Source organism: Lygodium microphyllum, chromosome 16 (genome assembly GCF_053477565.2).
Source record: "Lygodium microphyllum isolate KBCC chromosome 16, Lygodium_microphyllum_v1.1.10, whole genome shotgun sequence".
In the NCBI taxonomy this organism is placed as follows: domain Eukaryota; kingdom Viridiplantae; phylum Streptophyta; class Polypodiopsida; order Schizaeales; family Lygodiaceae; genus Lygodium; species Lygodium microphyllum.
The window spans coordinates 59,346,102-59,418,190 of record NC_141150.1 but is presented as its reverse complement, the minus strand read 5'-3'; the positions used below and the strand labels follow the sequence as shown (position 1 = coordinate 59,418,190).

Genomic DNA, 72,089 nt, shown 5'->3' with positions numbered 1-72,089 from the left:
ATGGTAGTCATATTCCCATCATTGCCCCAAGAGAGAACCACGAATATTATTTTAATAAGAAGGGCTTCCACTAAATTATTCTATAGATAAGTGTGGCAACCAATTGTGTTGTTTGGGACTATGACATTGGCTGAGTAGGTTCTATGCACAATTGGAATGTTTTTCAACATTCAAATGCAGGAAAACGATGCACAAACAAAGCTTTGGGACAATATTGTCTACTAGGTGATTGTGCTTATCCTACACGCTTTTGGATGCTTCCTCCTTTCAAGGGTGGTAAGGATGGACTATCTTTAGGATGTTATCATTGGAATTACAGACAATCAAGTACTCATATGCTAGTTGAAAGGGCATTTGGCATCCTTAAAGCACGATTTCATATATTGTTGAGAAAGATGTGACATGCTTTTACAAAATGTCCTGAAGATGCTAGCAGCATGCCTTGTTCTACATAATATATGCATTGTGCATGGAGATAGTTTTGATGATGCATGGATACGTGAAGCGACAACTAAACTTAAGAGAGAAAGTAATGCACCTCGTCAAGATATGGACCAGCAAAATAGTTTAAGGAATGAATTAGTAAAGGTTGCTACACTAACTAACACACATACCATGCAATCAATACAAAGAGCTCAAGCAACGGAGCCAACACCGAAGACAAGCCATCCTGGGGGGCATCTCGAAGAGACAACATTGCTCGAGCCATGTTTCGAGAGAGGGAGAATGCAAATGTGAGAACAGTCTTTGGTGATTCTGACTCTACAGAGGAAATCGATGATGAAGACAATGGTGAGTAAACTTCTGTAGCATTTGCAGTGCAGGTGAAAAGGTGGAAAGAGGGGTGGTGCGCTAAAAAAATTTCCCTCTTTCCACCTTTCCGCAGAGAGCTGGGTAGAGCCATGCCTCAATAACATGGTGAAGGGGTTCAACTCCCCTGCTCTCTTTTTCATTACTAATTTGCATTAGTGTTATAAGTCGGTTTTTTTAAAGTTTTGTAATGCTTTTAGTTTATTAGTCACTTTTATAGTTTTGTACTGCTTTTAGTTTTATCAATTTCTTTTTTTCAATTTTATTAATCATTTTATTTTTAATCTAGCATCAATGAATGTGTTTAATCAGGTATTCAAATAATTATTATTATGTCAATAACTATCAACATCCATAGCATCCCTTCATTGACACATGATTCGGTGCATAGGTGGTGGCCGGTGTGTAAATGATTGCAGACGGACACTCAATGACCATGAAAAGTGTCTGCCACCCAGTGTGTAAGCAGGTCATGCCCAAGTCGACTTTTCCTGTGCCCACCAACTGGGTGCAGATTGGGCAAGCAATGGCAGTGTGTAACCAGCCTTAGTAAAGCTTTCACTACACAAAAACATAGCCTCCTCTTTTCTCGAAGCATAAAGCTCTCCTCCTTCCCAAGCATTGTAAAGGTTATCCATAGCCTTAGCTCTCAAAGTTCAAAGCGAATAAGTAAAGCTAAGTTGCTAGAGTCAAGACAAAGGTGTTCAATAACTCTCTTTCTCTTTGGACTCCAAGAAGTATAATTATTATCCTATGTACTTGCTAGTGCATTATTGGTTTACGCACTTGAGAGTGTTTCTATACAAAAAGCTATGGTTGCAAATACTAGGAGATGATATGGCTCTGAATCATGCTATGGTCGGAGGGTTCCAACTCTAGACAAAATATCACATAGCAACATTGATTATATTAGTCAAGTTGGTCTCCATTATTTTGTTGCCCTCACATTCTTGCATGTGGATACTAAACTCTACTATTCCTTTCTAGAATCCTATAAAAAGCATTCAGTCTTGGTGTATAGTCGTAGCTTCTATTTATCTTCTCCCAACATTAATGATGCCCTGTTTTAACCCCTTGCTACTTCTGCAAACCTTGTTCATCATTGACTGAATAAACAACCATACAACATAAATATAAACTGTATTCTCTTCATGCTTCTTAGGCATCCATCTAGGCATTCATATTATAGCACATCCTTCAACACCTTTAACATGAATGTTCAATTTGGGTCACCTTTCGAGGCCTCGGTGGATGGGGAGTTGGGTGTACTCATTGAAGCGTTGGGAAGAACCTCTAAGTCTCATCAACTATTGTATCTAATGGATCAATTCTCAAAGTTGAGAATAGGGTTTGTATCTTATGGGATTGTCAAAGAAAACCAATCCCTGAGATGTTGGAACTCTTTGATGCTAACAACATCGAGTCACTTGCAGATTTCAAGTTTTCCACATTTTTGGATATGTGTTTCATCTACTTGTGGATGTCAAATCCCTTGGCATTGATGGCATTTTAGTTTAAGTGTATCAATCCCTCCGAGACATTTGCTCCAAGGATTTATGCATACTACTCCATGAAATAAGAATTGGAGGGGAGTTACTAAAGGAGCTTAACAAAGGTCTTATGAAGTTAAATATAAAGTCATTTAATAGAGTTAGCTCACTAGATGGAGACCTCTTATGATGCTTAATATGGCATATAAAATCATGGCCAAAGTAATGGAAAATAGAATTAAGTTTATCCTTGGTTGTTTAATAAATTTGCAATAGCATGGATTCATGCACATGGGAGATGCATCCACTATGCCATCTTAAACTTGATGTTCTTAATGGATCATTCTCTCTCACTCCAGTCAAATTTGACTCTCTCTCTCTCTCTCTCTCTCTCTCTCTCTCTCTCTCTCTCTCTCTCTCTCTCTCTCTCTCTCTCTCTCTCTCTCTCTCTCTCTCTCTCTCCGCAAGGATAAGTAGTATGTGACATATGTCTATGTATGTACTATGTGTATGAGTACATATGTACATGTGACAAATGTTTCTATATATATCCCATAACTTATAAATACTATGGAGAATTTAATATATTTCTTTCAATATTTGTTTCGCATGAATGGCAAAAGAGCCTTCAAAATCTTGATATACCTTAGAAATGTTGCCGAATAAAAAAATTTGGACTTATAACTCAACCTACTCGAGTTTCGAAAAAAAAAATCTGAAAAAATAAAAGTATAGCCATTTGGCAACATATAGCCACTAAAATCATCTATGGATGATAATAAACCATCGATTAGTCATATGGTTCTTGATGGAGATTCTAGTGGTTCAAAGAGTTTGGATGATGAGCTTGGTATTCCTTTTATTAGGACATCGAGTGCATATAAAGCACATGGTAATGTAAAGGCTCCACTAAGTGATCTAATGGTATACATAGGTCTAGCAGGGTAAGATACATATTATAATATTTGTTTTTTAGGGTTGTGAAGCTCATTGTTATGCTTATATGGTTAAGATAGTTAAGGATATTAGGCCCACTTTTTTTAAAGAGGCTGTTGGTGATGTTGATTGGGATGCAATAAGAGATGGTTGCATTAAAGACCAACATGACTTGGGATCTAGTACAATTGCCCAAAGGCAAGAAAGCTATTGGTTGTAAGTGGGTCTATAAAATAAATCATAATACAGATGGCTCTATTAGCATGTATAAGGCTAGGGTAGTTACAAAAGGCTATGCACAAACATATGGCATAGATCATGAAGAGACATACAATTCAGTTATTGCTAGGATGGCAAATGTCAGATATGTGATTGCTTTGGCAATAACCAAAGGGTGGATTTTACAACAAATGGATTTGAAAAATGCCTTCTTGCATTATGATTTGCAACAAGAGATGTATATGGAGCAACCGACAAGTTATGAGGATTTGGAGCATCCCACATATATGTGCAAGTTAAAGAAGGTGCTCTATGGACTGAAATAAGCACCTAGAGCATGGTCTAACAAGATCAAAGAGCATCTTCTCAACGTTGGCTTTAATGTTTTAGATACATATCACCTACTTTATGTAAGAAATGATGATGTACTTTGGTTATCATACTCATCTATGTGGATGACTTGATAATAACAAGTGACAGTGACAGTGGAATTGCTAATGTCAAGGGCCTTTTGAAACAAAGTTTAAGATGAAGGGTCTAGTTGAGATGAGCTACTTCCTTGGTATTGAAGTGATCAAATGTGACAATGGTATATGGTTGTCCCAAAGACAATATGGCTTGGATATATTATGCAAGTATAGCATAACAGTATGTAAGCCTCTTTTAGTGTCATCAGAACAAAATTTAAAGTTGAGTGTTGATGTTGGGGATGAGATAGAAGACCCTACTATGTTTATGAAGATAGTAAGGAATTTGATCTACATGACCATCACAAGGCTATGCCTAAGCTATGTTGTTGGACTTATGAGTCAACTTATATAGGTACCTATGAAGCCTTATTTAGATGCAATCAAAAATATATTGAGGTAAATGAAGTCCACCTTACGTTATGGACTGCAGATAAGGATGTATAAGTGGTTGGGTACACAAATGTAGATTGGGTTGGCCAACAATTTCAATAGAAGATCTATCAACGGATTCATATTTTCCCTTGGTAGTGTAACAATTACTTAGAGCAACAAGAAAAGGGATCAATAATTGCTTTATTCAAGTATAGAAGCTGAGTGTAGAGATGCTACTATGGCAACATGTAAGGTGGTATGGTTGCAAAAGTTATTGGATGATTTGGATGTGCAAGGATGGTGCGCAGATCGGTCGCAGATAGCTCACGTAGTGAATCCCTGAAGGTCCCCAAGAACAATGAACTCTACCTTTTTGCACAAAAAACAATGTAAAAGCATGCACGACAAGAGGCAAGAGACAAATTGGGTTCAATCTCCCCCATGCCTTGTGTGAGCGCTTCACAAAGCATGTATTTTATGTATATTTCAATCTTCATGCTCAATAATAGCCCAATTACAAAAATATGACAAGCTTTTAGCTTTTGAGTTTGCTTTCTACAAAAATAGGAAAATAAAGCTAATGGACGGTGCCCATAGAATCTGGCACGCCCAATCTCAATGTCCAAATAGAAATAACATATCCAGGCGCATAAGCGCATACAAAATAATAATCAATAATCAATGTCTCTATAGACATAACAAAATATAGGCGTGGCGCCTATCAAAATATAGTCCAAATGTCAAATACTCGCTAGACTCCAATGCTTTCCTCCGCCACTGCTGCTATCTCTACACATCAACTGAAGCATTCACAATCGTTAGTAAAATAATACAATTAAATCGACAAAAGTGAATACCTAGCAGTCTTCAGCTACATAAATAAATCAACTGGTTAGAAATAAATCCTAACCTTAATTTATTACGAGTGCGCACTCTAAACTCATAAACGTTTATTAATTTAATATGCATTTTGCGGAATCACCCGCTATGGAATCACCCATGTACACACTAAATTAATGAAACGCCTGAAAAGGACAGGCGTCCCCATCAACTTCTCGCACAAAGAATCCTCTTTGTGTATGAGCCCCGGTCATCTAAGTTTACGGAATCCACTGTAAAACCTCACGGAATTCACCGTGGCACGGAATCCACCGTGGAATATGCCTCCTGGCATCATACCCCCAGGGTGGGATAGCAATTGACCTCAATTGCTATTAGCTCAATGTGGAGCTAACAGAGTGGGGAAAGCATTTAAGTCTCTAGCGTGCATCCATTGTGCTTCCTCTACAGGATGGTTCTTAAATTTTACTAGATATCTAGAATACCTTCGGCCAGTTCTAGTGGTCATGTAGTCAGTGTCTATGATGGCTTCTGGTTCAAGTATTTCAGTCTCTTCTTCTAATAAAGGTGGGTTTTCATATACAGGATGGATAGATAATTGGCCTCTAAATGGTCTCAATAAACTAATGTGAAATGTATTATGAATTTTCCAATGAGATGGCAATTCTAACTTGAATGCATTATCATTAATCTTATGAATAATTCTAAATGGTCCATAGAATCTAGGAGCTAATTTGACAACTGGATGTCTATCTACACTTTGCAGTCTACGCTTTTCTATTCTAAGCCAAACATAATCATCAACTTTGAAATTCATGGCTTGTCTTTTCTTGTTGGCTTGTTTGGTATATGATTGTTGGGCTTTAGCAATCATATCCTTGACCTCATCAAAAATACTGTTATGCATAGTAGCAATATCATCAGCACTCTGAATTCTATTAGACAAAGATGCAACAGGTGTAGATAATCTATATCCATAAATGACTTCAAAAGGTGCTTTCTTGATAGATGTGTGTGGTGTATTGTTATATGCAAACTGTAATAAATGTAAATGAGTATCTCATGTATGAGGTTTAGAGATAGTGTATGCACGTAAAAGATCTAAAATAGTGCTATTTGTGGCTTCTGTTTGTCCATTTGTTTCTGGATGAAATGCAGATGAGAAATCAATTTTTGTGCCTAGATTTGCAAACAGTGTAATCCAAAAATTATTACAAAATCTAGAATCACGATCTGAAATAATCACTTTTGGCAATCCATGGTTAGTAAAAACAGTTTTCAAAAATAACTGTGCTGCTTGTGATGCTGTTAAAGTTTTCTTACATGCAATGAAATATGCTTGCTTACTAAATCTATCTACAATTGTCCAAATCATGTCATGGTTAGATTTAGTATTTGGTAAACCAGTAATGAAATCCATAGAAATATGTTCCCAAGGTTTAGATGGAATAGACAAAGGCATTAATAATCCATACTGTTTACCATGATGTCTCTTTATTCTTGGACAAATCAAACATTCAGAAACGAAATTAGATACATCTGCATCCATATGCGGCCAATAAAAATCTTCAATTAACATGCGTAATGTAGATATGATACCTCTATGACCTTGATATGGGGGACAATGAATTTCATTCAAAACAAAAGATCGGAATGGAATAGTAACACACAGTCTCTTTTCAAAAAAACATAAATCCATCGTTATATGACAATGAATCAACAGGAATGAAATTATTTTGAACTAATTTTTGCCAATCAGAATGAAAAGTAATATCCTGGTGATATGTGTCTTTCATAGCAATCAAAGAATCAAAAGATATGATAGAAATATTATGAATTGCAGGTCTTCTACTCAATGCATCAGCAACTACATTTTCTTTTCCAGGTTGGTATTGAATGATAGGATGAAAACTTTGAATGAAGGAAGCCCATTTGATATGACGGTCAGAAATTTGGGGTTGGTTAAGTAGATGTCTAATGCTTTGCTGGTCGGTCTGTATCATGAATTCTGAACCCATTAAATAATGCTTCCATTGTTTTAATGCTTGTACAACTGCTAATAGTTCTTTGTCATAAGTGGAATATTTGAGCTCAGAGGGTTTCAGCTTAGAACTAGAATATGCTATTGGATGATTGTCTTGCATTAGTACGGCTCCTATTCCTGATCCGCTAGCATCGGTCACAACTAGAAAGAATGGTCTGTTAAAGTCAGGCAATTGTAGAACAGGGACATTGGTTAATGCACGTTTCAGTAAATCAAAGGATTTCTGTTGAGTTTCAGTCCATTGATAAACAATTCCTTTCTTAATAAGTTTTGTTAATGGTAAAGCAAGTAATGAGAAATTACGTACAAAGTTCCTATAGAAACTAGCAAGACCAAGGAATGAGCGTAATTCATGTACATTTTTAGGAATAGGCCAATGCGATATTGCATCAATTTTCTTAGGATCAACTTTAATTCCTTCTTTTGATACAATATGACTTAAATATTCTATTTCTGTCTTAAAGAATTCACTCTTGTCAGGATTTGCAAACAATTGATTTTCTTTCAGTAATTGAAAAACTAATGATAAATGCTCATAATGCTCTTTTTCACTTTGACTGAACACCAAAATATCATCAAAGAAAACAATCACACAATACTGATATTTCAGAAAAATACGGTTCATCATTCTACTGAAAGTAGCAGGTGCATTAGTTAATCCGAATGGCATGACTAAGAATTCGTAATGGCCAAACTGTGTCCTGAATGCAGTCTTAAATATGTCAGATCTATCTAGCCTCACCTGATGATATCCAGACTTAAGGTCAATTTTACTAAATATAGAAGATCCTTGCAGTTTGTCCATAAGGTCATCAACTCTAGGTATAGGATACCTATTCTTTACAGTGATTTTATTTAATGCTCGGTAGTCAATACACATACGATAAGTATTATTCTTTTTCTTGACTAGGAGTACAGGTGCACCGAATGGGGAACTGCTAGGTCGAATTAGGCCTCTATTTAGTAATTCTTCAACTTGACTCTGGATTTCTTTTTGCTCTATTTGATTGTGCCTATATGGTGCTTTGCAAGGTGGTTGTGTGCCAGGTATTAGATCAATCTTATGGTCTTCTGGACGTGAAGGAGGTAAACCTGGTGGTAGGTCTTCTGCAAAACAGTCCTTAAAATATGCAAGAAATTCCTTATGCCTAGGGTGCATATGATTTTCCTTTGCATGCAATTCATTCACCCAAATGAGATATGATTTAGTATTCTTGCGTAGTGCACGTTTTGCTTGAGTATGCGAAAGCAGTGGAAAAATATGAGATGCATGCATACCATATAATGTAATAGATTTTCCTTGAAAATTAATATTCATTGTGTGTGTAGAATAATCTATATTTGGATTATGCTGGTGTCTCCATGGCATTCCTAAAATAATGTCGCTTGACTGTAATGGGACAACTAAGAAATTTCTTCTTTCAATGTATGCACCAATTTGAATTTCTAAATCTTGTACTTCTTGTGTGCCATTGTACCTAGTGCCTAAAAATACAGCTTTTATACGATAATGCGTAGGTACAGTATGCAATTTCAATTCCTTTACCAATTTTGCTAAAATAAAGTCATGGGTACTACCATCATCATGCAATATAGTTCTTTCTTTTCCATGCACCATACATTTCATAGTCAACAATGAATGTAGAGTAGGCATACCTGGTAAAGTGCCGGAAGTAGTAGTAATATCATCCTCTTCTTCAGTGAAATCCGGCATATCCTCATGCTCGTCTTCATCCATGGCTCCAAGGTAGTTGATATGTGCTGATGGCTTCTTTGAATGACAATTTGCTGCGAGATGCCCTGGCTGGTGACACTTGTAGCATACTATTGGCTTGGCTTTGGTCACATTATTTGCAATGGCTGGAAGTCTGGGTACATTTGGATTTGCTTGTGGAATAGGCTTAGGATTTAGATTGACAGTGGATGGTAATGCAGGTGGTTTAGGCCAATTCTTGCGGAAAGATGGTGATGAGAAACGACCTGGATTAAACCTTCTGAAATTGGAATTGAATTGTTTAGATCCATAATTACCGTTGGCTTGGAATTGCTGTGGTCGTCTATCTCTTCCGCGTAACTTATCTTCAGTGTCGTGAGCTAAGGAGATGGCGTCTTCAAGGGTAGCAGGCTTGAACATGTTCACTTCAGCGTAGTAATGTCCAAGAAGTCTAGACATATACTTCCGCTTATGTGTCGACTCTGGTACGTCTTCAAGCATGCGTAGCTGTAGGAGTGCATTCCAAAAACGCTCTGTATACTGTGGAATAGGCTCACGATCTCGCTGTTGAAGTAAATCCCATTGCTTGATAGCCTTCTCATGAAATTGCGGTGGAAGGAAATTTTGCATGAACTTCTTCTTGAAATCTTCCCAAGTAGCAGGACATTCTATGCTCTTGCGGACTACAGTCCACCAAAGTGATGCTCTGTCTATCAGATGATTAGTAACACACTTGATTTTATCTTTTTCGGGATAAGTTTCCTCATGGAAATAGTCATCAAACTGGCTAATGAATGATAAAACAGTCTTTCCTTCTCTTATGCCATTGAAAGTGCGAAACTTGAAACTTCATTTACTTATCTTGGATTCCTTGCGAATGGTTTGTGCTTCAAGAGTGGCGTTGATGGTACGGCGAATCAAATCTTCAGCTTGTGGTTCTTCTTTGTCGGTAGATGCTCTTTGAAGTTTTGTCAATTGCGCTTGCAATGCTTGCCTAGCCCTTCGCTCTTCTTCCAATTGTAGCATGATTAGATCTAGCTTTTGTTCCATGGTAGGCTCAGGTAGGTCGTCTTCAGCCATAGGATCATCCATATGTGGGGTAGTCATCCTATAAAACTCAACAAACCTTTCTCACTCAAAATCAGGTTAGCAAGATGAGCGTAGCTCAAATTCGGGGTTACAAGGCTATGTATTTTTGGGTATTTCTTCTTCAATTTTCAGAAATTCTGCAATATTTCTGTATCCTTTTGTTGAAAGTACTTCAACAAACTTGTAGATAGGTAGAACAGCTTGCTGCGAACAACTTTCCAGTTCAGAGTTTTTGCATACGAACAAGTCTTCTAGGAGTTTTGAGCACTAGTCAGTTCTGATTTAGTCTGACTTGCAGAGTTGCAGACTTAGCAGACTTGCAGAGTTGTTGACTTGCTGAACTTAGGCCGACTTGCAAAACTTGCAGAACTTGATTTCAATTGACTTGTAGAACTTGACTTCAGAAGTGCGGGACCTGGAGTATATCGACTTGTCTGCCCTGTGTAACTTGCAGAAAGCCTTAAGCTTAAGTGATTAAGCTTAAGCTTAATAAGCTTAATGGTGGACTAGCAGGCGGCGTCGATTTCGTGGGGGGGGTCCATTTTTTGATCGCGCGAAAAATTCGGGGCCACACTCTGACACGCCGAGGTGATTTGGAGAAGCCTTAAGCTTCCTTTAAGCTTATAAAGCTTTGTAATTAAGCTTTTAATTGAGAAGATTAAGAATTTTCTCACTGTTTCTTCAACGACTTGTTGGTGGAGATGTATGCGTGGTCCTCCGCCTGCAGAACCTGGTCCTTCGCGATCTGACAGTGGAAACAGGGGTTCTTGATCGCCAGAAGTCTGCCTGTATCGACGGTTCGCGATGAGATTGACTGTAGAGCCCGTTTGTTCCTGGAGCTCCGCCTTCGCCCGAGATTGGTAGCGATTGGAAGCTCTTGATCTCTGCTCCGCTCTGATACCACTGGTGCGCAGATCGGTCGTAGATAGCTCACGTAGTGAATCCCTGAAGGTCCCCAAGAACAATGAACTCTACCTTTTTGCACAAAAAACAATGTAAAAGCATGCACGACAAGAGGCAAGAGACAAATTGGGTTCAATCTCCCCCATGCCTTGTGTGAGCGCTTCACAAAGCATGTATTTTATGTATATTTCAATCTTCATGCTCAATAATAGCCCAATTACAAAAATATGACAAGCTTTTAGCTTTTGAGTTTGCTTTCTACAAAAATAGGAAAATAAAGCTAATGGACGGTGCCCATAGAATCTGGCACGCCCAATCTCAATGTCCAAATAGAAAAACATATCCAGGTGCATAAGCGCATACAAAATAATAATCAATAATCAATGTCTCTATAGACATAACAAAATATAGGCGTGGCGCCTATCAAAATATAGTCCAAATGTCAAATACTCGCTAGACTCCAATGCTTTCCTCCACCACTGCTACTATCTCTACACATCAACTGAAGCATTCACAATCGTTAGTAAAATAATACAATTAAACCGACAAAAGTGAATACCTAGCAGTCTTCAGCTACATAAATAAATCAACTGGTTAGAAATAAATCCTAACCTTAATTTATTACGAGTACGCACTCTAAACTCATAAACGTTTATTAATTTAATATGCATTTTGCGGAATCACCCGCTATGGAATCACCCATGTACACACTAAATTAATGAAACACCCGAAAAGGACAGGCGTCCCCATCAACTTCTCGCACAAAGAATCCTCTTTGTGTATGAGCCCCGGTCATCTAAGTTTACGGAATCCACCGTGGTACGGAATCCACCGTGGAATATGCCTCCTGGCATCAAAGGAGATGGTCTAGTTGTCCTTTGCTATGATAACATGAGTAGTATATAGTTGACTAAGAACCTAGTGTTCCATGCTAGGATGAAACACATTGAGGTGCATTACCATTTTAAGAGAGAAGGCACTTGCAAGAGAGATCAACTTGGTATATATTAGCACACAAGATCAAATAGCTGACATTTTCACAAAGGCATTGGGTGGAGAGAAGCTTCAAAAATTTTGAGCTTACTTGGAGTTGCATAGATGTAGTTGAGCTTGAGGGGGAGTGATGAGATGGTAAGCTCAAAATGTGCAAACATTGATGTCTGACCACCTATTTAGATAGGTCCACATATCTACACTTAGCCTGATCCTAGCATGGCCGATGACTTATCACTGATTATATTTGGTTAACAACACCTACCTATAGCTAGCATAGTTATAGCACTAGCCGATTAGTATAGTTATTTATGTATTGTTTGATACAATAGGTCACTTTCCTTTATTTTGTATCTTATCTATACTTGTCCTCCATCTCTATTCTTGTGTTCTTGAGTGAGCTTCCTCTTGGATATTGTGTGTGTTCGACGCAGTAGCTCAAGCAATCCCCCCACCTCACAATTCCAATAGAATAACTATTGATTTATGGAGTAAACAGAGAGAATAATGCAAGAGAGGTCAAAATGCAATATGCAAAGGTAGGTTGTGAAGGGGATGCAATGGTAGTGGAGAACGAGAAGAGGAAGATGCAGGAGAGAAGGGCACACAGAATATAGGTATTGTCCAAAGTCTAATTGACAGCCTTATTACACTTTCATATTATATATGAATAAAGAATGGGTGATCTATGTACATGGGTAGGGCCATTGGCCTTTTACCCCAACAACCTCCCACTAAAAGGCCAATGTGCCGAGGAGTGAAAAACAAAGGAAAAGAAAAAAAGAGAAGTGATGAATCATGACATCTCACCCAACGCCTAATCGGAAAGTGATATATGCAATAAGCATCAGGAACCTTTGTAGAAGAGTGAAGCATCCCCAAGTCCATGGCATCCATGAGACAAGTGATCCCACAGCTCCATACAACGGAGCAGTCTAAGAATGCTTCTCATGAAGCAAGAATAACTCATGAGTGCAAGGCTGTAATGCATAAGCATCAGAGTAGCGTATAGCATAAGCGTGGCGCATAGGAGATAGCTGAGAGCACATAGGCTCTTCAAAGTCAATCATAGAAGAAGGGCCAGCATCCCGGTCAAACATGGTCTCAAGATAGTATGCGGCCTCAGTGAAGCAAAAGACTGACATATGACTATACCATCAACCATAAAGCACATTGAACGCGCATCAAGAGGCTTGAGAGATGTCTGTGTCTCATAAAAGACCACATGACAGGTGCGTAGCATCCAAATCCCATAACCTATAAGCCTGAAAGTCACCATCTCCATAACCAAGGAGGATACATTTGCGTGACATAGGCATATTTGGCATACATAACAATGCATGTGGTATCCGGATAACTGCAACCATAGAATCTCCCACATGAGAGACATGCATTGGGTAATGAGAACCAACTCTAGAACCTCTGGCCACAACCAAGCAACCATGACAGATCTTCCATGACCTATCCTCGTGAAGAGAAACAGAGTAACCTGCATCATGCAAGTGATTGATAGAAATTAAGCTCTTACTAAGCACGGGAACATGTAAAACATCCCTGACCATAAGAGAAGTTCCATCAAGCAAAGCTAGGTGTATGTCCCCTGTACCAACAATCACATAAGACTGGTCAAGGCCCAATTCAATACATCCCTCAACCTCCCTATAAGAAGAGAACCATGCTCTATAAGGGGTAACATGACAAGATGACATAGAGTCCAAAAGCCAATCAAAGGCATAGGCCTAATCACTGAGCAAGTAAGCTATAGGGAAACAAGATGACAAGAGTACATGCTCTATTGCATCATCATGGGTAACCACATGTACCTCACCACTAGTAAGAGTGGTAACACATGTTGCATATGTTGTATCTCTGACTCTCTACTCATGTCAAGTCCATCTCTGTCTTTGCTGCTCTCTAATATGTGTAGGTAGGTTGGATAGACACACAAAGATGTCACTGGAAATGGGATAGTTGAGTGTGTAAAGGAAAACTAGATACTTACTATGTGAATAAAGACTCATCAAGATGAGGAAACCTTCTAGTCTTTCATTAACAGAACTTCTACTATAAGAGGGTCATCAAATTTCCTACAACTCCAAGAAAATCAAGGATTGGAAGATGAACTATCTAGTACATAAACTTTACCTTCTAACAACTATTCAACTTTTAAATTTTTGTGGCACTATATTTATAAAAATTAATCAACTATAAGAGACTCAAATGGATCCTTACCAAGCCAATCCAATATGCATCAATGATGTTGGACTGACATTATTCAAGGAAGCAAATTCTCCTTAAATTATTTATCAATTGGAAAGAAGCCAAGATCATTATCAATACATTTAACCAAATATGAATAGTTAGTCATTAGGGGAATTTTGAGGTCTCAAAAATGCCCTGTAAGAGATCCTAGAGAGAAAAAAAAATTTAAGAAATAAAATCATTTTATAGAATTTTTAAAAGGTTTATATTTTGGTAAGTTAAAATATCAAAATTCGTTAATAAGTCATTGTCGTGATATTCTTGTGGTCACATCAAACCTAGAAATCTAGGTCGCCATAAAGTTGGCAAGGTTGTCATAATGAAGATCTTACCTCTCCTCATTAAAGTGAAAAGTAATATTCAATTTGAATTTTGGTGGATACTCGATTGCCTCCCTCCATCGTTTCTCTCTTCTTTTTTTCTCCTCCTTAGTAGTCTCTTCTTTGTTTTCGTTCTTGCTTCTAATCATATCCTTAGCTATGGATCAATCACCCAATGATCTCTGTAACTCAACTACGAATCAATCATCCAATGATCTCTGTAGCTCTCATAAAAGAGCTCTCTATCATCTTCATATTGAGTTGGATAGTGAGTATGAACCAATAAGAAAGAGAACAAAATCTATCACGGTTACAGAGTCTATGAAACATATACTGAGGTTTGAAGGAAAGAAGAATATTGATCTTTGGTTAGATGGAAAGCTATATCCCAAAGATCCTAGCAGAAATAGCACTCCTCCTTTCTATAATAGCTCATCATTAATGAGGTTTATTGGTGATGGGTACAATGGATTTTTAGGTTATACACTTAACCTTGTTGCAGAAAAGGATATCCTTGGACTAGAAAATCATCTTTTGATGAAACACAATATAGAGTTGTTGCAGAAGCTAGAGGATTGTCAACAAAAAATTCATTCATTGGAAAAGCGTATCAAATCTTATCAACGAAAGCAAACTTTATTAGGCCTTCGAAATCGACAAAGAGCTCTTTAAAATATTGAGAATCTCAAACGAGGAGGAGGAGGCTGTGGTAAAAGAATCCAAGCAGCAAGGTATATTTTTTTTCACTTGAAAAATCTTAAATATGGCTTTATTTAAATTACTTGCATTGATTTGTGATGTTAATTTTGCTTAGATCTCTTCTACAACCAAATGCAAGTGAAAGAGATTCTTTAAAAGTAGCTCGATTTTATTATCATCTTCTTCCTTTAGTAGTTTTAAAGGATATTTTGGAGAAGAAGAAATTTAAAAAGGAAAAGAAACAATGCTTGGAGTCATTTGTAAAGGATATTTTGGAGAAGAAGAAATTTAAAAAGGAAAAGAAACAATATTTTCCTTGACTTGCCCACCCTACAATGCTTAATGATCAAATTTTATGACTTGTCAATAGCAGAGGCACAGAGAGTAGCTAGATTTGTGATTAAACTTGATGAAAGTGAGATTCTGAAATGTAAAAAATTGGAGAGAATCTTTATCATCTTGATGAATAGAGAACTTTCGTCAGGTCATTGCAATCATTCAACATCATTTAGTGTTCAATCTGAATATAACATCTGGTGGCTAGGAGCATTTTGAGGTAGATACTGAGAATTTTGATATATTATATTGGGTTTTTCATCAAACATCAATACCTAATGTTATTCAAAGGCAACAAGCAGGAGAAGAGCTATTTGTTGAAGGGTTTGGGAACTACAGGATTGAGTGGCACATAGCTAGTGACCTAAAGACACTCAAATGTATGTATAATGTATCAAAGGGAGCCAACTCGAGATCTCCTTGCTTATACTGCATGTCACCAGCTGCAAAGTTAAACTCAAGAAATTGGAACAGAGCTCCCTCTAGGCACAATAAGGATCCACAGTTTAAACCAGTCTTGGACATTCCTTTAGCGAATGCCCATATTTGTACACTTCATGCACTTTGCAGGATAATTGAAAAGCTTGTTCATCTCTATATAGGATTTGCATGGAAGCTGAAGCCATTATCAACTAGAACAGATGCTATAACAAAGGTTGAAAAAGTTCTCTCTGCAATTGGTTTGCATGGTGGCAATGTTGTTATTGAACCAGATCTTCAGAAGTCTAAGGATGGTAATTGTGTCCCAAAAAAACCATCTATTGGTGGAGTGAAGGCTAGAAGGTTTCTAGGCTTTCATGGGAGACTTGGCAAGATAAACTCAAGAAATGGTAGCTCAACTATTAAATTTAATCAGTGGAAATCCCTACATAATGCAGTTAAGGATCACACTGATAATGGACAAGCTCAGAATAGAAAAGCTAAAGTTTGGGAAACACTAGACAAAGTGTTTTTTTATTGTGATAAGACTGAATGGAATGATGATGATCTCAAAGACTTTAAAAACCAATTGAACCTTTTCAAAAAGGCGATGACAGAAGCTTGGGGTGATCAACACTTTACTCACTATATGGTAAGAAGTTTGTATATGTTTGTTTCTTCATTGTCAAACTCATATAATGTTTTTTAATAACTTTCTTTATTTGTTGACTATGCAGCATATTCTATACAATCATGCTCCATACTTTATTAAACAATATGGATCTCTATCTATCTGGTCAACCCAAGGTATGGAAAAATCACATTATCAAGCAAGAACAAAATATTTCAGACACACAAGACATGGAGGTGGAAGATACAAAGCCAACAATTTATTAGAGGTCTTTCAATGGTTGTATTGACAAATCTAGCATAAATTCAAGCTTAAAGATACAACCACATCAAGCAATACATCATCTTTAGCAAGGACTATACAAATTGTTACCCAAAGAAGAAAAGATAGATATTTAAATTCTTGCGCAAAGCAAAGATTTACAGAATGGTTACAAACCAAACAAAGAGTTGGGAAAAGATGGGTTTCAAGAAACCCTTAATCTTTGGCATCTTCTAGTCTGATTGTGTTGCAGAAGAGTCCTTAGTTTCAGGCACCTCGACAGGGCCTCCAAAGGAGTCCTTAGTTTCAGGCACCTCAACAGGGCCTTTAGAGGAGTCCTTGGTTCCAAGTAGCTCGACAGGGCCTCTAGAGGAAACTTTTGTTTCATCCCACTCAATAAGACCTCTGTATTTCAAAAACTCATGTTTCCGATAGCCTAGAAGAAGCTTCAAATTCTTACTATCTCCTACATAAGAGAGCAAATAGGAGCCAAGAACTCCAAAATACCCAGCTCTAGATCCACTGTATCCAGGCATGAAGCCAAAAACTCTTATGGCTTCTTCCTTCTCCACTAAAATGATCTTGTCGAAACCTTTGCTGAAAACTTAAGATCCAATTACCTTTGAGATAGCTCTCAAAGCCATCATTGGTAGACTTGGAGAGCTTGACAATCTACTATGATATATTACAATTGTTTGATTGTTTAAGTTTCCAATATAATGGCCAAGGCTTTGATTTTTTCCAAGCTTCATTGGCCTAGAGCCCTTGGCCCTTCCAAGAAAGTTGTCCAGGTTTTCAATCTCAATCTACACAACAAATCACAACATTATAAGATATAAGATATTTATCTATAATGCATAATAAAGTCTAACATAAACTCAATGGGTAACTTCGAATTATATTTCATACCTTAGGGTGTTCGTCTTCTTCAAGAAGACTATCATCATAAAGATTTATTGAACTCTTGGGTTTCTCATCTGATGGAGATTTCAATCTCTCTTCATACCCTACATCATCAATATGAAGTTTCTTGTGGACCTGCAAGAACTCTTCTTCTGTAGGTAGCCCCCCCTTTTCGTATTCTACGATCTGATTAATACATGTATGTAAGGCTATAGAGCTGTCTTGGAAATTCTCTCCCTCAACATCAAGACTTGCTAGTGGTTCTTGTTCATAACCTATAAAATTCATGTCATTTTTGCCCCAACCTGCAAGGATTGCTAATAAGCAATAATCTTCTCTAAGATCAAAAAGATGTTGAATATCATTTAGCAACACATATCTCTTATTGTTGATAAGATAAGTGGGAAATGTTGGAACACATGCAAGAGGACCTTCTTCATCAACCTGTGCACTTGGCTCGATCTCCTTTTCTTCCACCATTTTGATATGGTCACTCTTGAACAAACCTACATCAAAACCTTGGACAAGTTGATTCTCAATATCTTCTTGGAACATCTCCTCCTTCTCTTCGACCTTCTTATCCATACTTGCAATATTCTCTAGCTTTCTCTATTGGTCTATATCTGGAGAAGAATTTTCCATGTACTGAAGATACACAATAAATCCAACGTCCTTGTGGATCAGAAGGCATTGGTGTTGATACCTGTGGAAAGGGCAATATGTTTCTCTCTTTCTGAATTCCTCATCAATGAGGTTGAACCTGCCTAGCAAAGTTGGATGTACTGGTGGCTCCCATGACATCACTATAATGAACAAATCCATTGACTTCTAAACCTTGCACATGTCTATCATAAAAATATATGTACTCCTTAAGTTTATCTTCAAGATCCTCCAATAACTCCTTCAAATCAAAAGGAACATTGAAAATTTCCCTGATATAGCTAAACTTGGAAGAATTTCCAGTTATGTGTAAGAAATCAAAGAGCCTATCATCAGAAGTCTCCACTAGCTCCTCCTCATCCATTCCTTCCAGAGATAGCTTTCTCTTTGTCATCTTGACCAACAAAAGATTTATCCCTGAAAACAAAGCAGAATGGCAACAATGTCCAATAAAACAAGATGGAACCATGGAAAGAGACCCCAAAATTGCATTTTTCAAGACAAAAATCAAAAAAGGAGAAATTTTTTTAATTGACTGGTGAAATGCGAAAATAAGGTGCTCAAGGCAAATGCCGGTGAAGAAATCGTGTTTCATCGGACACTACTTGAAGACGAAAGTTATTTGAAGATCTCACCGGTGAAACGTGATAGTTAGCAAAATACCACTAAACAAAGACATTATTCCACGTTTCACCAGTCAAAAGATGCAAAACAAGAAGAGAAACATGAACTATGAATTAATTCTATTAAAACACATAAATTTATGATGAAATTCTTTCTGGAAGTGCTATGCTCCTTTTAAAAGATACAAGACACATGATATCTGTAATTTTTCAAGTGTCATTAAAAATTATTTCTATATTAATTAAATTGATTTTGTTCAAATACTTGTAATAACAAAATTTTGTTACCTATCAGAAATTGTTGAACTGCTCTTCAAACAGGAAGCAAGGACCTTGAAGGGAAGTCGAAACAAAATTTCGGGAGAAAGGAAGACAATATTAGAGAGAATAGCTTCCAAAAGCTTTTATATTGATTGTCAAACGTGTGTTGATAGTTCTAACGAAAAATTTTACGTAATGATGGAAAAATAAACACGACCGCAAATTTGGACGAAATTTCTAATATTTTTGCACGCACGAAATACCTCAGAATACATGCGCATGTGTCTCACTTAACACACTGTATCAAATTTCTCAGAAGACGTGCGCACTCCCTTTTTTCGAGAATACGTCGCACGTGTTTTATTTAACACGTCGCCAAGTAATGCATGTACCATCAAAATCCCCAAATAAAGGGAAGCAAGGGGGCCAAATTCGTTTCATATTTTTATGGTCATGGAGCACATTTTCGTGGTCATGCAGTAGGGTCTTCGAGCATATTTTCATGGTCATGCTGTGGTTGTGAAGAACGTATTCGCGTTTCACCAGACCTATTGACAAAATTGGTTCTAAACAGATTTTTCCCAGCAAAGCGCCAAAAAGGGTATGGTTTTATGCATCCGTCCTTCTCAATGCCCAAGCATCCATTCAATGCATTTTTTTTATACTTTTCCTTAATTTTTTATATTATTATGAGCTTATGAGCACTATAAACGAATTTTTTCCATAGTGTGAGCATTCCTTAATGTTGTGGAGATTTTAGGTAATGGTAATGTTGTGGAGATTTTAGGTAATGTTGTGGAGATTTTAGGCAATCCTTCAAACTTTTTCATTAATGTTGTGGATATTTCAGGTAATTTTAACAGCATTCCTTAGATTAACGTTTTTTTTTCTTCGTTTTGTTGATTCCTTTTCTATTTATGTGTTGTCCGGTGAAATGCGAAAACAACATGTTGTAAGGAGGCCTCTTGTCTGAAACGCGTGTTTCACTGGACACACTCGACAAGAAGTTCGATGAAACATGAAAACAACATGCTGCAAGGAGGCCTTTTGTCTGAAACTCGCGTTTCGCTGGACATACTGGACAAGAAGTAACATGTCTTTTTTTGGCAGATGGCTAGGACTAAACCAACAGCAAGGAAGGAGAAGATTGATCCTAGGGGTTTAACATCAAAGATTCATCAATCTTCAAAGCCTCAGAAGCTCTCTAGAAAGTCAAAGCCAAAGAGAAAGTTTTCTCAAAATGTCAGGTGCCTAATGGAGATTAGGAAGGCAATAAAGGCTCTTGACAATGCAATTCCAAAGTTGTCTTTTCAGAGGCTTGTCAGGGAGATTTGTGACAAATATAGTTTGGATAGTTTCAGATGGACAAGAACAGCCCTTAATTGTATACAAGAAGCCACATAGGATTTTTTAGTTGAGTTTTTTCAAGATGCCTATATTTGTGCTGCTCATGCTCATAGGCTCACACTCATGGACAAGGACATGGTAATTCTTAGGAGGCTAAGATATAGATTTTCAAAGGTCCTTGAGCCAATTCTCCTCACTAATGAGAAGACATTTAATATCCTTAATGTGCCCCCAGCTAGGAGAAAAAAAGATGATTCTGGTCCCAAGGTTGAGGATGTCACCCATGAGAGGGATACAAGGCAACATGAAAAAGAGAAGAAAGCTAAAGAGAAACAGGCATATAAATGGAGAGAGTATAGGAGGCAAAGGGCTGAAGAAAGGGAAGCAGAGCAACTAGAGTCCTTTGAAAATGAGTTGTCGACCCTTCTTGAAGCAGCTAATCCAAAAGGATTCAGTGTGTTTTGTTTCTTACCTAGTGACTTGGGCAAAAGAAATGAGATTATCTCCTTTGATGCTACATGTGTTCAGATTCTTAAGGATAAAAGAAGAGAAATAAATGACAGTATTATTCTTGTTGGCCTAAGGTATATCCATCCATAATTACTTCTACTTTTTGATATTTTTTTAACAATAAGATTTTTCTTGTTTATACTCACTATTTCTATGCCTTTTCTAGGTGTGTAATGCATGAGTTTCCTTTGGATATGCAACAAAAAATTGAGTTTCTTGATCCATCTATCTCATTCTTTATGAGGAACGAGTTTGATACAAGTTTTGTTGAGCAGTGGTTCAATCTGATCGACTTTGATACTTTGGAGCTCCTTATAATTCCATATAATGAAAAGTAAGCGATTCAATATTCTATTAGAGTTTTTGAGATTTTATCCTACTAATTTGTTGAGATATGATTGCTTTTAGTTCTCATTGGAGCTTGATTGCAATAGACTATGTGGATAAGTAATGTTTTTTAATCAACTCTATGAAAGGAAGCCATGGAAATGCTGAATTGTAAGTTATATTATCCAAGGGCTCCTTGCTATTTCAATTCTTTTTTTTTGTAAGTACTCTAAATTTCAATATATTTTATATATAGAGGTGCAAAAAGATTAATTGAAGAGCTAGAGAAAAGACCCCCTATGCCGTCTGATTTGCTTGCAAGAATGCAATATAGACAAGTTGCGGTAAGTTATTGATTAAAATAATTGAAACATAAGTTTATTCTATGAACTACCATCCAAAATGGTTAACTTTGTTTATCTTAATGATGATAAACATGTAAAGGTAATATGAAAGATGCAAAAAAATAAGATAGATATTAATTGCAAATAGTTCATTGACGATAAAAATATAGTCTATTGTAAGAACAATAATGAACTAAAACTCTTTTTTCTATAAATGTGTGACAGTTTTCGAAGGATTGCTATGCATCTGAGCATGTTTGGTACGTCAGAGCAAAGCTCTTGAAGTATATAATGGTCAATTGTATATAACCAACAACAGAGATTGGTGGGGATTTGCACCATGAAGGAGATGTGGTGCCTATAACCACAGAAGGTGAAGCCACAACTTCAACACCTTTACCCACACCTTCTATACCCAAGACATCAAAGAAAGGAAAAAGGACTCCTAGAAAGGATAGTTCTCCAAAAAAGAAATAGCTTTGCCATATCACCTTGTAAGCCTTCATATATAGAAATTTGCCCTTCAGCCCTTGTATATCTCATAGAGATGGCAGATAGACATCTGCTACAAAATTTGTACATATATTTTATATTGATAGTAAAGATATCTTTTCTTGAATGTCCTTGCAGTGTATATTATTTTCTCTTCTTTTCGATATCTACAAAAAATAAATTACAAATGTTTGTTAGTTAGGAAGTGAGATCTTGATATACATCTAAGTAGATATAATATGATGTGAAAACTTACTCGTTTCTTGTCAAGTTGGAATACAAAGGAGCATGGTAGTTAAATATCTTCATTTTGTAAATCCATCCTCACTTGATGTAGCGTACATGATTTTCTGATCTTTAAGATTGCAATAATATCCTCGTTGAACCAAATATCAAGATCCACTATAGGATCTTTGCTGAAATCATTAAGATTCTGGTCTAAAGCAACTAGACTACTACCAACAAAATGCCATCGACTATAGTAAAAGCTAAGGATAAAATTTTGAGTAGCAATCATATATTTACAAGCTATAGAGTCTTGATCTATCTTACATATAATTTTTCATTCTGTCCTTGTATCCCATCCTTCATCAACAAATTGTATGATATGATCACATGTTAGTCTCTTCACTGAAAGCATGGTTTTTGTTATTCTTATCTCCATATTAGAGAAGAAATCAATAAATATATTAATAGGCATAAACAAAGTAACTTTGCTTAGTCTACTTGAGATATTAGATTTTAGTGCTTTCTGGATCTCAAAAAATATCTTACATCTATAGCCCTCACTAGTAGCTAGACTTGGCAAAGGCCACTCAAAGCTTGAAAAATCTGGCAAAGGAAGGAGGTTTATTGATCCCCATTGGCAATGCCGCATAGGAATAACATAAGAATGGTCATAAAAGAATATTCCATTCTCTGCAAGCTCTGTCTTCTTTCTGCCTCTATACATTTCTTCTCCAATTGAACCATGTATAACATCAATAACATCAATAATCGACTCCACTGGTTGCCATTCCTCAAGATTAGAGGGATAGACATCTACAAGACAAACAAATATTATAATGGAAAAACCTAAACCATGTTTAAGAAAGGAAAAACTTTAAGAATCAAATTCTTACAATTTGGTCTATGCATTGGAAGCTTTGAAAATCCAGGTTTCAAACACAGCTCTCTATGCATGAACACATGTTGCACTAGTACCTCTTTGATGCTATTCTTATTTGCTCCAAGCTTAAAATCTCGGATTCTACCCTTCCAAGCAGAGATAAACGAGCTCTCATGTCTTTGCCTTTTTCCACGTTTTGCTTGTTGCATGGTGATCCAACTACCTTTGCTAATGATAGTAGGAATCCATCTTCCATCAATTTGGAATGAGTTAAACACTGATATGGATATGATTTGGGAGCTTGGACGCCTTGTTGAAGGTCGAATTTCTGTATCCATGGTAGAAGAGAGAGAGACATGCACAGAGAGAGAGAGAGAGACATGCACAGAGAGAGAGAGAGAGAGGACTAGGCTACCATAACGGAGGGAAAAACAATAGAGGAATAAAAGAAAGGAGGAAAAAAACTGAGCGCCATGCTTTTCACTAATTTGAATTTCGATTACATCAGTCATTATCATTAATCACGAAACATCATTAAATAAAAGTAGCCGAGACTCTATGCCATTAATGCAAAAGATGTCATAATCACGAATATAAGAGACTAAAAATAGATAATAAAAATACAAATTCTTAATATTATTATATTTATATATTTTTGTAAAATAATTTTTTATTTTTTTTAATAGAAGTTCCGTTACGGAGGCTTTGCTCTTATTGGTCTAGAGCACTCTCTCTCCACATCCTAAAAGGCATTTTCGAGACCTCAAAACTCCCCTAATGATTATCTCTATCTTGATCATTTTGTTTTAATAAAAATGTTAAAACTCCTTGCTGCACATAACATGCCCCCTTGATACAGCAACATCTAGATACCATCTTTGAGTGTAGGGATAGATTGATAGCTAAATGCCCTGCCCTCAGCCAAGGATAACTCCAAATAATGTGACCAACCAGTGCCTAAGAAGCCTTTTCCATTGTAACAAAATCTCCATTTGCCCAAGGTTTGAGACATTAAAGTATCTAGTTACACTAAACAAATAGGAACTTTTGTGTAATTCTTTTCAAATGGAAGTTATTTACACTATTCAACAATTGCAACCTAAGGTCCTGCCCCTTTAGCCTTCACCCAAGAATTTCCAAAAGAGGCATTTATTGAACATGCTTAATATAGATAATTAAACCCAATTTACATGCATTGCAAATATTAAGGTTCTTTCTATCTTATAGCACATTCCTTCATATTTAATGGAAATCAACATGCACGGTGAATTAGAATGCATATACAAAAAATTTTGATTCATTTATTTAGTTCATCTATTTTATAGGATGTCTTGTAGCAAATAGCAATTCCTTATTTATTGTTTGTTTATTTAGAGCTTCTCTTTTTCAATTCTTTATCATAGGGGCTTCCATTCTAGGACTTTATCAATTTGATTTACTACCTTATGATCTATCTTATAGGTAACTTAATCATGCATAATATCCTAAGAAGTACTCTTATCTAGTTCAACCAAAACAACCATTAGATGGGGCAATCAGATAGTAGGTGGGGAACATAGAGTGTTCATAGTATGGATTGTTCCACTTTTTGCTTTCTTCTTTGAGAAGGACCAATGTACTGTTCATTTACCTTTATACTAATTTGTATCACCAATGACAAATCCATTGCCCGCCTTATAGATCTAAAGGTCTTTTACTTATAACAATAGCGAATACTTATGGATCTAAAGGTCTTTTACTTATAAAAATAGTGAATACTTATGAATCTAAAGGTATTTTACTTATAACAATAGTGAATCCATCACCCACCTTATGGATCTAAAGATCTTTGTGTGAATACTTTCCTTTTTAACTATGAGGTTCAATCTCTATGGTATTCCCCCATCATCTTGTGAAGTCAATGGTTAAAATTTTTTATTAATGTTACAAGAGCTTTCAATAATTCTCTTTAACATTGCAAAGGATTTGAATTTGAACCCTTCCTTTCAAGTTTTGAAATCAAAATCATTGATGACTAAACACTTTATCACTATAACATTTTTTTCCCTACATTAAGTGTTGACCTAAAATTAAATTTCCTTTAACTAATTTTTTTTAAAGTTTGCATATTAATGATAAAGAACAAGTATATCATTCAAGGATGGTGGAAGAGCCTTTTAATTGTATTAAAAAATTACATGACATATTGCACATGACCCAAGGAAGGAAGGCAAAGTATATAGCAAATTAGAGAAGAACAAAATTTCCTTTTTAATACAAGATGGCTCTATCCACCCATGGGCTTCCATTGCTTAGATAATGATCCAAACAAATGATATGTGAAGAGCTTAAGGCTAGCAAGAAGAGCTCTCACTAGGCAAAAGATAGATTATCATGGTTCTAAGGGGGGTCTCCCTTTTATAGGCCACAAAGGTGGTCAAGTTGGCTTCAACCGAAATACTTATTTAACGTTTACTAGTCAACTAAGGAATACTCCATGGAATTGTATGGTCAAGGGCATTGCTCTCAAACCCTCACCGAGGAGGGCTAGACCCCTAGGACTTGCTCATGCCATAGAAGTGGCCCTTCGGACCCGAAATGGGGATCCCTAATAACCCCCACAACCTGCAACTTGATGTAGTGTGCCTTGCGTTACTAGCTTAACTACTCTAACCCAAAAGCTAGATCCACAAAGTTTACATTTTTGCCACATGGTCACATAGACCTCAACTGACATACAAGTTAAAACCCAACCAATGTCTCAGCTCATACATGGCCTTTCCTCATAATGGGGGTCTTACAACTTTGAACACCATGGATCCTTGGTGGCACCTTACAAGGATGGGGCATTGAGCATATCTAACAAGTTGATATCTTAAACTTGTCTTTAAGAAAATAAGAAATGACTTGTCAATTCATTTAGAAAGCTTGGAACTTGGAAAACATTGTTTAGGAAAACTGAAGATTTGATAGATATGACTTATTGACTTCTAGGCGATTGAACATCAATTTGATACAATGCAATGATTTTACTCAAGCTTGAGGTTGTTCCATTCATAAGATGATAGTCTTCATTCATTCGATATTTACACTTTAGATCTATTTTTTCTTTGGTGGGGGGTGGGGGGGCACAATTGTGAAAGTACTCTAAGACTTACCACAACTAACCTAATTTAGGATCACTAATATTCACAAGCGGTCCTTCTATATCTTGGTTCTGTGCCTCCACACCCACGACTGCAGTCACATCAAACACTAGCAAATTCTTAAAGAATGAGTATTGAATATAGGTAAAAGAGCCAACCAAAGAGCTAATTGACTTTTCTTTCTTGAGGGGAATGAAGACGATGATGTCAACAAAACCACATTAATTGATATGAAGAAAGAAATAGTGACAATTGTTGTTGTGAGTCTCTAAAAGAAGTTATATTTTGAATGTATTCTCTAAAAGAGGATGCATTTTCATTGACAAAAGCTTTTGTGAGTTGATAAAAGAATATATATTTTGATTCTATTATCTAAAAGAGGCCCAACTAATCTATCGCATAAGAGCAAAAACATCAATGATTCACGTAACCTCTTATTGTTATATGTCTTGCAAATTGTTAATACAAGAGAGCAATGTCAATTAATGTTTATGTAAGGATCTCTACTTACTATTTACTTGGTTGCATCATAGAGGTTTCTGAGTTATGAATCTTCAAGTTTTGAAGGACATATATCTACAAACATATGTAGAAGAAACCTTTAACAACAAACTCAAACTCATAGTTTAATGTTGGAACTTTATTGATACACTTTTTGTGGTTTGGTCTCTGGGATTGGCGTGTCAATGGGTCAATTTTGTAAGCACAGTACAAAGTGCATGTAGACATGGTGTATAAGCCCACCTTCTTAATTCTTGTTCATGGTCAATTGAGCTTAAAAGTTTTACTTACCCCCTTTCTAGGTGTCAATGAATTCATTTTGATATCTTCTCTTCTTTGCATGTTGTGTAACCTAACTACCAATGAAGATGGTGGTAAGAATCTACATGTTGTTGTCAAGATCAAAATTAATGTATTTTGTGATTTCTCTAATACATGAGCAGGGACACCTACAACATTAGGTTTCTATTAAAGTAGACATGAAGAAAAAGATGAGTAAATGAAGACACAAAAGGGAAAGCACAAGTGGGGATAGTTGATCTACACTAAGCTTCAAAGAAAATAGGATTTTACAAATTATTTAAAGAGTGTGTTTCATTGAAGTATACAAGACCGTCAAGAAGACGGTAGGTAGATTGCAAGAGTGCAAGGATAATAAAAATGGCATCATCCATCATCTTAAATGATCCATGGGCTTCCTCATTTGGAGCATCAAGTCTTTTTTTCCTAAATATACTTAAATTATATTGAGAGTATTTAAAGTTTTACCATTAAATTTAAAAAACAAACTCCATTTGATAGCTCTATTCCAATTTGTTGAAAGTCTCTCTCTCTAAGACCAAAAGGCCCTAAAGTGAGTCCAAAATTTTCCTTATGAGATGAAGGAGATGAGTGGAGCAAGGAAAAGATAGGAGAGAGGAAGGCTAAGAGAGAGTAATGGACTTGGACCAAACTAAGATACATGTTGCCAACTTGGTGGTGGTTACAAAATGTGTTTTCATATGTGAGTATTCCATAGCTTTTCCTTTTCTTTAAAGCCTCTTATATGTCTATTATTATTGAATGATCATGGGCAACTACTTTCTTCTTCTACTAGAAACCATTGTCTAAGACAATAATTTTTAGTCCACCTTACCCTGCATTAAGCCCTCGATGATATATTGTTCTTGCAAACAAACCTACCACGTAAATAGCTTACTACTCATGCAACTATTAGGTGCCCAAATAGTCTAGAGGCATGAATAGGAAGTACTCTTGTAGCCCTATTCTCAAACCTTATGAACCCTAATTTGGAAGGCTAACATGTGCAAAACATCCTTCATATGATGTGTATGAGGTCAAGGCCATCAAGTAAGTATAAAACTCTTTTAGAAAGGGCTTTGTAGCTCTCCCAAGCCTCATAAAACATTAATGCTAAATAATATTTGAGCTTTTGTTCTCTCACTCTAAGAACTTGTACGATTGTATAAAAGTGAGTGAAGGGCAGGATAAGGATGGAGCAAAAGGATAGGACTATTATGAATTCTCTTGTCGTCCCTACTCATTCACGAATATGCATGGGGAGTACAATCTATGGGAAGGCTTGCACTTAACATCCCCCCATTCCCCTAGCAAGCCATGAAACCAACCTAGTGTAAATCCATCTTTTGCAAAGCATCAAAGACTTGAAACTTTAATATATGCCTCCATTTTATAGGGTGCATCATGACAAAACCATTCTTGAAGCACGAATGAAGATTGTTGTGGGAGACAATGAACTTTGTGGTTATTTTACCTATCTTGTGCATTGGAACCCTTGCTTTAATCCTACCAAGGATGAAATTGCCTTCTTGTCCAATTTGGATTACTCTAAAAAGGACATCCCAATACATCTCTTTTTTGCAAGAACATTTGGTGTTAGCACTTTTGGGCCATGGCAATGTTTTTAGGAGGGGTATCCGTTTGTTAAGGATGACACTAAACTTTGTGCCTTTATGATATGATGCATATTGTTACCTCATATTTAAGTTTTATCACCGAATTCCACATTTGTATCACCTACGACTACAATTTCCCTCTTTCAATATGCATGTTACAAATGTAGCCAATTGGAACACTACATAGGATAATGTCATGGGAACTTATGTGAGGGAGCAAAATTTAATAACTTGATCGATCATTGCGATATGTGAGAGAGCAATTTTTTATTGCTTGATTGATCATTGCAATGGAGATGGAGTTGATCCAAAGCAAAAGACAAAGGTAAATGGATTCATGTCATCACCCTCTTCAACCCTTTCCAAAATTTATCGCTACAAAATAGTCGTTATGAAATGCAAGATAGCCTATTGATTTATTAGGAAGAAAATGAATAAGATAAGGGACATTTCTGGTCCAATCTACTTTCGATCAACTAGAGTAGATAGTAATGGTAGATCCACACATAGTTACTTGATACAATCTTAATATCTAAACGACCTTCAACATGGTTAATGGTGTATACAGATGTGGAACCAACATCAAAAGATACATAACTTTTATGATTACCATATACCAATTGTCTTTTGGTGACAAGGAACCTTGTCCTTAACAAGTCCCCTTAATACAACAGTTACAAAAGACGCTATACTGACTTGGGATCAAAGCACACATGTACAACCCTCTCACTCATCTACTCGTTATTAGATAAAGGGCTTCATGGACCTTTGATACATTAAGAGCTAATTGCATAATCCAGTCCACATGAAAATCAACATGTGACACTTCTAAATATGATTTTAACATTGAAGAGGACAAACACACCAAGTGACGGATGCCCACTTTGTATGCTCAAAAGTAAATGTGTTTAGAGGTTGTGCATTTACTCCCCTTTGCACAATAGAGAGGACATGACCTAGAGAGGACATGACTTCTAGATACCTGTTAAACCGATAAACTCCTTGTCCACTTTTGGACGATCAATCTCTCATGCCCATTTTACAAAGCATTGGACAAGCGTGCACCTTTCACAAGTCTAGCCAATTAGAAAAACTATATATGTTTATTATTCTTCACCTTTTCACAAAATGTGTCCTTTTGGTGCATAAATGTTTAGCACCAATGTTCATCTGCTGTTTTCAAAAGTACACACCCACACTTCGTTCAAGGGCTGGACATCCATTACTCAGCATGTAAGCTACATTGGCCTCAAAAATAAACAAGGTTTTGTATTCTCTTCATTAATTGTTTCATGATTACTTTTCACCCCATTTGGGGTGCAAAGCATTAAGAGTTCTTTTTAAAAATAAGTATTGGCTTGCTTCCATAAATGGTAAGCAGAAAAAGGCAAAGGCTCTTTGCTTTGATTTGCTTAGATTGTTGAAGTGACAATTATGGCATGCTGATTGCCAGCTGCACTCATCTGTAAGTTTTTTCTTAAGCCATATTATTTCGAAACCATGCATCAGTATGAAACATGGATTAGATATGGTTCACTGAGCATTCGAGCCAAAAAAAAACACAATTATGACTAATCCAAATGTAACTACACATACTGTGCAGTTCCTAATAAACAGGATTATATATATGCACCATGAAAGATCAATAGCAGGCCAAGCCCGTCAAGCTATCCTGCAGAGTGTAAGACACAACAGGGCACCAAACATGTAATGCATTATATGCTCAGTAATATCATCAGCTCTCTATACAACAGTAAGTGTTGTTAAAATGTATACTGTTCCATGTGAATGAGGAGCAGCATCAGTTACCAATATTAACAAGCAGTCAAAGGGGCAACTTTTGGGTAGGTGTGGAAAGCACTTCCAGCAGGTTGGGCATGACGTACTCTGTTGCTGAATAAATCTGAAGTATGCGTTGATTGTTGCTGCTTAGAAAGGGAAAGCCAGATAAAGATTGCATCACCTCCTCAGCCCCTGGCAAATACCATTGATCCACTTTATTGACAAACCCAAAACCTCTGCAAACTTCCAGTCACCTCCCCAGAGGAAGTGCAGAAAAGTTGCCATGAAGGGCAAACTGTAGAATATGCAATAAGAAAGACCTCTTCCCAAAATAAGCTCAACATGAGCTGAGGGTCAGCAAAAACCAGCCACCACTTCTCTGAACAACAGACACTTTGCAGAAAGATGCTCCGACACACAAATGCCTCAATCCAACTGTTACAGTTGCTGCACAACTCTTTAACAACATACAGAGCCATACCTAAGTCATTCAGACTGAGGATGAAAAAGGGATCTCTTTCATCTCTGCACAAGTCACACCTTTAAAGGTGCACCCAAGTCACACCTTTAAAGGTGCACCCTGGTCAAAAGAATAAAATGCAATGGACATATCCAACATGGGCCTGCTATAAGAAGACTGTTCTGCTGTTCAACTTACATGAACATTGAGCGCCCCTTTCCAAATAAGCACGCATCTCCAGGGTTCATCTTCCTGTCTGACTGTACTTAAATTTTGTATTCTCTGAACAAGGAAAGAATGCCAAAGAAGTAATTCAAGGCAGTTGTTGCGGAATCCCAGAACTAAACTGAGTGTCCTTCGAATCTTCCACAAGGTTACATCAACGTTGAGCAGCACCATGTAGGTTCACATCTCTAGGCTTCACCTTTTTGTCCAACTGTACTTGGATTTTGAATTCTCTAGGCTTCAACTTTTTGTCCAACTGTACTTGGGTTTTGAATTCTCTCTGAATGAGGAAAGAAGGCCTAAGAAGTAATTCAAAGCAGACAGATTAGTTGGTGCTGAATTCCAGAACAAGACTGGTGTCCTTCAAATCTTCCTCAGGTAGAGCTCATGATCTGATAAAGACTGTGTGACCAAGGAACAAAACATGACCAGCACAAACTAGTCTCCAGCCAAACTGGAGGCCCTTTATAATGCAAAATAGCAGGACCGCCATTTCAACATCCCCCCCATGCACTCCTCAAACTTTCATACACAGACATTGATTGAGAGGATGCATCTGATGCTTGATAACTCTTCAAACTCCGATACACATTTTTATCAACAGGATGCATCTGATGCTTGAAAAGCATATATTGGGAGGGGATTTAGCTGCATAAAGCAGAGTTGCTTTTTCATGATGGCATGCCCAGTGGAACCCATTGTCAAGAAATGCCTCTTTACGTGGTTTGAGATTGTTTTCCTCCGATGATTTTGCTGACCACATCAAGTAAAGATGCAATAGCCAGTGGTTTGGTTAAATAAAAATCCATTCCTGCTTCAATGCATTTCTTTTCATCCTGGGCCATTGCATGAGCTGTCAGTGCAATAACAGGAGTTCGAACACCATACCTATTTTCTTCCATTCGAATCCGCTGGGTTGCTTCATAACCATTTAAAATGGGCATCTGCAAGTCACACAAATAGTCAGCATCATGGGCATTATTCAAAAACCATGTGTCAAATAAATGTGAAAATTATCATTTCTGCATCTCATTAATTGAAGACATTGAGCCCCACCTACTTCAATAGATGCTTATCACTCAGGAACTTAATTTATCTCTATGAATGCTTATGAGCTGCAGTGGAAATGTAGGAATGCATAAAAGCCATGCAAGCTCCTCTAAAAATTACATGCATCCATTAAAAATATGCCCCCCAAAAGAAAAAGAAAAAAAACTTCACAGACAACAGAGGTTTGGCAGGTGGACAGTACTTGTTTCTGTTACTAGTATAATTGCCGGCACTTCCAATCTAATTGTTGTTATTGCTACATCATTGCTGCATTTTGCATCAGCCATTGCCATTCTGTTTGTTGTTATTGCTACATCATTGCTGCATTTTGAATCAGTCACTGCCGCATTTTCTTCCCATGGGACTCCTTATCTTCGCCCCATCCTAACTACATGTTTTCTGCCAAGACAGGTGCTAATCATCCTCAATCCGCAGTACAAGGCAGCACTTTTTGCTGCCCTCAGCTGAGTATCATCCCCAGCCTTCAAGTCATCAAATGAGGCCTTCAGACGCAGTTCCACCAGTTTGGGGCAGGTTTCAGCCATCCAGACAGACCTGGAACTCTGTGTTTCTGCCCTAGCTATGAACAAGCTGTCCAGATTTGTGCTTTTGCAGAGGTTGTCTTCAACAATAGACAGCCACCTAGGAGCAGCCTGAATTCATAATTTTGGGTGGACAGCCATCTACTGCAGCTGTTCCCATCATTGTGTCATCTGTAGCCCACCTGTTTCCTCAGGCTTTCTTCTAGAGAGGACATTTGCATTGGCTGGACTATATCTTTGATGGAGTATGTTCAGCATTGACATCAGTGCCTAGGCACCTCTAGCATTGGTCTAATCACCTTAGGCTGGGGTCTCCATGGTGTATCTGTAGTCAATGTTGCTGTACTATGGTATTGAGGTTGTTTTGTACATACATACATTGCATATTTATTGTACTAATCACCCATGGTATGAGAGTTTGTTAGCTTACATATCATGGATAATAGTCTGACTACATAGGCTGCAGTGCATGGTATTCCATGGGTTCCTAATTTGGTTTCCATTCACGGACCAAAAAAGCTTTATTTGTATATCATTTACTAGTGTTGGGGCGCCATCCTCCAGAATAAAATGACTCACTTGCCTATAAATAGGGCATGGGCATTCATCCATCTTCAATCTACACTTACTCTCTCATTCTACATTGTTCCCCCATTACACCTTCAACCTCAGCCCTCTACCACTGCTGTCCACACTCCTACCTGGCAGATATCTCAGTTCATGGTGCTGTCCAGCTGATCGTGATGCCTTACCAATAGTTGGAAAATTCATCCTAGAGGTCTTCTTCACATCGCCGTGGGCTCCAAACACTCCAAATTGCTGCATTTTGAGTCCACACAGCCTGGAGGCCTGTTCATCATCTGCTTTGCTGCGTTTGCTGATTTCACTCCTCCCTAGACTGGTACAGCAGATCATCTTCATCATTAGTGTGTTTCCAGCTCTGCCTGCCACCCCAACACGAAAGCAGCAATTTCCAACCATCAGCCACTTTATGGAGGCTGTGTTTGCAGCAGTTTCAAGCCACCTACAGCAGGTTACACCCTCTTTATCAACCCCACATCAGATACCTGCATTTTATTTGCTTCATCCATTTACACACTTACGTGGAGAGATTTGCACCAACATTCTTAGGTTTTCTTCCCTAGTTGGCTGCCTAGCAATCTTCTTAACAGCAACCATCATCTAGGAGAGATTTCAACATCTTTGACAACTCTTGAGAACTACATTTCAATCCCTCTACTACTGTCCTTCATCTTTCAATGCCTACTCCGACATTCCACTACCCAAAGGACTGCCTTTCTCTCCCTCCATAGAGCAGCCCTTTTCCTTGTCACCGACACCTCTATCCAAAGAACTATATGTTTCACTCCCTTCACAATGCAAATTCCTTCCAAGTGCCGCCACCTAATCAGCCAAGGCAATCCAATCATCTCTGAGCCCTACTCCACTATATCAACATGATTCAGTGTTCATCATCCTTCATTCTTCTTCTTCTTCTTTAGTGTTTCTAGTTTCTTTTCACTCCTTGTGATAATAAGGTCATCAACGTACAAGATGACCAACACATACTTGTCATCCTCAACCTTGTAATACAGGTTGAGGTCATGATCTAAACAATGGAAGCCACTTTGTAAGAAGAAGCAATCAATCCTTTGGTTCCAAGCTCAAGGAGCTTTCTTTAGGTCATAAAGGGCCTTTTGCAACCTATAAACATGGTCCTTCCCTTGCACGAGAAAACCAAGAGATTGTGAGACATGAATCTCCTCCTCCAAGATGCCATTCAAAAAGGCGGACTTCACATCCATCTAATAAACCAACCAATGGTGATGAACGACTAAAGCCAAGATAGGTCAAAATAGTGGGAGGGAAGGGGGGGTTTCAATTGATGACGAAGAACTACCTATATCAAAAGAACCATCAATCCGAACTTTAGAGGCCGCAACATCACCAAAGATCAAATCCCTACTCACCTCAATCTTTCGAGTTTGCTCCCTCTTTTCTTCTTGTCTACATGGACAGATGTCTCACACTCAAAGATGTAAAAGTGATATATGAAAGACTTCTTCCCAAAGAAAGCCTAGTAGGGAGTCATACCTTGCAATGCCAAAGTAGGGCACCTGTTACGGATATATACTCTAATAGCCACTACCTCACTCCATAAAGAATGGGAAAGACTCCTATGCTCCAACGTCAATCGGGCCATTTCGAGCATGGTCTGATTGGCGCTCCACCACACCATTCTCTATTGGTGTGTTCGGATGGGAGTACTCCACCTCAATACCATGATCCTAAGAAAATAGGTTAGAACAAAACTTGTCGTCACGGTTTACTCATACATCGCAAACTTTGAAAGAGGTTTGCATCTCCACAAACACCTTCCACTGGCAAAAGTGGAAGTACACCTAAAAGTGGAAGTACAACTTGCTCTTGTACTACAAGAAGTAGGGCTACATATAACAACTAAAATCATCAACAATCAGCATTATGTACTTAGCCTTCCCAAGGGAGGCCATGCCCGTAGTCCTACACCAATGTGAGTCAACTCAAACAATGTCGAAGCCCTTCGAGTAGCAACCTATGGATAGAGTTGCCTATGCTACTTGCCCCGCAAGCAACTAGGGCAAAGAGTGTGAACAAGAGGGCAAATTGGAAGTCCCTCCACCATCTTCTTTTGAGAAGCCCACCAAACATCGAGGTTTAAATGCCTATAATAACAAGCTTTCTAAAGCAATCCAAGCTCGTGTGAAGACCATGCAACATGGATTATGATGGTAAAATCCACCCTCTTATGTACCTATCCAAGGAGTAGCTCCTATGTATGCCTCCTCCATTGTGATTGCATCCTAGGTAAAGATGACTCAAGTACCTAGCTGTGAAAGACCATAAACAAACAAGAGATTAAATCCCAAATCTAGTACATATAGAACTTATACCGAAGAAGTATACGGATTGGGTAATAGGGGAATGGTCCCCACTCCACACACAGGGGGAAGAGTTGTCACCAATGGTGACGAAAGTCCCTCTAGATCTCATGTCCTAAAGTCAATCTTGGCAATAAGTCGTGTAAAAAGAGGCCCTACTAACAACAAGCCAAGGCTCCTCCTCAAAAGAAGCAAGTGTGCTATCCTCCACCTTAAACAAGTGTACAAAGACAAACTCAGTGGTAGAGGGTGTAGCCTTCGAATCCTTGGATCCCTCCTTAGGCTCCAAATAGGGATACATCTGCCAACACTTCTACTATGAATGAGTGTCCTTACCACAATGGGATCGCCTAGAGTTTGTGCCTTCAAGCAACAATTTTACAGACATTTTGACCAAAGGGGTCAATTGGTCAATCCTACAGTACATCCTACCTCGGATTGGCTTGGGCACACTCTCCTCTACTTCTTCAAAGTGACAAGGAGAGGGTGCTTTCCTCTTACTTCACCTTCCATATAAGGGAGGAAAAGAGGAGGGGCCGGATTCTTCTCTTGATAGTGACAATGATGATGTTTATAGCTTTTTACTTTCAAACATTTATTTATGTGCTTGTTCTTCTTGTTGCACTGGACCTGTCTCCATGTTTAGTGTCTTTTCCACATGCTCACGCACATTAGAGGTTTGCCTTTTTTAGCACTCCATGATATGATGTGATGACTCATCCTGAGAATCCTCATTATGTGACTTCAAAAAATTTTTGCATCCGAGGATTCTTTACAAGCTGTTGGAAAGAGCCAACCATACTGAGGAGTTGTGTCATAAACAAGTCCTACTGTTCTTGCTCCTCATCTTGTGGTTCAATGTTGGTTCTAGAAGGTGCTAACACCTATGCACCAATACTCTCTCTTCGGTGTCTATGAGTAGAAGAAGAACTCTCTTTTTCATAAGGAAGTTTTCTTTTGCCTTTATCCATATCCGCCATCTCTCTAGTCCTGTAATCTCTGTAAAACCTGTGTGTATGGCCTTTTCACCCAAAATTGTCCGAGCTTCTTACAAAAAAGAATTTAAATCTCAGGAATGGAACCATGCAACCGGTCTATGACTCACATAAAATGGTAGTTCCTTCAATTAACACCTAGTCTTTTCACACACACACACAAACAGAGACCTCACTCCCTCACTGAACACTAGATTGGCCCCGATGACCAGCACCCCTCTTGGTATTTCTTTATCAATTAAAAGATAGAAATTTACAAAAATGAAATGTTCCAAAATACATAACGTGTGAACTGTTGGTTTTCATCTTTTCTGAGTAAATCCCAGCTGCATAAGGACAGTACAGCATGACCAGATCAACATCCCTTTTAGAAAATCATTTTCTGTAACCACAACTCAATGATTCGTATGCAGAATTGCAATCTGCAGATCTCTGAATTCACTGTTCTTACTGTCCAGCATGTCCAAAACAACATTCCTTTTAGAAAAGCATTTTCTGTGACCAAAACTTAATGATTCATGTGCAGAGTTCCAGTCTGCAGATCTCTGAATTCACTGTTCTTACTGTCCAGCATGTCCAGAACAACATCCCTTTTAGGAAAGCATTTTCTGTGACCAAAACTCAATGATTTGTGTCCAGAATTGCAATCTGCAGATCTCTGGATTCACTGTTCTTTCTGTCCAGCATATCCAAAACAACATCCCTTTTAGGAAAGCATCATTCTAGCATTGAAACAGTCCTACTGACAGCACTAAATCAGAGCTGAAAAACCCTTCGATGGAATCAGCCCATCATGCAGAGCATTTCCTCTGAGAATAGAGAGAGAGTTGACCAGAGGGAGCAAGCTCTACCTCCGTACATGAGTCAGAGTTGAAGAAGTACTCTTCATAGCTGATGTTCTTGCAGCAATCTGCCCTCAACTCCTCAAAACTTCATTCTAAAATCAGCCCCTTATGCCTATTACGTTCTTTTTTAATGCTCTCTCTCTCTCTCTCTCTCTCTCTCTCTCTCTCTCTCTCTCTCTCTCTCTCTCTCTCTCTCGGAATTTGTGCCACATGGCATACATGTAACAATTTTCCCATTTAAACCTTCCAATCTAAAATTCTCCATGTTCGGTGCAAAATTTTACCTCGGCACAGACTAGAGAATTAATCCTCGTGCAAAAACGAAGATAATGACGTAAACAGATTCTAGGATCCAAAAATAGTAACTCTCTAAATTTTAGGGATGGCAACCCCTGCATTCCTAAAGTTGTTCTGAGCAACTTTTATCATTGCAACCACATCCAAAAAGTGTAATTTGCCATAATGGCCCCTAAATCTGGCCAACCTGCCTAAAACGGCATGCGATTGCAATAAATGCAGTCTGATTGCATAGAAAAATAGGAAAAATGATGGTGGCATCCTGGGAAGTCCAAAGGCAAGCAAGCACTGACAAAGGGTGAATACCAACTGACAAACATAGGAAATGTGCCCAACAAAGAAGAAATGCACACTAAAATACCAAAGCTCCCACATCTCTGTTAAACTCTAACAAGAGCTCACAACTAGGAGATGACAAACTGACAAGCCCTAAAACAGGCAAGCTAACAATTTCTCCCTACAAAACCCATTGTCTCTGGACATGGTATCAAAGTATACCATTCCGTCTTTCGATAGGGCTGCACTCTATGTGTTTGGTTGACCTACTTTCCACATCAACCAAATGTTCTTTGTGTGTAGGCTGTTGCTTGCGTGGCACTCTAGGTGTTTGGTTGACTTGCCTTCCAAATCCAACCTACTACTAGCTGATATGTTGCGTTTATTGCTTGGTACTTGGCTATATAGCCTATCCTCCCTTCTCAACATACCATCGAGTATGGAGAGAGGGAGACATTCAAAGCACTTTCCTAGTCATCCTAAAAATTGTGTTCCTATTGGTATTGTACTTTGTTCATGTATTTAATGTGCTAGGTTCCATTGTCTATTCATGATCTTCTTGCAATTCTCTATTTTCTGCTTTCATTGTCCCATGTATTCAATGTTCTTGTTTATGTATTATACTTCTGCTTCCAACGGGAACTCTCACTATATCAACTCCTTCCAGCCCCTTACACTAACTCCTTCCAGCCCCTTACACTAACACAAGCATGAGGAGCTTGTGCATGGTATTCCCTCAATCACCAATAATCAACAAAAAGGACCAAGCATTCAAAGCATAAGCACCAGGTTTTTCAGCTCTTTGGAATTGGCCATGTCCCTTATGTGCATGAACCACCTCTCTTGTTAGTAGCATCCAATATTGAAACGTCCACCTAGGATCCAACATGCACACGAGACCCAACACAAGCTATATCCACGAACACACAGAGAATGGACATGAGACTAACCTCCCAACTGCAAAGCCAAACAAGCTCGCCCCCGAGCTTGGGAGCTAGCAACAAATCACATCACGACCACATCCCAAGAACTTGTTGTCAAAAGGTGACGTACCAGCAAGACAGTAGGTGGAGAAGAGAAGAGAAGAGAGAAGAAACTCTCATGAATGGAATGATGAAGACCTGAATCATGGAGTGAATGTGATACAAGGGAACAAGAGTGCCATAGCACAAGGAAGATGATGATGATAGCCACGAACCACGAACCGCAATGTCCTCCTGAAGGGATGTGAGGGTAGTGGAGAGGCTGGAGAGAACAGGTGACAGACTGAATGAATCATCGTGAGGAATGAATGAGAGAGTGGCCTATAAATAGGCACAGTCAGTGTCACAAGACTGTGACAACTATTACCTTTTTGCTGATTTCTTTATTACTACTTTATTTGGTTTTTCTTTTTCGGAGGATCCCTCTTGAAATCTAAACGCCCGAGTTGCATGGCCAGTATGTGAAACAGACAGGAATGTCTAGTGAGTCAAGACTGGACAGTTAAGGTCCAGTACAAGTCTGGAAGAGACTGATGACACTGTAGATTGACAAGCCTGGAAGAGACTTGTGAAAGTGTATATGTGTGTTGAAGAACTAGCCTGGAAGAGACTAGTTCAAAGTGAAGATGGACAAATCTCCAAGAGATTAGTCCATGTGGGGGTCATCAGTGGAAATTCACTTTCAGTTGAGCTACATTACAGATTTGGATGTAGCCATAGTCTGCAAAGATGGTCAGAAGACTAGGGGGGATGCAATGGAAGCAACTCCTAAAATTTAGGGAGTTACTATTTTTGGATCCCAGAATCTGTTCGCGTCATTATCTTCGTTTTTGCACGAGGATTAATCCTCTGGTCGTGCCGAGGTCAAATTTTGAACCGAGGATGGAGAATTTTAGACCGGAAGGTTAGAACGGGAAATATCTTCCAGTGCTGCCATTTGGCACAAATTTGTGCATTTACCTCTTTAAAGAGGGGCTGGCGTGCAGTTTTTTGGGTATTGGGGGCTCATTTGTGAAAGGGAAGATGGATAGCTACAAATGGAGAGCTATGGAGAGCTGGCCTACCTTGTCTATGATGCACAGAGGGCTGAGCTTGCTCCCTACTTTCTCTTTCTCTCTCCCTGACAGTTATGGATATGCCTCAGTTGAGAGCCTTTCTGCTGATTCATGTACAGTTGTGTGGGAATATGCTGTTTTTGCATGAGGCAAGAGCCTCCTTTCTCCAGGAACAGGAGCAGTTGTTTGCTGCCCCCAGTAGGAACAGGTGAGGGTGGTAACCTCACCAAGCAAGTGTCTGAAACAGCACTAAATCTGTACTAATTCTAAATTGTTCAGAGGTTATTTCAGAGCCCAATTGATGTCAGAATCAAGGGGCACCTGGAACAGATGATGCAGAACAATACAGGGAACAATATGGGCTGAAAACAGGTTTCAAAACAGGTCTGAACCAGTAATTACAGCAGGCTGAAATGGTCAATTCTGCACTCCAACCAGAAGTTTCAGACTTGGCAGAGTTTCCCCTCCTGCTCAGCTTGTTTTGGGTCAGTAATTGTATTGTTATGCTGCCAAATTTCACCCAGAATAGGTGAAAGACAGCCCATTGTCCTTTCTCTCCTTTTAAAAATAAAGAAATACCGCAAGGGGCGCCTGACTTAGGGGCCAACAGGGTGTCTATGTCACAACAGGAGCATTCTAGCTCCCTGTATGTCTTCTTGATTCTGGGTCTTTAAGTTCAGGTAAAGTGGGCGACTGTGAATTGGGTGAAAGCATTTATATATTTTGGTTATACACTACCGCCCTTTCCAGTGAACAGGCCGGTTACAATCAGTCTAGGATGGCGCCCCTTTTTGGGGCTACAAACCCTAAATGCAAAACACAAAACCGCAAAAACGCAAACTGCGGGTGAAGGGTGAAGGGTTTCTCAACACCCCCTCTCAAACCCAAAAAGGGAAACAAGAGAAGAGTGAGGTGGAGATGCAATGCTACATGCTGAAGAATGCTCATGCTGTAGGTGCCACTTGGACAGTGTCCCTCGTGGGGAAATTGTTCACTTGCCCAAGCACCCTAGTACAAAGATGATGAAAACATGCAATGCATAGAAGGAATGTCGGACTTTGTGTGGTGCCGAGAACCATAAGGATATGCCCGTACTCGATCTCGAGAGTTGGCTCCATGCTGACCAAGTGACCAAGGCAAGAAGAAGAGGAGGAAGAAGATGTAGAGGATCCCTAAGATCCAAGATTTCCACCGGAAAGGGAACCTGCAATAAAGAACAGTAGACGGAGTGAACTCGAGAACCCGAAACACAACCTCAAGAGAGAAGCCACTAGCTCCATGCATCCATGCTGGAAGGAATACGAAGGCCTCATCACCGAGTCACGACTGAATCTCAGAGGTCCCGATCTAGGTGGTACCTGAAGATCTTGGGTATCAATAGAAGAGATGACTAGTCAAAGACAACCACCCCAAGAAAGTAGAGGATGGGTGAAGAACTTCATGTGGAGTAGGTTCCCCCTCTGGAGTGGGAGGTGGAGGGGCCCCCGTTGAAGTCGAAGAAGAAGTACATGCCCCATCTGAGGGCAAAGAAATAGCATCCCCCTCTGAAGTAGATAGGGAATCCAAAAACTCATGGATCACGGACTCCAAAATGTCTGATGACGAAGGAAGTGCCGCCGGTCGTGCCGAAGAAGACATCTGGGGTGCCGAAGAGCTCCCAGAGGTGGCCTCTCAAACCTGAGTAGTCGAGGGTGGGAATGGAAAGGGTGCGGCTCAAAATGAGCAAGAGGTGGGCAGCAGTCGCTGTCTCTCAATGAAGCTAGGTAGCCGAAGAAGAGGAAGGAGTCAAGCAACCACTGTCTCTCGAAGGAGCAGACTGACGAGGAGATGGTACCAAACAATCACTGTCTCTCGATGGAGCGGACTGCAGATCCGTAGGTCGTGGAAGCCACTGTACCTGAAAATAAGTGGGAGAAGACTACCGCCAGCATTGCGACAATCTCCAGGAGGTCGTAGCACCAATCGATCCTCCATGTGCTCGAAAGGACTTAGTGCGCATCAGATGCGTCTTATTACCTTGAGCATAGTACTCTGATAGCCAATGTAGAACGATCTCTGAGGTCCAGAAAGGAGAGGTGGTACAAGGAGTGCCTAGTGGAAGTCGCATATACTCCGGGGGGGTGGGGAGCAAAGGTCGAAGTTGGCAAGCATCGGTGGTGTGTCTGGTGGTGCTACAGTAGGAGCACCCAGTAGTCTGAAGAAGGAAGAGGTCATCCACCATGAACCACGAACCGCAATGTCCGCCTCAAGGGGTGTGAGGGCAGTGTGAAGCACGAACCACAATGTCCGCCTCAAGGGGTGGGAGGATAGTGAAAGGGCTAGAAGTGAGCTGCCAGTGAAAGGAGGATGTGACCAGTAGTAAGAGATTGCAACTAGTAGAAAAACGCAGGTGAGGAGAGAGACTAAAAACACAAGCAGGACAACCTGTAGGAGAGAGACTAAAAACGCAAGCAAAACAGCCTGCAGGAGAGAGAAAGACTAAAAACGCAGACAAGACAACCTGCAGGAGAGAGAAAGTCTGAAAACGTAGGCAGTATGACTGTGATGACGTGGCAGGCTATACGGTAGCAGGACTGCACAGGAACAGCAGTCGCCTGGCTGAAATTAGCTCCAAACTGCATGAAGAGGGCTGGAAATCAGGCGCCATCTGATGGAGATGGCAATGGACAGCTTCGGCTAAGATATCCTCTGCGTACGGGGTATGGGCAGCAAGCTGAAACACCTGAAATCTGCAAAAATGAGATGTTGATGCAGCAGAAGAAGAAGAGAAGTGGATGGTGAACCCGCCATTGATCTTTGCCTTCACTGGAGTGGAGGATCTTCGCTGCTAGGTGACCAGATCCAGCTCTGATACCATGTCAAAAGATGACGTACCAGCGAGACAATAGGGTTGGCGAGGAGGAACACAGAGTAAACTCAATAAACATGGAGAAGAGGAGAAGAGAGAAGAAACTCTGATGAATGGAATGATGAAGACCTGAATCATGGAGTGAATGTGATACAAGGGAACAAGGGTGCCGTAGCACAAGGAAGATGATGATGGCAACCACGAACCACGAACCGCAATGTCCTCCTGAAGGGGTATGAGGATAGTGGAGAGACTGGAGAGAAGAGGTGACGGACTGAATGAATCGGCCGTGAGGAATGAATGAGAGAGTGGCCTATAAATAGGCACAGTCAGTCTAGGATAGCGCCCCTTTTTGGGGCTACAAACCCTAAACGCAAACCCTAAACGCAAAACACAAAAACGCAAACTATGGATAAAGAGTGAAGGGTTTCTCAACACTTGTACCCTACACTACCAACCCACACCATTCCAGTGTACGAACGTGTTGGCCACAAGCCAAGAGTCCAAGAGTAGTGATCACAATGATATGAGCAATAGGGCCTTGAGTCCCACTCCCTAACCCTAAATTGCCCTTAGTGTGTTCACACTAAGTCACTTCATAACTACTATGACCGATGCTACAAGCACCCATCCAAATCTCCAAGGATAAAACACTTCCCCCATATGAATGATTCCTATCCTTGGCAATATCCTCAAGAACAAAGCAAGAAAACTCTTCAATGAAGATATTGACTCCCAAGTGGCCTCTACCTCCATGTGCTTTTTCTACTTAACTAAACACTTGAAACAAACAATCCAATGGGATCCTTTAGTCTCATGGTCAACAACCAATTCAAATTCAAGTGAAACATAACGAGCAATGTTTTCAAGCCACAAAACTTCCTCAATCAAAACTATCAATCCAACTTGACCTAGTTGTCCTTTCAAACAACTTACATGGAACACTAAGTGAACTCAGATATTTAGAGTTAAGTCAAGCTCATAGGATGTACAGCTTATCTTCTAAGTAATTGGAAAAGGACCACGATACCTCAAAGAGAACTTATAGGCCTTGCCAATAGTTATTGAATCAAAGTCCTTTGGGACTTTAAGGTTAATCCACATGTCCTCTTGGAGCTCTCACATAATATACAATTAGGTTAGCATTAAACGTGACACAATCTAAGATTGTTTTAATGCTTTTCCTCACAATTGTCAACATCTCTTGTATATCAAACAAAAAGGCAATCATGGGTTATATATTCATTCCTTCAGCTAAACGACAATTGGTGGTTCCGGCTCATAACCATACATCGGCATAAACAAACTATGTCAAATAGCTCAATGCTCAACACTATTATAACCAAACTCAATCTAAGAAAGGTAACACTCACAATCAAATTGACTACAAAAAACATATGCATATAGCATATCCTCCGTAGTTTAATTTGTCCTCTCGATCTTCTTCAATCTCAAGATTCTTCAAGGATGACATGGACAATTAGGTCTCTAACTTCTCCAAGACCGTTTGCCAAAAATGACTAGTAAATTGACTATTTCTTTGGGCGAACCGTAAAGTCTATAAAGATGGTCGACAAACAAACTAGCCACCTTGTGGCTTTTAGCGGTCATCTTTGTTGGAATGAATTGAGTCATTTTTGTCCATCACTCAACCACAACCCAAATTGCATCATGACCTCAATTTATACAGGGTAATCTTACAAATCTATAGAAATGTTGCTCCACTTCTTATCAGGAATTTGTAAAGGATATTAATATCCTCACTTACTTGTGCCATCCAGCTTTATTAAGCTAACACTACAAGCACACACACATAAGATTCAACCAGAGTCTTCACGTACAACCAATAAAAATAGCGAGCAACCAAGGCCAAAGTCTAGTGTATACCAAGATGTCTTATGCTCAGCGAGACATGACACTTGTACAAAATCTTTTTGCAAATATCCTCATTATTAAACACGCGTACTTTGCCTTGTTTAAACATTAATCCATTACATATGGAAAACTTTTCCACCATCTTTCACTCAATAGCCAATAATGAACTTGGCCAAATCGGTCCCTTATCTAACAACTCTTACACTTGACTAATAATCTCCTCTTGCTAAGCTATACTCACCTATAAGGCGGCTTATTTAGTATACTACTCTCAAATCAAATCAATAGCATAATCCTCTAGTCTTTTTGGTGGTGACTCTCTAAGCAAAGACTCAAAAAATAAAATCAATTCTCAACTCTTTTAAGAAAGCTATCCATTCCTTATCCAACTTGGACATATGGCTAATTGATTTCTTATTATCAACACCTTTTATGAAGACTAGGTAGACTAAAAGGTGATTTTTCATTACTTTTCATATGGCTAAAGTTGATATAATAGAAACATGTTTTCCTTTCAATTTCACATTCAAAACATGGGTTTTTCCCCTATGTTGCAAAGTCACCTATGGCCAAAGCATGTGCTCTATGGCACCAATGCCATATGCAAAACATGGATTTTAATTCTCCATTGTCTATATAACTCTAGATATGCAAACAAGGATTTCCAATAATTGGTATCACAAGCTTCGTATAACCACAACATGCCATTTTAACTCCACCCATAGGCCCCATCTCATCTTCTCTAATACCAAGTTTAAAAAACAAATCATAGAAATAAAGTGTGCACAAGCTCCGAGACTAAAGAATATTAATGTCGTTTGATCTCTAGCTTTACCCCATGCTCTACACGACTCAATCCTATCATTATTTCATTGCTCACCCAATACATCTAGAACCAAACCAACATTAGATCTAGATTTTTTGCTATTAGGTTCAGTCATGTTCTCATAATTGCCAGGTTGCTGCCCTTTAGAACAATCCCTTACCATATATCCTTTCTCTTCATCTATAAAATATTTATTTGCAGCAAACAATTTGTGCTTAGCATCACTTATCCATCCTCTTTTAGCAATAAGCAATGCCTTAACAGGCTCTTCCAACCTTGTTGTCTTTTCCTCTCGAATCCCCCTCAGCTTTCTTAAGCTTGAAGACTTACTATGCAGTAAAATCTATTGTACATGTTTCTATCAACTAAGGCGTGTTGATTGTAGTTGTCTTTATACAACAATCTTTGATTTCTTTGGGCAAAACACGACAATATTTTTTAATCTACTCGGAAAGAGACACAGATCTACATGAAGTGACTAGCAACAATGCTTTCCAAAACTTCTTATCATACTTTTCCACATCGGTACATTGTGAAGCATCCAATTTATGCCTACTAGCAATTATGACATACACCTCAAAAGTATTTGTCAATCAAATTGAACCAAACACTTACTTGAACTGAACCCCAATTGTCCAAGTCAGATGGACAAATCGACTTGTCTAATCCATCTCATCCAGTACAACACGTTCGATCACGTCCAATGGCATCCGATGGAAACCATCTAACTGTGTTAAAGTGCATTGACAATTTGGGGTTACTTTTGGGGTAAGTTGTAGATGTTGCTTAGGCCCACAACACACATGTATATACCCCTAATCTTCTTCTTTTTTTCGTAAAAGGTAATTGTATTAATTACGAAAAAAGTACAAGATTACATGATTACACGAGGGCCCTAGGCCAACGTGTGGGAAATCCCCGGACTAGTATACTAAAAAGGTTACACCAATCATGGCAAGGACCCAGAGGCAATTGCCAAATGCCAGGAATGCAAATCCTCCCGAGGGAGCAAGTCAGAGTGCCTGATGAGATCTAGCTGCCAGTGCAAGAGCCCTTTAAGCCTTGCAATATGTCGCGGTACATTAGAGGCCGAATCAAAGAGAAAAGCATTTCGGGTGGTCCAAATGTGTAGTATCTGTTCTTATCAGTTTAATATACCCCTAATCTCTCTCTCTCTCTCTCTCTCTCTCTCTCTCTCTCTCTCTAGCAATATATTCACTCCCTCTTTTTCTCTCTCTAATTTCTAAATCAAATTTCAAGCTCTCTATTCTCAAACTCTATCTCCTCAAGCTCTCCTTTGCCCTATCACTATTATACCTCCAATCTCAAGCTCTCTATCCTCAAGCTCTTAATATGTAAACTCCTCGTACAAAGCCTCTAAATGTTTCAAGTGTATTACTTTAAGTCTCAACATTAAGTATAGGCATTAAAATTACACATTTACAAGTTTTTTTCATCGAATGTAGCATCAAACGTAGGTCCAAGATTTAATAGTCTGATTAGTACTATACTAGAATTGAACAGTACTAATCGAACGCCATCAAACATGACAACCATGAACTGAACCCAAGTGAATGGAAGCTTATCTTACATCAAAAGAGCAATCCACCACTTCACGACATTACCATTGAGGAAAAAAGTCACAAGCACATTAAATTTTATTACTTTGCTTAGCATTTAATAAAAAGTTAATCAAATGTGCAAACATGTGAGATATACATCAATTATTTCACAACATGGAACCCAATACCATAAGATATCACTTGGTGCCAAAGGCAAAAGTTGTGATATGTTATACCTCACATATACTAGATGGTACACACTGTCAAATTTTGGCCTTGACCAATTCATTAGCCACTAATATCAGTGGTGGTGACATTAGAGACTAGGCAATAATTACATAATTAATATTGGTCTAAGGGTCAATAACTCCTCAAGTCAACTCGGGAGAAAATTTGGCCTAAGCAATTTAATTATTGGTTGGGGGAAAAAAAAATTAGCACTAGAATAATTTTTAATTTAATTTAATATTTTAAATTTTAATTTAATAAAAAGGCTACCATCATCAATGACTTATGTCAAAGTTAGTCTTTAGACAAGCTATACTATGGTTCAAACCTTGGACATTATGATTCATACATATCACATAAGAAAATTTAAAATAAATATGTAAATAGCCCATATACAATATAGACCGAGTGAAGTTGCAATATCATGATTCTTATTCTCATTCCAAAACGAATCATAATATATCATAAATGAGACCAAAGTCGTATAATAATCAGCTTTCAAGACAAGAATAGATACTAGATTGACAGAGTCCAATAACTAAAGAAAATTCCAAAAAAGTAAGTATGTCATTCAAAATCTTAAGTACTCACCAGTCATTAATCATCATCGTCTTCATCATCATGTTTAACATTGCCCAACAGTATTTCTCAAAAAAACCATGTTTTTGGGTCGTCAAAACGTTTCTTACTTTAACAAACGTTTTGTAAGTTTCAAACTCAAAGAAATGTGTTTCTTTGCTGCTATGCCTAGGATACCTAGGATGGCAACATCAATGCTAGTGCCTATTCTTCCTTCTCCCCAAAGGAGACCATTTGGATAAATCAAATGATTCTCTTTGGTCGTCTAATATGAAATGTATTCTTGGCACCTTCAATCTTTGGGAGTTTGTTACCCACACTATTCCTTGTCCTATGGAGGATCCTAGCATGGGATTGGCGATGGATTGTGCAACACTATGGGATTGCCTCAATTCTAGAGCCTAATCTTTCCTCTCTATGAGCTTACAGGATTCTATCCTAGTGCATGTGTGTAGGTTGCACCAAGCAATAGAAGCATGGATAAAGCTTGCTTCTTTGCATTATCAATAGACATTTGCCCACCAAGTTACTCTTGAGAAGAAATTTAAGATGCTCATTGTTGATGACTCTCCTTCCATAAAGATCATATACATAGGTTGAAGAGCGTGAGGAATGAGATTGCCTCCCTTGGCAGGATGATATCTTCAGGGGATATGGCTATGATTCTTTTAAATCAGCTGCCATCTCCACAGCATGATGTCTTCTATACCAGCCCTCTTGCATTGAAAACCCGAGACACTCTTCTATGGGAGGAGCTTGCCCCACTCGTCTTTGAGCATGACAAGCATCTCAAAGACATAGCCAGTGGATCCAGCTCCACAAAAGCTTTTATTGCATGTACAAGAGGGGAGAAGGAGGAGAAAACAAAAGCCAAGCCCAAGAAGGAGAAACAAAGGCCAAGCCAAGCCCCAAGTTCATTGTTATATAGCCATGGCTTGGCTGGGGTCAAATCATTCTTCCTTTTGGCAAGTTCACGCATATTCAGATTGTTGTATTTTTCTCCATCTCCTGCGAGAACTGCCAGCTGCACACTCCGTCTCTCTCCCACCCCATCCCCATTCCTAGGTTTTGGCCATCCTCCATGCCAACCTGTACCATGTTTGTACAGGTTAATGATTTTATCCAACCCTTTACACTATTTTTTAAAGCCACTCTCAGTTCCCCATCTCAAGTCTTTAGTCCTAAAATTGAATCATAGGGCTTCGTAATCAACATTCTTTGTATTCAGCAGACTATGTCAGACCTTCCCTTCCAACATTCATCTAGTTCTTTCTGCCTTTTGCCTCAAGTTTGTATGTACAGCAAGTAATGTGGGCCCATATTAAAAACAAAAAGCCATTACATGTTCCCATAATTATAAGAAAAAGCAACCACTTAAGCTAGTCAGTTTCTTCAAAAACCAATGCTTGCAATCTAAAAGAGCCAGGTGGTTATTTCTGGGGTACAGCATCCTGCAGGAAAGGGGGAAATAGAAGATAAAGTGTTCCAAACACATAGAACCTTCTACCTGAACTGTGTACCAAGCAATCAAAAGGCATTTAGGGCATTTGACTCATAAAAGAAACGTAAGAAAGTGTATAGATGATTCTAGAGAAAATCAACAATGTTCAAGTGAAATCTACTGCTGTACGTGCACCTTTGATTCTGCAGGTACAAAGAAGCCAGCCATACCTCACAATCCATGAGGACCAAGTCAAAAGCCCGATTCTTTTTTGACTCTGTTCGTTCTTCTGATTGGTTTTTTGAAAGCCTCCCATCTTCCTCAGAGGAAGAAACTTTTCCACGGTATAGGTGCTCTAGAACCAGTCGTGCAGCCTCGGCACCATTATCAACACACTCAACTGTTGCCCCTAAACGAATCAATTGTGTCTTTGTTAATCTCTGCAATATAGGATTGTCTTCTGCCACAAGTATGTGCATTGCTGCCAAAGCATGCTGAGGATCTTTGCCACCCTCATCTGCACATCTTCTCCTGGATAAAGGAAGACTCTCAGGACTCCTTTGCAACAGCGACCTATCTGGTGTTAATGGGGGTGACCACCTCTGATTGTTTGTCCTCCTTAAAAACATATCCCTAGTGTTGTCAGCAACCTTGTCAGACTTGCCCAGCAGTTGACCTGCTTGTGATGCTGAATGCACTACACCTACTGAGTCAGTTGTTAAGTTAGATGGATTCCTCTCCAAGAAATCACCTGGTTGTTGAAGCTTTGGGTTAGTTTCTGTCATCAGATGAGGCCGCAAATTTTTGTCTTGAAAGGTACTCATACAAGACAACGACGTATACAGAGAGTTTGCTGTACCCAAGTTTATTTTATCACAATGTCCAGAAGACAAATGAGGAGCCTCACAAAGTTCCTGCACTCTATTACCTACCAGATCCTGTAGCAACCCCCAAATGCATTGCAAGCGAGAAGCATACAGTGGTTTGTGTAAAATAAGGTTGCACACAGTATTACGTCGCCGCAAAAACTGGATGTCACTGCTAGGAGTGTTGACATTAACAAGCCAGACAACCTTAAAGATTGCTGGCCGATCAGCTTCTAGCAGAACATCTTCCAAGTCAGAACACAAAGCATCCAAAGGCATTGCTACCATGGTAATATCCACAATTAGCAGAAGATGTGCTCTTGCTCCATGCAAATTCAACTTCTGAGCTGAATCAGAGTTTGCAGGAGAGGCAGCATCCGATACCGGAAGTCGCTGCAAGGAGGCATCCATACTGTTTCTAGTCCTTCCAAAACCTTTAGCATCAAGATCAGCCATCCATGAGTCATATACATGACTCTCTGGAGAGATCAGATCAAACCTTTCTGAAGTGCTGAAGCTTTCAGAAAATATCTCTTGCTTGATTCTTTCAATGGCAGGAGAGAATTCCTCCCAGTTGTTTATCATCCAGACTTGCAAACCTCGCCTTTCCATCCACCTTTTCACAACTCTTCTACCTGCTTGTCCCTGCATCGCAAGAAGAACATGGACACCTTCCACTATTGAGGGCGAGTTAATGCCAACATCTTCATAGCCCTGACAGAGAGTTGATGCTTCGTTAGATTCCAGTTGCCATCCTGGGAGAGCTGATGTGCTATTGATACCAAATGTAGCCTGTAAACTGGCACCATCTTGCACTTGGATATCTCGTGTGTGGGTTTTTTTGGCCCCTTGTTTAGAATACTGTTTGCTGCGTTTGAAAATTAAGTTGAATCCAAAACGGGTTCCAGGTTCGCCAGGTTCATCTTTGTCAATAATATTAATCTCTCCTCCCATCAAACGCACCTGCATTATAAAGAAAGTGTTAGATGGCAATTAATCAAACGTGTTTGATACTTGATCAAATCAGAACCTCCACCTACGTACTCCAGATAAATTCAGACAGTTACAAGCAGTGGAAGCTTACCAGAGATCTAACTATGCCAAGGCCCAGCCCAGTTCCATCATAGCTGCGGGGTACAGAGGATTCCACCTGCACAAAGTTTTCAAACACAGACTTCCATCGCTCTTTTGGTATACCTCTCCCAGTATCATCCACCTCGAACTCAACCTGTACAAAGTCTTCATCAAGATCTTTCTCAGAAAGACCCTGAATTAGCTTGCATATCTCCTTCTCTCTAGAAGGTGATCTCAAAAACTGACTCCAGGTCCAACTTAGGAGCTTCCCCCGATAGCTATACCGAGGTTGAGGGGAAGACAGGCCAAGGGGCTTCACCCAGGCTCGCAAAACAACGTGCCCCTCAGATGTGAACTTAACTCCATTACTGAGAAGGTTAGCCATAATCTGTTTGACACGTCCTGCATCACCAACAACCCAGGACACCTTCTCCAGAGAACCATCAGACAGGTCCAAAGCCACTTCTACACCCTTCTTCAAACCCACAACTGAGAATGTATCTACAACTTCTTCTAAAGCACTCACTAAATCAAAACCTGACTCCTGAAGCAACAATTTCCCGGCCTCAATTTTGCTCATATCCAGAATGGAGTTCAGAATTCCTGAAAACATCTCACAAAGAATTACAATTACACTAAGTTTCATAGATATATGAAGCAAGCTTGGTGTAATATCAGAAAGTTTCATGATAAGGGATACCAATAGGAGTAGAGTTGCTAAAATTAAAGCCAAAAGTACATGAACAGCAAAACTAGTCAGACAACGTGCAGCTGTAGCTACTAGCTGATTTCTCAAATGAGAAAGGGCCTTGATGCTGTGCGCGTAAAAAAATAACAATAAACTGCAGACATATGCAAACTAACAAATCCTAGCTTTAACGGTCTTTGTAGAAACCCACCAAGCAGGTTGGTAGCACACGATTTCATTTGTAGCAGATTGGACTCCAGCTCTGAGCATTCTGAAACATCACACAGGCACAGATCAATGAGACCAAGAATGGCTGCCAGCGGAGTGCGAAGATCATGGCTCATATTTGCAAACACAAGGCTCTTGTGGCTGCTTTTTGTCTCGGCCCTTTTTGTCTCTTCTAATTGCTGGATCAGTGCCGCACGCAATCTCATCTCATTGCTGACACCTTTGGTGAGAAGAATGACGAAGAAACAGCAAACTAAACCCATGCATGTAGCCAAAGCTACAAGCACTGCCAAAGTGGTGTGGCTCCGCATCTCCGTTAAACCCCAAATACTTTTATGGGGAATAATCACCACACAAATCTGCAAACAGATCATGTAGGAGTAAAGATCACAAGTTAAAGAGTTTATATGTGATTAGGAAAATAGTATGAGATTCAATGCTACTTTAATTGAACTCTTGTTCCTCAGGCTCACAATTTATGCACTCCACATTAAATCAACCTTATATAACATACCAATGTTGTTCCTGTCACATGAAGTGGGGCACTGTCTATCATGTAGCGAGTTCCTTCAATATCTACATCTACTGCAGTGAAGGACCCATTTCCATATGATACGATGGAAGGAAGATGGGGAGTTAGGTAAGTTGCAACACCAGCTACGATGGCATTGTTGGATTCTGATGCCAATGGTAGAACTTGACTGGCATTGCTCCCCTCTTTCTTAAAAGAACCAACACCTGTTTGTGCTACCAACTGCCCATCTGATGTTGCAAGGTAAATTGCACCCCCATGAGAATCAAACTGATCAAGAATATCATCAAGGCTTGTGAGAGGAACTCCAATTGAGACTGCTCCAATGGGATTGTCATTAGAGCTTTGCTGGACAGGGGAAAAATATGTATATAAAGCTTCACTAGAGTTGGCCAGCGAAAAACCCCAGCTTGCAGTCCCCTGGTACCCTTGTAAAGAGCTTTTCACTGGCTCAACATCCCAATATGGAACCGGCATCTCAGACATCACTTCTCCCCTTGGTGAACCTGTGATTTCATCAATACTCTGTCGATACCATTTATACCATGGTCGAGTAAGCATCAAGTTTTCACCATCCTTCCATGGGAAATTTAATGCATAGGAACTGTTCATTGAAGGGGGGTAGAGGTATGAAAAGTTCGCATAGATGAGAGATGAACCTACTGAATCTGCAACATATGAAAGGAGCAAACCATTTCCTCCAAAAAAGGTGACTTGTGCTTTCTTTGCCAGAATGGAAAAGCCCAGAAAAAGGGCAGGAAGAACCTGAAACAAGACAGGTAAAAGCTCCTCAACCACATAACAGACTGCCCAAAATATCAAGAATGGCAATTCTATGTATCAAGCAAGAAACAGAAAACAAACCTGCTCTTGTAGGCTGGTGAAGGACGAAAGGTCAACCTTGGTAGCGGAACTTAAGAAGTGTGCCAAGGAAACAGCAGAGGCATTATTACCCCGCAGCACATCAGATACAGTGTCTCCAATATGTACAAGTAACTCGTGCCTGTACTCTGCTGCTACAGACTGTACAGATTGTTGCACATTGCTGGAGGTAAAAACCCATGTGAGCACTGTCATTACAATTAATAGTATTGCTAATAACCCCTGCAAAACCGAGAAAAAGCTTCATTCATGTCAAAAAATTTCCCACTATCCAGCAATATGCATGCACTAGTGTTTCGCCCACTGCACTAAGCCTGTAGTTTTGTCCATGCAAGGGAGAGTACAAAATCTTCTTGTTAGAGAAGTTGTGATGCTGAGACCAGGACAAAGATTAGAGAGTTGTCTCATGTGATAAGGGAATTACCGTCAAGGCCAACCTGGAAGTCAGCAGGGGATTGCACATGACTCCACAAACAGTACGTGAAGGAGAATTGCTTTTCAGACAATTGAAGCATTCCCACCCTGAGCAGGCAAGAGCGCCATTGTCTCCTTCAGCTAGTTTATCATCCAAATTTCGATCCCTGTCCATGGCTTCAGATAAGCTTGGGCCCAGTGGCATGTCTAGCACAGTATGTCCCTGCTGATGCAATAACCTAATATCATAATTAAATATGGAGTCTGCAGCAGGGGCTCTCCCTGGAGATGGAGAAGTGTTGAGAAAAGGCACAGGGCAACATGAATTTGGCGAGGAGAAGTCGTGTGTCTCAAGAGTATCCTCATCCATATTGGGTACATCCAGATATCAGATAATACTCAAGTCATGCAGAATACCTTGTCTCTGAGCAAGCCATGCCTGTTTCTGACCCCAAATTGTTGCCAATGGTTTAGACAATGTTGGTGCAGAGTTAATGAGATCCATAAGTAAGACCTTTGTAAAAAGACACCCATTTAAGTGTCTAAAATATGACACGAGCAGATTAAAGCAGCCATGACGTGCATTCTTAAAAGTGAGCCAATTAAGGCTTATCTGCCGGCAGCCAAAGATGTCATCCAGGAAACCTGATTCAGGGGGAAAAACAGAGTCTGCGGTACACCCCAGAAATTCGTAGAGCATTAAGTTTCCTATGTTCTTTGATGTGGAAGAGAAATACAGTGCAGTCTGCTCTGAACCAGAAAAGACTCCCCGATGTCATCTACGAAACCAGATTCAGGGAGCTACACTGTCTGCAGTGCACCTCAAAAACTCATACAGTATAAGTTTCCTGTGTTCTTTCATGTGGGGGAGAGAAACAGTGCAGTCTGCCCTGCACTACGAAAGAGCCCCCCGCCCCAAACCTTTAAAAAACACCTGTTCAAAGCCAAATAAGGAATCGCCTAATAGATAACAGGTGAACAAGGGAGCTACATTGGACGGTTGGATGTAAGGCCAAACAGTAGACTCTGTTAAGAGCCTTAGAAACCCATACACACTTGAACTGTTTCAAGCCGAGCTAGGTGAGCATTTTCTGAAAGTAGGGTGGCAGAAATAATGGAGAAGAGAGGCACCGAATTTGCTGTTTTATAAAAAATTGTCTCTCTGCTAAAAGCAGGGTGCAGTCATGATTGGGGGAAGCCTCGGGTAGATGGCGCACCAGCCTCCAGGCCAAGCATTCTCCTCGGGACCAGCTGCATTTGAGCGCCTTTCAGAAACTCTGATATATCACTGAATCAACTCCCACGTTGCAGTTCTCGAAGCTCCTCGCCCACTCTGTTTCGCCATTATGCTTTTGGGGGGACAGCCCTGATGCCTGATGAGTCCTGAGTCTCCTATGGCCTCTGTGGATAGACAAAGGCAAAAAAGGCGGCTAATTTGTTAGGGCGGGGGAGGCCACCCCAAAAAACAAAAGGGAGCAGAAAGTTCAATTCCCCAAGTGCGCTCTCTTCTCGAGACAGAAAAAAAGGGCAAAAGGCACATGAGGCGGGTCAACTGATACTGATAGGGAGAGAGAGCAGGGGAGGCGTTGAGTGAGCCCCTTTGTTGAGACCCAACTGTGTGTCTCGGAGCAGGGGATAAGTCAGTAAACCCTGTAGTTGAAGTGCCTTCTTGTGCTGGCGTACAGGAAAAGCTTAAGGAAAGGTTTGCGTGAATCATTAGCAGGGCATTCCCTAGCATTAGAGGCAAGCATCTCTCTCTCTCTCTCTCTCTCTCTCTCTCTCAGGGCAGCGGGGGTACAGATGCCACAAAGTAAGAAACAGGCCTACAAAGCGGTGTTTTACTCTCCTTGGGCTACCCTCTTCCACCGCTATCTGTCCGGCCTAGACTAACCGCTGGAGGCTGGAAACAGAGCATGTGCCTCTGCTGCTGCACCAACCCCTCTCTGCGGTGGCATTTTTTCAAACACAGCTTGGTTGTACCTAGGTAGGATCGCCAACGTGGGTAAAATCCTCGGGCGCCCAATGTGAAATCAAGGCATTGCCCGGCACGACGGGCGGGCCTGCCACATTGCGAGTGGCACTTGTGAATCAGCCTTTGGCCCCTCCGCCTGCATAGAACTTCGAACTCGCCTCACTTATGGGCCGGCTCGCCAGTGCGGGAAAAATCCTTAGGAACTCAGTGTGAAATCAAGGCATTGCCACACATGATGGGGGGGGCTGACCGCACCTCTGGGGCCAGGTGTGAATCAGCCCTTCTCTGGCATCTTTTTGTATTGGGTGGGGGGGCTGTTTATTATTTGTTATTCTAACCCCCCACTCCTGGCCCCATCTGAGTTGTGCAACCTGCCACTTGAGGTGGGTTTTGGACTGGTGGAGTGCACTGTGCACTGACATGCAGCAAGCAGCAACAAGCTTGCAAAAGAAAAAGATGAGCGTAAGGGGAGGGGTGTGGGTTGTGGGACAGACAGAAGGGGAGGGAAAAAATATTGCCCTTTTATTCGATGGATAGAGAAAGAAAGGGTTGCCAGCTGATGAGCTGGAAGGGGGCCCAGAAAAAGTCCCAGATTGAAAACATGAACACTGTCTTTTCTACCATCCTTCTCAATGCTACAGGAATCAAATTGGAACACAACTATTATCTAGTGTGCAGATAATTTTCCTGGCCTTATCTATTGCTTACTCTGATAAACTATGTTGCAACATACAGATCCTCCTCTCAATGCTACAGGAATAGATTAGAATACTACTACCATTGTCTAGTGTGAGCAGAAAATTTCCACATTTTGATGCTGGTAATGAGCCATTAGCCAGGTCCTGATTTCTCAAGTCCTAAGGTATACTTGGAAATTGAGAAGATCTGTCCAAATGGGGAGCAATTTCGCATGACTTGACTTCCCTCTGAGGCGAAATTGAAGAGTTCCCGGATTCTTTCAAAAAGCTCCCGTGATGATTGTTTGAAAATGCACATTTTGAAAAAAAAAAATCCCTGCAGGCAGCACTTTTATGACTCCTTGCCAGGAAAATGTGGGCGGATGCTTTCAAGCAGAGGGGAAAAAACACACGCAGGCACTGCGCAGTGGGCAGTGGGTTTTTCGAGTAGCCTTTTTACTTCACACTGTTGAAAGGTGAGGAAACAGGATTTGTCCTTTCGCCAGCGGAAATGGAAATGCTTCTTGGCACTAGCATTACAGGGGAATACTAATGTTATCATGCAGAATGCAGAATTAGAGTGAGGTGTAGGAATAGTATTAAGCAAAATGCATATGTTGGTATTATTAAGCAAAATGTAGGAGCAGTATTAAGCAAAATGCATATGTTGGTATTATTACTATTATTATTATGAAAGAAAAATGCGCATATTTTATTGGAGTATGAGTCCCTGACTCCGTTCTTGGCTCATGGCTCAATTCTTGGCTGGGCGACTGAGCAGTGAGGAGTTGAAGGGAATCATGATGGAAAACAGAAACCCATCAATGCTAACGTGGGCGGGCAGAAGGCATCAGTTACAAAGAAACTAGAGAGAGGGAAAGAAACAGGGGACTCAGGGATGAGGAATGTGAGAATATTTGAGGAGAAAAATAATTGAATTCGCTAAAATTGTCAATACAAAACATAACTTTCAGGCGATTCCATGTGCCCGGGGTGTCTTTTCATTGGATTAAATGCACGCTGCGTCCGCGCGCGCGCGAGAGAGAGAGAAAGGAGGCAGTATCAGAAGAGATTCATCTGGTTCCAAGCGATCCCCACCGTCCACTATTTACCCCATGTGGGCCTAGTATGTTGGATTTTGCAGGTTTTTCCCGTCCTAATATAACTTAAATGACTATCCTAGATTCTAAAGTTAAAACCTTCTCTTTAAACTCTTGAAATTTGCAGGTCGTCTTCTTCAAATTTCACAATTCACTTTAAAATATTTTTATAAGCCTCAGTTTTTTGTGAACACTCGCAAGGGCTACAAGAAATCACCGTTTCTCTTAACTAATACTAGGCGCTCCGCGCCTAGGTTCGCTCCTTCGCGCTGGGGCGGGCGCAATTTTTGGGGCGGGGCGGGACGGGTGCTGAGGTGGGGGTCTGCCACGTGGCACCCGGCCCCCACCTTTCCTTAACTAATAGTATAGACTAAGCACTTAGGGCGTGTTCACACTAAGCGGCGGACGAAAAACAAAAAGGGGCATCATGAAATGTGTTTACTTTTCATTCGAACTCAAAAAGATGGTTTTCTTTTGGACCCACCACAACTCCCATTGGCATCACACCCTCCAAAGAAAATTTTGCATGGTGGAAGATGTGTTAAAAACACATGGCAATTTTCGAATCAACAAAATGTATGCACAATTTTTTTGCATTGGTTGCTTTTAAATAATAATAAATATATTTATATGCACTTCCATTGCTAGTGTAAACACCCATGGTATATCTACCTCTAGATTGCTAAACCTTTCTCTTCTGTAATGCAAACCTAGCCATAGAGCACCTTCACATGAGCTACCTTACTTGAGATTGCTTTCGATGACCATTGATATATTATTTCCAAACCTACTCGTCTAAATCAAGTTCGTATGATTTCATGTGGCACACTTTTATGATGTGAAGACAAATGAAAAGTCATGGTGGTTTACCAATGGTGATTACAACATGGAGGAAAGAGGTGATTAGCTACGCACCATCAACAACACGTGATGATTGTGGGGCAAGAGCGGGAGTAGCTATGGATCTAGATTGTCTTCATGTGGGGGAGAAATATGTTCAGTAACCACATATCAACATTATGTTTTATCTTAATAACTCACCTCATGTAACAGTGCTTTCAAGCCACTTAGCCTACATTTGCATTGGTTGTTATTGTTATTATTGTAATTTGCCAAACCAAAAAAGGATCTCTAAGGGCATTTACCAACTCAAGGACCAGTTTTATCAAAGCCTATCCCTACATGGAATGCAAAAATTAGGTAGAAGTTAGTGAAGGGAAGTGCATCATGCACTCCTATTGCCATACTTACAAGTATAAATGCTTACAAAAACATAAGTATCCCAATGAATTCTTAGTTGAAAACGTAGCAATGTTGAGAAGTGATCATCGGATTGGGTTTACTCTCTTGCATGGTGATTGATCATAGCACTCCAAAACCCATTGTGCATAGATTAGAGACAATTAGTCACATTACATTTGACTAAGTAAAACATGTGAATTTTGTGAAAATTTTGGTGGAACAAGTCTAAAAGACATTGTGCTTGCACTGACCATTAGAATAGATGGCTACTCTAGAATAGTAGAGACCTATTAAAAACTTGCTTTCATGTTGTGCATCGTAGTAATACTTAGACCACTCTAACATCCCAATGATCAAATCATTGTAATATCAAAATTTAGCTAGTTTTTTTAATAATTAAAATAAGTGAAAATTAAGAATAATTTGGTGGAACGAGTTTAAAATTTTTGTGCTTGCATCAACCATTAGAATAGATCATACTTTAAAATAGTTATAGACCTATTAAAAACTAATTTTGAGTCATGCATCACAATATTTCTTAGACCACTATCACATCACAATGATCAAATCGTTGTGATTTCAAGATTTAGTTAGTTGTTTTACTTGTCCTTGCTTGAATATCATTCACTTGTACTCCTAGTGACTTGAAATATGTGTTATGGTTGTTGGTCAGCTTGGGTTCATACCAAGGGGTCATGTTGGGGGTAAAGGTGCTTGTGCCTAGCCGCTTATGTATTACTACATTGACTATACATGCACACTTGTACATTGCAAGTGGCAAGCATCCATCACTATCACTTCATTATTTATTCTTTGTGTGACATTTGAATAAAGGGAAGGCCAATCACACATTGTGATTGTTGGAGTTCCCACATCCTCTCTCTCTCTCTCTCTCTCTCTCTCTCTCTCTCTCTCTCTCTCTCTCTCTCTCTCTCTCTCTCTCTCTCTCTCTCTCTCTCTCTCTCTCTCTCCATGATAGCTCTTGCTTTTGCTCACGTGCTTCTCCACAACGGAAGCAAGAGTTATGGTGGAAGGAGCAAGAGCAAGAGAGAGACGCACACACAAGATGTGGGAACTCCAACATAGCTCTTGCTTTTGCTCATGTGCTTCCACTCCGAGCTCACTCAGGTCAATCATCCATTAACTAGGGTGTGGTTGGGCAAGTCATGGTATGGCCTTGCCTAGCACGTTTTTGGTCATTTGTGTACTTTTGACCACTAAAACATTGCAATGAATAAAGAACTACAATATTGTTGTGATATGCAATCAAGAGGCTCTTTACTCGCTAGGGTGGCCAATGGAAGGTATATACCTAATCAAGGACTTCAACATCAAACCTAGCCAATGTAAATCAGTGCCTTAGACTCAATTCCACAAAGTCAATTCCCAAAAAACCCTAAACCCCTACTAATCATTGAAAACTATACAAGTATGAAAGTGAACCACTAAATTATTAGCTATTAGACAATCCCAAAGACTCAATGATATTTGGACGAACAATATGTCTACTTTGTGTACTTTGGATCTTGAATATCGGATGCTTGTGTGTCTATCAATCCTTTGTTGGCTTGCCTATCAATGAGCAATTATTTGTATTCACATCTAAGATGTATTTCGAGAGAGAGAGAGTTCTAATAAAATTTGAGTCACGAGTACTCAAAGTATTCTATGTATTTTGAGCAATTGTTTCCTTTTTGTTATTTTGTGTATGTGAATAATCCAATATATATTTCTCTTCAATCCGATGGCAATAAGTATCTGGGTTGTATTTCTAGCACTATCATTACTTATTAGGAGCTCTCTAACTCTTAAAACTCGACCACTACAATGGATTAATCCATAGGAAATGAAGCACAATGGTTCTAATGATTAGTTATGTGTTGGTTTGTTGTATATGCAAAGAAGTCATCACGTGACAATATCTCAACAATGCTCCCAAGATTCCCATGCTTTTAATCTAAACCCTTGGCTCATTACCATCAATTATGATGTTGTTTATGGTGATGCATTTGCATCGACCCTTGCAACCAACAATGATGTGGAAGTTCTACACATTTCATACATTTTTAGTAGTTATCTTCATTACAATAGTATCATTAGTAGGGAGTTTTAGCTTTCTCACACAAAACACGAGTGATATACCTCTAGGTCTAAATATGGCGACAATGCGATACAAAAAAGTTTATGTGGTAAGGACTCTAAAGCTATTCATGCTCAAGTTACCTTATTTGATAAAGCTTGTGCTTTTAACTATCCTAGTGGAGTGGATTTGGTAGTAAGCCCACTACACATTTATTAATATGTTGTATAAGAGGGCTACAATTTAGATCTCTCAATGGGGTCCTATACTTCATCAAGTACAATGATCTTAAGACAACCTTCCTTATCGAGGACCATTGGGAGAAGTTTGACCTACATGTGTTCGAAAGATTGAGGAATATGGACCAGAAGGATCTCGACATGGAAGGTTATTCCATTGAGTGTTGTAAGCTAAAGAATCAGCTCTCACTACTTTGATAACTTAATAATGAGACATTGCATTCTTATTTCATTAATGCATTGTGGAAACATGTGAGGTACAACTAACACATTGGATCTTGGTATTTCTTTGTATGATTTGGTGGATAGAAAGGTAAGTGATGAATAATTTTTAATTAAGGGGTTGAAGAATATAAAGTTAAGTTCAATCAATGTCTAAAAAGTCAAAGAAGGGCACATCTAAGAAGTATTCCTCAAATTATGGAATTTCTAATTTTAGCGAGACAAATTTATCAGCCAAAAGAAGATGTCAATGAAGGAGTCAAACATTAAGGATAAGTGTGAAAGTCTAGTTAGAAGGAGAAAGGTAATAAGATCAAGATATCTCAAAAGATGGGAAGGAGACCAAGGCTGCAATTTTGGTGGAAGGTAGCTCAAGTGTGGTATTAGGACTTGAAAATTGGTGTAAAAAGTGTCAATCATTTCACATAGCCCTAAGATGTATCCATAGCTAGTTGTGGTGTGATTTATGCCATGGTAGTACACATTGGAAAGAAAACTACATCTGCAATGGGTAGTGACAACAAAATCCAATAATTGGAAGGAAAACTACATCAACAATGGGTAGTGACAACAAAATCCAATAATAACTATTCAATAGTATTTAGTAGTGCCAATGAAGTCTATGGAGAAAAGGTCCAAAAGCAAGTATCAAGATAGTTAAAGAAGGAGGCTAGTCACATGTGTATGAAGGTAGCATTCAATTCATTGCAATCATTGTTCTGCTTGATATAGCTAGTTCTTCGAGCATGGACGATGACTCCTTCTAGATGGAGTGGAGGTTGAGTGCCACTTCAAACTTTTGTTGGTTTCATTTTGAATGCAAACCTTGCCATAGTGTTGGAGCTTGATGATTCTTTTAATTTATCGAAATGCTTAAAGATTTAAAACTTTGACCTAATAGTGAAACAAATGTTATCATCGGTCCCCACATTTGGAAAGCAATTACTTCCTTGGAGTACAATGTTGGTCCTCTAGCTACTTCAGTGGCATACATTGTTGGTCCTCCTAGAGTGGAAGTAGATAAGGTGATGTTAGAAGTCTTTACACTCTAGAACTAGACGTGTCTAAAGTAGATATTGTATCAACAATTTTGACAATGAAATTGAAGATCCCTTGTTTTACATCTTGGCTATAGGGAAGACTCTTTCTAGACAAAGGATTTGGATCCAACACTATCTATGAACAAATGTGTAAGGATTCGCACCTAACAAATTGGGAGCCCATCCACATGGCAATGAAGATGGTGGGTCAATACTAAGTACTTTTTATTTGGTATTCTCTAATCTATGATATTGGAAATTAGAGGTGTCCAATATGACAACCCTGTGGTGCTATTGATAATTGAGGACATTCACAATTCCTATTGATTCTCTTAGGTAGGCCTTGGCTATGATAGGCTCAGTGTGAGCATGATTGAGTAAAGGATTAGCCAACTATTTGTTGTGGGAAGAACAAGTTTCACATTTTACTCACTACCAATAAGTGTTTGCAACATGGCATATAACTTGTATAGGTGGAAGGTATCAAGCATGTGCAAGTAGCAAGCTTTTCTTAGCAACACCCATATTTTTATTCCACATAGTCCACTTATTCCACTCTTTCCTACTACTACCACCTCCTCCTCCTCCTCCTCCTCCTCTATCACCACCAATTTTGCCGTAATCACCTTCATCACCACCACCACCACCTCCCCCCCCCCCTCTCTCTCTCTCTCTCTCTCTCTCTCTCTCTCTCTCTCTCTCTCTCTCTCTCTCTCTCTCTCTCTCTCTCTCTCTCTCTCTCTCTCTCTCTCTCTCTCTCTCTCTCTCTCTCTGTGCATGCTATTGGAGTATTTGTTGTGTATGGATGAAAGTTGTCATGGTTCAGGTAAAAAGAGAGCATTGCATGGAGAAAATAAAAATTGTGAAAGAATAAGACAAGAAGCAATAAAATTCCAAGAGATAAAAGAAACCAACTGCACAATATATTTATCACATAAGACCTTGAGCTCAATCGCTATAGAGCATATGCATCCATGTTAAGGCCTTAAAATTGAGGATATGGCTTAGTGAAAGCCAAAATTTAATTCAACTTGTATGATTTAGTGTCTACCACACATAAGATCAAACATCAAACAATAGGTATACAAGGCTCAAAAATAGGCTCAATCTTGTATAAGAAATAATTTGTTCCCAAAACAACCCACTCAAGTTGATATTATCATATTTTGAAGCTTCCAAAAGCCATTCTTTTAGCCCAATAATCTCTATTTCAATCTATTACAACAATAGAAAAGGAATACCCTAAAATAGTCCATACAAATCCCCTATTTGGGATAACACAATGCATACTCTCCTCCAAAATTAAGGTACTTCAATGTATTCTCCACATGAATAGTAACAAAGTATCCATTTGCCTTGTTTAGAATAGTCCACTACAATTCTAGAGATCATAGACCAGTCCTTCTATGCCCAAACAAAGAGCTTCAATAAGCATTCTCTAGTCTTTTAGAGTGCTTTCCATGTTATTTCAACCAACACACAATGCTTTTTTCCCTATTGAAAAGGCCTATTATAAGCACTAGAAAATAGCCCATGATTTGTGCCATGAATCATGGAGGCAACCCTGACGACTTTCACAATGTCCAATCTCTTTTCCCATTTGTCTAAGGTCCATAAAAGAGTCACTTAGTTGTTCAAGATCAAGTTCAAACCATTATCCATTTACAGTAAGGTATAAAACCACTTCAAACTTCATAACAGTTGGCCGTAGACAAGGTAAATTCAGCATAAAACACTAGAGCAATCACATAGGCACATAGGTAACATATCGTCACTCTCAGACATCTTGTAAAGTTTCAACTACTAGACACAAAACCACACGACCTCCAACCCCTCTAAACCTACACATCCTCTAGCATGTGCCATTGATCTTACCCTTCATCATGATCAAGGTCTTCTACTTTCTCATCATTATCTTCCTCTTCCTCCTCTTCTATGCAGTGCTAAGTAGTTCTAGTGTCATCCTCATCTTCTACATAAGTGGAAAGGTCTCTCCTCTTGAATATTTTAATATGTTTTCTAGCTATGTGCATCTTCAACTATTTCCTATCTATAGATCAATATGAGAATATGTTGCATTATCATATGCATGTCTCATGATGTAACGACCAGACCATCTCTTAGAGACCTTTGTAATGGTATTATGTCGGTTATCCAAACTACTATCATAGACAAGTATCTCGTCTCCTCAATAGCTCTATGCCGAAGTTTGTGCCTCTTGTCAAACTTGTCCTTATTTCTTAACCTAGCTTCTTTTAGTCGTTTTGCTGCAAGCTCTATATCTTTTGGTCTCCTTTCCAACCAATGATTTCGTAGAGCCAACAACTCTTCTCTAATCCCTTCATCCCATGGCAACACATTCCATATAGTAGTTATGAGAGTTGGATTTTGAGGCCCATTTTTCTAGTGCAAAAGCGGCTTGGGAGGCATAAAAGAGTAAATTCTCATGGAATAAAAAATGAGCGTGGATCAATGAGTTGGAGTTTTACTAGATAGACTTCAATGCCAAGAGCCCAATGCAAGTCTTCGTTTGTCGATCAGAGTCTGTTTGACCCCCCATTTAATCCCCACAAGGTTTTGTGTTATAAAGTGGCTACTAGATCTAGGAGCCGAAAAGTGTATGATGGAGGCCAGATTGATAGATTTTGATGCTATGAAGTTAGTCGTCCAATCCATTTGCGATTTCGAGCTCGTTTGGCCCTCTGTTTAGGCTAGAACCACTTTCTTGCAGTGTGAACATGCAAAAACTGAACTAGCTCACTTTTAATAAACTAGGGGATTTCTCATGTGAAGAGGGGGGGGGGGGGGGGGGGGGGGGCGGGGGGTGTAAATTTTTTTGCACCCTCTTAAATCCATTGATTTCTTGATATTGCAATTGTTGGAGATGAGATGAATGGTTTGGGGGTTGAGCTGAAGAATTTCTTTACCCTATTTTGCCATAGACCACACACAAAATGGTGCAAGGAATCAAATACTCTAATTTGTGTGTGTGTGTGTGTGTGTGCGCGCGCGCGCGTACTTGTTTCCATGACTGATTTTGTGTGAGAGAGAGTTGGGATGAAGCTATAGATTTTGGACATGTGATGATTTTTAAGTGTTACGGAGTGTAAATCGAAGGTTGAGGATGTGTTAGTGGCCATGAAAGAGCATCAATGGTTTCTTGACTTTTTAATACGTATAGATTCGTATTAAATTAAATATGTAAGTGCTCATTTTTGTTGTTTTATGATAAATCTTCCGCACATATTTTGGAAAATGGTTTCAAATGATTGAATATGATTTCTAGTGCTTGAAAAATCAGAATTCTCAGTTGGTTCTTACTATTCGCATAATTAAAATGAAAATTTACAGAAATTTATGAATGTGTTTGTGGGAGTGTATGATGGGGCTAGGGCATGATATTTAACCTTAGTATATCCCCATTTTTTTGTTAAAGTGCATATTTACTCCTCTTTATATACGAAAAACACATGAAAAATACTCTTTACACCTATCAATGAATGCAAAATCGTAAAATGGTAGGGGGAAAGGGTTGTGGCAAGTTAACAATCCATTGAAATATGATTTTATGCATATCTGGACATATAAGATTTGTTCATTTTAAGTGTTTAAAGAAGGACAGTAGCACACATTAGCAACGATGCACTGTGTTAGAATGAAGTCATGAAAAGAATTGTTTATGTACAATCCATGCTGATTGATCTATAAGTTTGCATGTTTATGCACTTAAGGGCATTCGCCTTTGCATTGCATTATATACACACATGGTATTAGAAAGACAAATCCTAGATACATTGCAGTTAATTGTTACTATCGTTGATTCGTGTTGAGAGCATAATGAGTCCTGTGCTGTAAGATAGTACATTTGTTTCCTTTAGGGCTTGATTTGGTAAGGATTGAATTATCCCTAGTGAAAGGTGAGAAGGATCAAAGCTTGCACTTGAGAGCTATGGCGAGAGAGCAAGAGCAAGAAAGAGGAGAGAAGAAATGTGAACTCCAACAGTCACAATGTGTGACCGGGCCTTCCTTTATTCAAACTGTCACTAAAAGAATAAAGAATAAAGTGACTGTGACGGGCACCCGCCACCTGCAGTGTGTAGTGGCGGCGACTGTTAGAGTAGTAATACACGAGTGGCTAGGCGGAGGCGCCTTTACCCCCAACAACCTCCCACTTAAAGGCAAATCTGCCCTAGTGAGGAGTGAAAGGAGAAAAAAAATTCAGTATAACATGTACACATGTACAACAGGATGAGGAAAGGCTTCATCTCATCCCACGCCCATCAACCTCCCAAGGAAGGCAAAGCGCTCTGTAGAGAGGCTTTTCATGAGCAGATCTACAGGATTTTGGTCAGTCGAGATTTTGACAAGGTCAACAGACTTGTCCTCAATGACCCCACGTATGAAGTGATACCTCACCTCAATGTGTTTCGTCTTCGCATGGAAGACTGGATTCTTGGCTAACTGAATAGCACTCATAGAATCCGAATGCAGTGTAGGGATAGCATCAATACCAAGGTCAGCAACCAAACGACCCAACCAAATGGCCTCCTTGCAAGCCTCAGTGGCTGCAACATACTCGACCTCTGTAGTAGAAAGGGCCGCGCATTTTTGCACCCTGGACATCCAAGAAACAACACCTCTAGCATAGGTGAATACATAGCCAGAAGTGGACTTCCTACTATCTGCATGTCCTACATAATTAGAGTTAGTGTACCCCACGACTCCTGTATCATGGCTGCCATAGCATATGCACATATCTGCAGTGCCCTTTAGGTACCTCATGATACCCTTCACGGCATCCCAATGCTTCTTGCCAGGTGTAGCCATATAGCGTGCCACAACACCAACTGTAAAGGTGATATCTGGACGAGTGGCTATCATGGCATACATAAGACTGCCCACTGCGGATGCATAGGGAATCTTGGCCATCTCGGCCCTCTACTCATCTACCTGCGGACAATCAGCCTGTGATACCTTCACATAAGAAAGCAATTGACATCCAATAGGCTTTACATCCTGCATGCAGAAGCGCTCAAGGACTTTATGAATGTACTCCCTCTGTGACAAGTAGAGGAGTCCTTGATGCCTGTCGCGTCTAATACGCATACCAAGTATGTGAGAGGCCTCTCCCAGATCTTTCATCTCAAAGCTCTTCTTGAGCTGAGCCTTAAGAGTATCTAGCTCATCATGAGCTTTCCTTGCTATTAGCATATCATCCACATAGAGTACCAGAATCAATAAAGAACCATCACGGGTTTTCTTTGTGTAAAGATACGGATCCATAGCACTCTTGCTGTAGCCCTGTGACTTCATAAAGGCATCAAACTTATGATACCACTCCCTAGGTGCCTGCTTCAAGCCATAAAGTTTTTTCTTCAATTTGCACACTAGGTGCTCCTTACCAGGTTCTGCAAAGCCCTTAGGCTGCTCCATATAAATCTCATCATGCAAGTCCCCATGTAAGAAAGCCGTCTTGACATCTATCTGATATAAATCCAAGTCAAGCTGAGGAACCAAAGCCAAGACTAAGTGTAGGGTGGCCATCTTAACCACAGAAGAAAAGACCTCATCAAAGTCCACAACATGCTCTTGCTTAAAACCCTTTGCTACCAATCTAGCCTTGTATGCCGGCTTGAGGTGTCTAGGGGTACTTTTCAACTTGTACACCCACTTGCATGGCAAAGCCTTCTTGCCCGTAGAAAAGGAAACCAAATCCCAAGTGTCATTCTTATGCAAGGAGTCTATCTCAGACTGCATAGCCCTTTCCCAGGAGTGACTGTCATCCCTGCACATAGCCTCATCATAAGTGAAAGGCTCTCATGCATCTGTAACCAAGATATAATGCATCGAGGGCTGAAATCTGTTAGGTGGACATCTGTCTCTAGCAAACCGCGGCAGGCTCTGCTGCCTGCCTAGCTTCCTGTCCAACACCCTGACCATAAGCATCTGCTGTAGCAATAGGCTGTCCAACTGGCTATGCGGGAGCTCTCGGCTCTTCCTGAAATATGACCCTGTGGATCTCAACAACTCTCTCAGGCTGCGATGCATCTTGTCTTCATGGAAGACTACATCATGACTACGGATGACTTTCCGCGCCTGCGGATCTGAGAGACAATAACCCATCTCGCCTGTATCCCCATAACCAAGGAAAATGCATTTGACACTCTTCGGATCCAGCTTACTTCTCTTGTCCCTGGGTACATGGCAAAATGCCTCACATCCAAAGACACGGAGATGTGCATAAGAGGGAGGTTTTCCAGTCCATACCTCCTCTGCAACCTGGAAATCCAAACCACTAGAAGATGATTTGTTTATGATATGCACGGCTGTACTAACTGCCTCAGCCCAAAAGCTATGTGGTAGGCTTGCGTGGCTAAGCATACTACATACACGCTCCTGGATGGTTCTCTTCATCCGCTCAACCAAACCATTCTGGGAGGGGGGGTTAGGGGCGGTCAACTGACGCTTAATACCCCTCTCATCACATAATTGCTCAAAAGCACGTGAGACATACTTACCCCCATTATCTATTCTTAGGCATTTTAGCCTATACCTAGACTGGTTCTCAACCAATGCAAGCCATCTCTGAAACACAGCCAAGAAATCGAATTTCAGCTTAATGGGATAAGCCCAAACTTTCCATGAAAAATCATCCATAAATGTAACAAAATACTTTGCACCACCCATAGACTGACAAGGCATGGACCCACAGACATTCGAATGTACCAATGCCAAGGGCTCACTCATGCGTGGCCTACCAGACTTCTTATGCGTAGACCTAGTCTGCCTGCCATAAAGACAATGCTCACATGAATCAAAACATACATAATCAAGGGGCGGTAAGTACTGCAAACCAGAAAGCATTTTCATTCCCTTCAAAGACATATGGCCCAAAGGCACATGCCAAAGAGATACATGTGGGATAGAACCCACAGACAAAACATGATCAAGGGAAGAAGCGGATGCAATCAAGGGATAGAGCCTGCCAGTCTTGGCACCTCTCGCAATCACAAGTTTGCCACGAGTGATCTTCCATGCAAAGTCTCCAAAAGATACATGATAACCTGCATCATCAAGCTGTCCAGCAGACATGAGACTGCATGTCAAAGCAGGTACATGACGTACATCCTGCATAACAAAACTGCTGCCAGAAGGAAACTGCAGCCTAACAGGACCAATGCCCACAATATCAAGAGAGCTGTCATCACCCAAGCACACAGAGCCCGAAACAGTACGATATGAATGAAACCACTCTCGACAAGGTGTCACATGAAAGGACGCACCTGAGTCCAAAAGCCAGCACTGTGCATACATAAAGTGTATCTCTGTCATTTGCGAATCACTAGAAGAAGCTGCAAGGATATAATCATCATCATCAACATCCTCAGGCTGCATAACATTGATCTCTTCAATTTTAACACTGGACTTTGCAGGCACTATGCTGCGATCAGAAGACTTATCCTGCACTTTGTCTTTCCCCTTATCTTTGCGCCTTTCATTGCGCAATTCATGACATTGTGGCCTAATATGGCCCTTTTTCCCACAATGGTGACAAGTAACATTTGCATTCTTGCCACAGGATTCGCTACGTGACTTTCCACGATACTTGGACCGAGATTTTTGAGAATCCCATCCACGACCACTGCCACTGCCATGCTTTCCATACCCATCATTCCTGCCTCTAACCGTCATAGCATGCGACACACAAGAGGCATCCAAATTCTTACGATTAACCTCTTCCTGCAGAAAAGCACTCTCAACATCAGATAATTTCAAGGTAGTAGTAGAGGCACATAATGCAGTGTGGAATACATCCCATGACTCATTAAGAGTACCGAGCAAGAAAAGAGGAGTGACATCCTCTACAAAAGTGATGTCATGCAAAGTCAAGTTCTTGAGTATAGCATGGAACTGGCTCCAGTGAGCAGATATAGTCACATTCTCCTTCATATGCAAATCCATAAGCTGCTTTAGCTAATACATCTGACTCGTTGGACTTTTCTTATCATAGAGATTCTTGATTTTATCCCACAACTGCCATGCACTCTGTTTGTCCTCAAATACATTGTAATGAACTTGTTCTGTGAGAGATAATACAATAGTGGACTTGCATAACTCATCAAGCTCAAGCCATTCCTTATCTGGCATAGCTGTAGGCGGATGCCCGCTCAACCTCAATGGTTTGATCTACGATTTTTGCACTAACACTTGCCAAATCTGGCTCTTCCAATAAGAGTAATTCGTACCATCAAGCTTAGTGATGTTGAAAATAGCATGATCAATATTGCTTGCTGTTTACTGCAGAAAATGACAAAAAAATCATCAAAATCGAGAGAAAATGGTGAGAAAAGTGTAATCAAAGCTTCTGCCCGCCAAGTACTAGTGAAAGATGTAGCATTTTAATATTTCAGCATGAAAAATCCATGTTAGTTTGGAGTTATGTGCTTGCTGTAATGAATGACAGCAAGGTACTGTGAGAGTCAATTTTTGACCAAATCACTGCACCAAGTTAATAAATGACAACCAAGACATGACTAGCCATAAATGGGCATAAATAAGCACCAAATAGTCATCAAGACCCTGAGCAAACACCCAAACATGTCACCAAAGCATCTGTCAGTGAGTAGGCATACCCCCTGGACAATAGGGCAAAGTATACATAACATTGGCAAGACCTGACACCAGTAGGTGTATGCTCACAAGAGTGCAAAGCCCAAGCTCAGGTCAAAAGCAACTCCAAGATATCAGTGCATGAACCATGCAACATTTAAGTGTAAGAGATCCCAAAGTCTCAAGTATCTGCAAAATGCTCAAAATAGCATAAACCTCCTACTCAATGTCGGTCAAGCATACAAGATGCTCCCACTGGCTCAAAAGGCAGATAAACAAGCTCAATAGCTCAAGCAAACCAAGTCAGAGTACCAAAGACAGGTAACCAAGCCAATGCCTCAATAGCATCCAAGGTCGTAATGGAAAAAGCCAAGTCGTAATGGAAAAATTCAAGTCAATGTCCAACTGCACAAGGGAATACTCAAATGAATGTCGAGACGAGCTCAAACAACTGCCATCCACAGCCAAAGCATAAAGCATTCACCAAGACATCATAACCCATACTGG

At 39.7% G+C, this 72,089-nt stretch overlaps 1 protein-coding gene across 3 annotated transcripts; it reads right to left on the bottom strand.

Moving 5' to 3' along the window:
- Positions 1 to 30,632: 30,632 nt before the first annotated feature.
- On the bottom strand, positions 30,633 to 56,565 carry LOC148022881 (histidine kinase CKI1-like). 3 transcript variants are annotated; one of them, XM_087695822.1, is made up of 8 exons: positions 54,411 to 56,565; positions 53,969 to 54,208; positions 53,087 to 53,869; positions 52,556 to 52,931; positions 51,667 to 52,259; positions 49,947 to 51,545; positions 32,282 to 32,337; positions 30,633 to 31,692 (listed from the first exon to the last, which is right to left on the bottom strand). In XM_087695822.1, exons 1-8 carry the CDS (start codon positions 54,768 to 54,770, stop codon positions 31,548 to 31,550), a joined length of 4,152 nt encoding a protein of 1,383 aa, XP_087551948.1. In that variant the 5' UTR covers positions 54,771 to 56,565; the 3' UTR covers positions 30,633 to 31,547. The 3 variants fall into 3 exon arrangements, with proteins under 3 accessions (XP_087551948.1, XP_087551947.1, XP_087551949.1); XM_087695821.1 differs by having other exon boundaries at positions 31,550 to 32,337; positions 54,411 to 56,563; XM_087695823.1 differs by having other exon boundaries at positions 31,550 to 32,337; positions 54,424 to 54,650.
- Positions 56,566 to 72,089: the final 15,524 nt, after the last annotated feature.

What these genes read in the sequence shown, in the direction of transcription:
- LOC148022881 (XM_087695821.1), bottom strand. Translation starts at nt 54,770, where the DNA reads ATGGATGAGGATACTCTTGAGACACACGACTTCTCCTCGCCAAATTCA. An exon ending in ATGTGACAGGAACAACATTG is followed by an intron (nt 52,932 to 53,086) that starts GTATGTTATATA and finishes ATCTGTTTGCAG; the next exon opens with ATTTGTGTGGTGATTATTCC. An exon ending in TTGGCATAGTTAGATCTCTG is followed by an intron (nt 51,546 to 51,666) that starts GTAAGCTTCCAC and finishes TTTATAATGCAG; the next exon opens with GTGCGTTTGATGGGAGGAGA.